At 40.9% G+C, this 72,089-nt stretch overlaps 1 protein-coding gene across 1 annotated transcript; it reads left to right on the top strand.

Annotated features, from left to right (window-relative positions):
- Positions 1 to 26,977: 26,977 nt before the first annotated feature.
- On the top strand, positions 26,978 to 48,983 carry ZNF671 (zinc finger protein 671). Its single transcript, XM_063091133.1, has 4 exons — positions 26,978 to 27,148; positions 45,672 to 45,801; positions 46,304 to 46,426; positions 47,076 to 48,983. Exons 1-4 carry the CDS (start codon positions 27,008 to 27,010, stop codon positions 48,290 to 48,292), a joined length of 1,611 nt encoding a protein of 536 aa, XP_062947203.1. The 5' UTR covers positions 26,978 to 27,007; the 3' UTR covers positions 48,293 to 48,983.
- Positions 48,984 to 72,089: the final 23,106 nt, after the last annotated feature.

Raw genomic sequence — 72,089 nt, 5'->3', positions numbered from 1 at the left:
CAAGGAAAGAGAATTTGGGTCTTTGTTGGTTTTCACTCACAGCTACAGAGCTGAACATCTGAATCCTGATTCTCTTTACATGACAACCACAGAAACCTCTAGAAATGGAGGCTGAGAAAGGAAAGACCACCCTTCTCCCAGCTTGTGATTCACAAGGGTGCATGTATTCACCATGAACCACACTCTACAGGATCGGGACTGGTCTTAATCGCAGGGATCCAGGAATGAAAAGGACAGGCAAGCTCCCTGTCTCCCTGATGTCTCATTTGTGCCTAGAAATCTTTCACTCCTAGAGCTGAAAGGGACCTTTGACACCCTCTAATTCTATCTCAGGACACTCAAGCCCAGGCAGGAGAGGTGGCTTGTCCAAAACCAAAGACAAAGAAAAGCAGGAACTAAGTCAGGGTGGGAACACAGGGCTCATGACAACAGTCAGCTTAGTGTTTCGAGCAGGGGGACAGCCCAAAGCACATGTGGCAAGGACCTAAGCAGGGGTGTCTGGAGGAGAGTGGGCAGGCAGGTCAGCAACAGAAACAGCCATGCTGCATGGTCTGGGGTCTCTCCCGCTGAGAACTAGGCCCCCGAGCACCCCATTCTCCCTTGGCACAGGAACCCCCAGCCCCTTTTCTTCAGAGCCCCAAGGGGAAATTGGAGGCCAGGATTGGCAGCGTGGAACCAGGGAACCCCACTGGACTCTTACCAATTTCTGGATCACACTCCAAAGATATTTCTTTACTGTGTAGCTGAAGTCCTGGGCTGCCTCCAGAACTAGGCACTGGCTCTGCAGCACATGAAGAGAGGAGGAGTTGGAGGAGGGTTGGGCGAGAGGTAGAGAGAGCAATCATTAGAGGTGGGGGTGGTGGCTGTTTCAGTTGGCAGCGGGGCACCCAGCCCCCAGCATGGGAGTTGGTTGGGGACTGGCCTGGAGGGCACTTACCTCCAGCAACTTAATGTAAGTTGAAGTCATCAAGGCCTCCCCACCGATGGATGATGGGGGCTAAAGAAGATGAGAGCACACATGGAGATGCTCTGCCCCTCAATGGCTAAGCCCTCTGCTGTCCTTTCTTCCTAACCTGAACTAGGCCCTCCTCCTGTAGCCCCTCTGTGCCCACTTCTCAAGGTCTCCCTCATCGTCCCTCCCCTCCTGAGCAGCTCTTATCCTGCACTTTTTTTTTTGGGTGGTGGCCAGTACAGGGATTGAGCCCTGGGCCTTGATGTTATCAACATCATCCTGTGCTTCCTGCAGCAGGATCCAATGAGACAGCCAAGCTTGTGGTCCATCTTTGTGTGCACAGCTTCAAGGGAGAAGCTCAGAGAAGAGTCCTATGTCATATCCCTAGCAGAGGGAGACATAGGATTCAAACCCAGACTTCTTACCCAGTCCCTGACATTTCTTCCACGATCATTACCATTACCCCCTACTGCTCCTTGAGCCCCCTGTTCCCAGGAGCCTGATTAGCCAAGGCTCACCTCCTGAGGTGACTGGCAATCCCCAGAAGTGGTGGGCTGGGGCTTTCTGCCAGTTTTGATGTTTTTTTCTTCTGGAGTACCACCTAGGCTCTTTCTTTCTTGGTACTCTTAACTATGAAAAGGAAAAGCAGTAATGTTCTGGAGATGTGTGAGCCCCTATATTTGTAACATACTTTACAGTTTTTACAAAGTATTCTTACTTGTACCGTCTGATTTAATGCCCCCAGCAACCCTACAAGGTGTTGTAATGATCACTAAATGGCTGAAGAAATGGACTGATAGCATGATTAGAAAAAGGCAATAATGGAATTTAACTTCAGTCTTCTGGGGCTTTGTCATGAATCAGCAGCTGCTGGGAGGCCAAATACAAATCAGACATCAGGGTCCTCCCTCACAGAGCTTTGAGAGCTGCACCCCAGTACTTCTCAAACATTTATGTCAATGTATCCTAATGGCAGAAGTCAGGAGGGCACACCCCTAGGGATCTGGGGGCCTAACAAAAAGAGGACAACCCAAGCATCATTTCAGAGAGAAGTCCATTATGATCTTACAAATCCAGGCAAATGTCACCCCTAAGTACATTAAGAGGTTTTTTTTTTCTCTCTCCAAAGAATCAAGCAAATCTGATGCTTCAGAAACAGGCCCCCTGTGAGTCCTGTGGCACCCCAGATTGACATGATCTGGGCAAGATTCAAGCTGTGAAGTTTACCCAGGATTTATCCCACAGAAGATAAGCACATCTCCCTCCAGAGAGTAGTGACTGAAAGGCGCCCTGGTCCCAGAATCCTAGGGAATTCTTAGGTGAGACATGGACTCAGAAATAAATTGTTAAGTGTCTCTAGAGAGTAGAAACCTGGGATAAAACCAAACCAAACCTGTTCTCCCAATTGTCGCCCAGAGATATTGTCAACATTTTGAGCTCACTGGTGAAGTGCAGGGTTTTCAGGTAGGCAATGTCTAAGTAAAGGAGACGAGGGATCCAGACACCTCCCAGGCAGTAATGCCAGTTTCTGAGGGATTGTGACACTTCCCAGGGGGATTGGGACAGTTTGGAATGGGATTGTGAGGTGACTATATTCCACTTCTTCCTACCAATGCCAGCATCACTGCAACACTGTGGGGTAGGGGAGCACAGAGCCAGGACCAAGGTCCTTGGAGACGGGAACCCAGGGGACCCAGGGATCCCAGGAAGGTCTGGTTTGGGGCAGCAGGAGACCAGGGCTGAGCCCAGGTGGGGAGCCCTGGAAGTAACTTTACAGGCCAAAGTCACCCGGGGACAGGTGGCAAGGGCAGGGTCTGGGCTGCTGAGGGGCAGGGATTGCTGAAAAGACTTTGGTGGGGGGAGTCAAGAGGCACAGAGGGGAAATCCCCGTGTGCCTCAAAAGTGACACCAAGTCCTGCCCCTGTCCCACCATAGGAGGGGCCTTGGGCTGGCTCTGGAACTGTGACCCAGCATGTTATACCTTCTTCTTGGCCCTAGCCAATTTCTCTTGTCAGATTTCCTCCAACATCTCCGGACAGGGAAAAGGAAAGGGGAACCGCTGCCTCATCACTGTCCAAGCACTAGAAAATCACTCCCTTCAGCTAAGGCAGGGATCAGCGACTGAGCCAGAGCAGCTGGCTAGGTGCTAGGCAACAGTGAAGTGGGTGTGGCCTCAATGCTCACAGCCCATTGGTGGATGAGAAAGATGGAAGGAATGGGGGCAGGGCCAGAAGACAGGGAAGGGTGGAATCACAATGAAAGCTGGCCCCGCCCTCCCCAGGGAGGGGCCCCCTGGGGCAAAGGGGCGGAGCTCTCACTTGGTGCCCATGCAGCTTCTGTGTGACCTTTCATGGTGGTCGTCACAGAATCTGAGGCACCTGGCAGAGCAGAGAGGCCATTCTCCAGCCCCTGCCCTGGACCCTCCTGTGCCAGTTCACCCCTGACCTGGGGCCCCAGGGCTCAGGAGATGGGTGAGGAATGGACAGCAGGGAAAATGTGTCACTTCACAGTCCCTTTCCAGACTCCTCACAGCTCTGTCCCAGACTTTCTCATCCCAGAAACCACCTCCAAAGACAGCCATCCAGTCCTCCAGATGCTTCTCCACTCTCTCCCTTCCTCAAGGGTGTCTTCACTGATCCCGGGAGCACAGCTGTCCCCTCCCAGCTGGGTCCCATCAAGGTCACTCCTGCTTGCCAGATGCTCCTCCTTTCACACACCACAGCACCCGCTTATACCCAGCATGTGCACGGGGTCCCATCAGCCTTTCCCCTCGGGCTCCTCAAGACCAAACTGAGGGGGCTAAACCTATAAAACTCTCAGAAGAACACATACGTATAAATCTTCATGATCTTAGATTAGGCAATGGTTTTCTAGGCATGACATCAAAAGCACAAACAATGAAAGAAAAAATGGATAAACTGAACATCATCAAAATTAAAAAGTGTTGTGGTTCAAGGAATGCCATAGAGAAAGTGAAAAGAAACATGAAAGAAAGAAAGTGAAAAGAAAACCACAGAATTGGAGAAAAATTTTACAAATCTTATAGCTTAGAAGGAGCTTTTACCCAGAATATATTAAAAAATGATTAGAATTTGATAATAAAAAGATAAATATCCCATTTTGGGGGCAAAAATTCTGAATACACAGTTTTCTAAAGAAAATATACAAATGGCCAATAAGCACATGAAAAGATGTTTGACATCAGTAGACAGCAGGGAAGTGCAAATCAAATCCACAATGAGATATCCCTTCACATCCACTACCATGGCTATAGTCACAAAGATGCATAAAAACGGTGTTGTAAGGATATGGAGAAATTAAAACCCTCACACATGGCTGGGAAAACTGTACAATGGTGCAACCACTTCAGAAACAGCCTGAAAGTTCCTCAAATGATTCAGTGCGGAGTTACCATATGATCCAGGCATTCCACTTCTAGGTATATGTCAAGAGAAATAAAACTGCATCCACACAAAACCTTGAATGCAAATGGTCATAGCAGCATTATTCACAATAGTCCAAAGGTAGAACTAGCCAAGTGTCCATGAAGTGATGAATGAATAAACAAAATGTGGGATATATATGTAAATGCACATTATTCAGTCATCAAAAGCATTGGAGTATTGACACATGCTACAGCTAGGCATGAACCTTGAAAACATTATGCTAAGTGAAAGAGGCCAGTCACAAAGGACCTCATAATGTATGATCCCCTTTTTATTAAATATCCAAAATGAGGAGATCTGTAGGAAACTAAAGCAGATTAATGGTTGCCTAGGGTTGGAGGGGTGGAACAATTGGGGATGATGGCTAAGGGCTTTCGTTTTGGAGTCATGAAAGAGTTGTACAATTGCTGTGATGATTGCTCAAATCCATCGAGTCACACACCATAAGTGGGTAAGTTGTGTGGCACGGACATTATATGTCAGTAAAAGCTGTTCAAAAACAAATGTGGGGGCCGGCCCATGGCTCACTTGGGAGAGTGTGGTGCTGATAACATCAAGGCCACAGGTTTGGATCCTTATATAGGGATGGCCAGTTAGCTCACTTGGCTGAGCGTGGTGCTGACAACACCAAGTCAAGGGTTAAGATCCCCTTACCGGTCATCTTTAAAAACCAAAACAAAACCAAAAACACATGTGCCATGACTTCAGCTTGTCCTCAGGATACAGATGTTGCAACAGCCACTGCTCAACACGTGACCAGGAAAAAGCCAGATAAAGCATAAAAATTCTATTTTGAAGGCATAACAGAGCTGTGGAAACGAGAATTAGATGAACTTGAATTTCACAGCGGGTCGCTTCCCGGGAGGCCCGGCGTCCCGCGTGGCCAAATTCAAACGAAAACGGAGGGAGATTCGAATTCTGGCCCCGAGCCCTGCGATTGGGCGGGAGGCGCAGAGGCGGCCAATGGGAAGGCGCGGGGGGCGGGGCGGGGGCGGGGCCCGGGCCCGGCCAGAGTCTTTCCCGCGCTCGCGCGGTGTCGGCATTTTTAGCCCCGCCGTCAGAAGGCGGCGCCCGCCGCGCTTGGGGCAAAGGAGCGGACCGAAGGGCAGGCGGGTGGGCACGAGCCCCGAGGTCGTTTCCGTGCCGGCCGCGCCCGCCTGGCTCCGGCCCCTCCCAGCGCCCTGGGCTTCCCTTGCTGTCTCCTGCCCGAGCCCCGTGTGCGGCTCCGACGGCGTCCTGGACCTCTCGCCCTGCCACGCATGGTGCCCTGCGATGGCCCAGACGAGCCCGGGTGGCCGGAAGGTGAGTGCGGCCGCTGCCCGCAGCCCCCAGCCCCGCCTGCGCCCTGGGGAGGGGCCTCCGTGTCCCTCCGGTACCGGCGCCGTTGTCGGGCTCCCCCGGTCTACCGAAACCGTAGCTGCGTCCCTCAGTAGTTTTCCTCTGGTTTTGTTCACGCTTCTGCAGGGAAATGTACCTCAGCTTGTCAGAGGAAGCCCCTCCTTCTGGTTTTTGTATTCGTTGTCATTTTGTTTCCATTCCGCATTAGCATTCCTGCGCTTTATAGGAAGCCAGGGGGCCCGGTTTTGCTTTTGTCTGGAACCTTCTCTTGCTGGAATGGAAGGTGGAGCTCTGCAGATCCCACTCTGGGGTACACTCCGGGCCCCTGCAAAGCGGGCCTGTCTGTCGCTGTGGCAGGAAAGAGCTGTCTCTGACGTCTGATGAGGGGTTTGCCACCTGGGGAGGTAGTTATGTGACCTGGGGCTTGGCCAGGACTCAGCTGCTGGCGTGCGGGTATGACGTGGCACAAAGCCACACTTCTGTGGGCACTGACCCTGTGGTTTTCCACCGCAGGTGTGCCTGTGACCAGCAGAGATCCTTTGCTCTGGGAATCCAGTGGATCGTATTAGAACACTAGATACAGTGGAGCACGAGGAAATCATGCACAGTTGTGCGGTGTGTTCACTGCACAAGGGCAGCCGGCAGGGGTCTACTCACGGCACCAGTGCACATCTCCGCAGGAGGCTATGCCCGCCCACCCGAGGAGAGCACCATTCCCTAACTGTCCCCTAGAAGGACCCATCGTCCTTCACTTGCCCAGAGAGTTGTTCCATAGAAGAACATGGGCTGTGGGTCCCATCAGACCCAGACGCTTTCCCATCAGACACCTCTCCAGGACTGAGCCAGGACTTAGCTGAGGCTGCCCCGGGGCTTTCTGATCCCCTGTGAGTATGTCAGTGCCTCCCCAGCCCTCTACCATGGAAGTCACTGCTGCCCCCAGCTCTTTTCTCCATCCCAACAGCAGCCGACATCACCACCCCGGCCCTCTTCAGGGGCTTCTCCCAGCAGACCTATTCTGCCGAGAACCTCCAGGTCGTTCCTCAATCCCTCACCTCCCATTCCTCCTGCCCTACAATCTTCAAAGAAGTGACATCTTGGCTTGTATGAGGTCAACTCTTCTCCCCACCCGTTGTCCCCTCCCTCCCCTAGCCTCCTCAGATGCTTTACCCCTCTACAGCACCAGCCACCTCCAGTGTCACATGCACATTCCCACCAGCAGGAAGGAGGAAGGCCAGTGACAAGCACGCCCTGTCCCTGGAAGGACAGTTTTCACATCTGCACACAGTTTCTGACTAAGTTCACTTGCCAGAACTTACTCAGCCACACCCAGTTCCAAGGGAAGCTGGGAAATAGCATCTTATTCTGTGGGGTGGGGGGCCTATGACCAAGCAGAAGCAGGGAGTGCCAACTGGGGGACAACAGGTAGGCTCTGAATTGTGGCTAGCTGGTCAGTCCAGCAGATGCCTTTTTCTGCCACTCAGCGGCCATCTCCCAATTCTGGCCAGGGTGATGGGACCAGCGAGTAGTCTATGCACCTCAGCATTCAGAAGTGGAAGGAGGAGAGGGACGTGCTGGACAGGGAGATCTCCCAATTAATATCTGATTAAGTTCCCTTGGGTTAGTCGGCGTGGTTAACATTTACCTAGTGTCCAGTGACTGAAAACCAGTCGCACTAGCTTTGCATCAAAACAGGACTGTGCTGTCAGATTCAGGTGCCTCGGCAGCCTCTCGGGTAGGGAGATGGTCAGCCTTGGGTGGGCCTAGAACTTAGGAACTGGGAAACTGTTGGGAAGGGAGGCTGTCGCTGTCCCCATCTCTCTCCGGAGCCATGCTCTGCCTCTGCTCTCATCTGCACACAGACTCCATTCTCTCTGCAGATGGGGCATCAGTCTGTAGGGGAATCTGGCTTTTCCACAGCTCCTGGGATTCCCCATGCCCCTCGTTCCCATGACACGGCCAAGATTGAGCAGACTTTGAATGTGCATTTCAAACTTGTATTAATCTGTTTCTGTTGCTTTTGACCAAATACACGGAACTGGGTAATTTATAAGAAAAATGAAATTTGTTGCTTATGGTTTCTGAGACTGGGAAGTCCAAAGTCCAAGGAACATGTCTGGTGGTGGTGACAGTGACCCCTCACATTGCAAGATGGTAGAAGCAGAGAGAGCAGAGAGACTCTCCATGTTCCCCTTTTAAAGCCCTTAAAACCACACCCCTGACCACCATTATTAATCCATTCACTATGGCACAGTCCTACAATCTAATCACCTCTTCAAGGCCGCACCTTTCAATTACCATAATTGGATTTCCCACTCTCAGAAGTTACAGTGGGGATTAAGTTTTGGGGGACATTCAGCCCAAGAAAACACTTGAGGGACTGCCTGGCTGCTTGGATCATGTGCCCATCCCTGAGTCCCTTAGCTGTGGCCAGGGTCACATAGAACCAATGTGGCTGTGGACCCCTCCCTAAGGGGACAGGGTGCATTTGCCAGGAGTGAGGAGCTGGGCAGATCCCCTGCCCTGCTGGGATCTTCATGAGGACTGGGTCTATTTTTCCATCGCTATATCCCCAGTGCCTGGCACCTAGTAGGCCCTTACTGAACATTTATTGAACAGATGCATCATTACTGGGTTTTTTCTTTGTTTGTTTGTTTGCGGCTGGCCGGTACAGGGATCTGAACCCTTGACCTTGGAGTGGTAAGCACCATGCTCTTATCAAGTGAGCGAACCGGCCAGCCCAAGATACCTAACTACTATCTTAGCCTGGGGTCCTTATCAGCTTTCTTAACAGTCTGTGTTTCCCTCTCTCTCCATCCCTCTCCCCAGGAGCTACAGTGTGGATGAACTGGGGGACCACATTTCCCAGCTCCATGAGTATAATGACATCAAGGGCATGAGGCAGAAGCTGATGGGCAAACTAGGTGAGCAGCAGGACTCCAGAGGAGCAACCAGGCCTTGGAGAGTGTCCTCTGCCCTATGAGTGTTGGATTTTATTCCTGGGCCTCCTAACTTGTCAACCCTGCCGCCCTTCTCAGCTGGCTGCTCCTGGAATGCCCCAGCCCCTCTGCTCACAGCAAAGTGGCTGTACAGCTCTTGCCTGAGTTCCTGGGGTTTCTCCTCAGGTACTGAGCCTGCTTTGAAGCTGCATGTGGGTTTAAGCAGGGCTCACCCACCTGCTCAGCTGAGAACTAAGTGTCCCCCATCTTCTGGGGCCTCTCAGAGTGATTGTGATACCATCCTTGCCTCAAGTGGCTGACTTGCTAAAGAATCAGAAAGTGTAAGGGTGACCCTTTGTGATTTAAAGGGGTATTTGTTCCTCCTTGAACAAAATCTCACTATCTGGACAGCTTTAGCCAAAGTACAGACACCTGTGTGTCTGGGCTGGGCCCACCTTGGAGGTAGGGAAATGTGTGGATGGCTTTGTTCCATCTTCAGTCCACCAGCTGGCTTAGAGTGGTGGGCACTCTGAGGTCCTGCAGCCAGGGGCCACTGGGACAGTGTGCAGAGCTGTGTCTGTCTGCCTAACTGCTGCCTGAGTTTCAGCACATGTTGCAGACGTGCCTGTCAGCATCCAGGATTCCACAGCAGGGAGGGCGTCTCTGTGTTTCATTAGGAAATGGGACCCATGGGCCGGCCTGTGGCTCACTCAGGAGAGTGTGGTGCTGATAACACCAAGGCCACAGGTTTGGATCCCATATAGGGATGGCTGGTTAGCTCACTTCGGAGAGTGTGGTGCTGACAGCACCAAGTCAAGGGTTAAGATCTCCTTACTGGTCATCTTTTTAAAATAAAAAAAGAAAGAAAAAAAAAAGAAAGAAAATGGGACCAAGAGGAGAGGAAGAAGAAAAATGGGAGAGAAATACAGACAGATGAAGAGACGAGGGTGATCAGGGTCCAACAAGAAAGGAATGTGAGGGAAGTGTAGCCTGGTGGTTAGGAGCATAAGCCCTTGTTAGCTGGCTTGAGACCCAGAGCAGCCGCCTATCCTTTCTTGTTTACTCAGTGAATCCTTACTGATCACCTACTCTGTGCCGGGTACTCTCCAGGGTACTGAGGACGCTTTGGCGAATCAGACAATTGAAGGTCTCTGTTCTCCTGGGGCTTATGCTTTGGTGTTGGGGGCGAGGGGAATGGGCAATAAATAAATGAACACAATAAATTAGGTATAAAATGTGTGAAGTGCTACGTGAAGAGGGTGTGCCACAGGCATCTGGAGAGGAGAAACCAGGAATACTGGTAGACATCCTACAGTAAGCAGAATAGGCCCCAGAACAAAGAATTATCTTTCTTTCTTTCTTTTTTTCTTGAAGCTGGCAGGTATGAGGATCCAGACCCTTGACCTTGGTATTGTAACACTGCGCTTAAAACTTCAATTTCCAAGGTCATTAGGGTGGTGTCAGCGAGAACAGGTCCAAGGGGGCTCCATTGTGATGTGGTGGTTTGGTGCAGGGGTTTTAGCCTGGGGTCCAGGAGCTGGCTTCAGGGGGACTTCACAGGCTGAGAACACTCTAGAACAAGGGCCACAGACCAAGAGAACTGGTTGATAACAAGAAAAGTGTCACGTTAATAGGTACTGGTGCACCTGACACCCGTTATGATGGCTACTATTAAAGAAAGAAGGAAAGAAAGAAAGAAGGAAAGAAAGTCAGAAAGCCTGGCTGGTTAGCTCAGTTGGTTAGAGTGTGGTGTTATAACACCAGGGTCAGGGGCTTGGATCCCCGTACCCGCCAGCTGCCAAAAAAAAAAAAAAAAAAAAAAAAAAAGGCAGAAAATAACAGACATTGGTGATGATGTGGAGAAACTGGAACCCCAGTGCATTGCTGGTGGGATTGCTGCGTGGTGTAGCTGCTGTGGAAAGCAGCATGGCGGTTCTGCAGAAAATTAAAAATAGAATTACCATATGCCCCAGCAATTTCACTGCTGGGTGTGTACCCAAAAGAATTGAAAGCAGGGACTCGAACAGAGATTTGCACACCCATGTTCACAGCAGCACGATTCACAACAGCCAAAAAGTGGGAACAACCCAAGTGTCTACGGAGGGATGAATAGACAAACACAACGTGGTCCATCCACACACTGGACTATTCCTCAGCCTTAACAGTTAAGGAAATTCCGAAACGCTACAATGCGGATGAATCTTGAGGGAGGACATTGGTCTCAGTGAAATAAGTCAGACACAAAAGGGCAAACACTGTGTGATTCCACTCATAGGAGGTCCCTACGTCATCAGATCCACAGAGACAGAAAGTAGAATGGGGGGTGCTGGGGGCTGGGGAGCGAGTGTTGAATGGGGACAGAGTTCCAGTTTGGGAAGATGAGAAAGTTCTGGAGAGGACGGTGGTGATGGTTGCACAGCTATGTGAATGTGCTTAATGCCACTGAGCTGCGCACTTAAACGTGGTTAAGATGGTAAATTTTGTTATGTGTATTTTATCACAATTTTAGAAGAAAAAAAATACGAGTGGTACAGGCTCCCACAGATCTGGCAAAATACACAAAGGTGAAAAACATAAGCTTCATCCTGAGAACTTCTGGGTGCCTGGATGTGCCCCTCTGAGAAATGGAGATAACAGCAGTCCCACCGTGTGTACCTGATAGCGCCCAGCAAGTGGCAAGTGGTCTATCGTTGCCACCGTTTACCCAGCCAGCACAGGGGTCTGGGATGTCCCACAAGGCAGGGACAGCATGGCAACTGCTGGCATGTGTTTGAGGCCCAGCAGCCAGGGAGCCTAGCTGCTTTCAGAAGCTTTTGGTTGTCTTGCGCACAAAGTTGAAAAGAATAAACCCAGACTGTGTTGGCTTCTGTTTTAGTCAGTTTTCTGTTGCTATAACAGAAATACCTGAGACTGGGTAATTTATAAGGAACAGAGGTTTATTTGGCTTATGATTCTGGGACAGCTGCATCTGGCGTGGGCCTCAGGCTGCTTCTACTCATGGCAAGAGGTGGCAGGTACAAGCAGATCACATGGCAAGAGGAAGCAAGAGAGAGAGAGAGAGAGACAGGAGGTGCCAGGGTCTATTAAACAACCAGCTTTCCTGGGTACCAATAGAGTGAGAACTCACCCATTAATCCCCCCTCCCCCATGAAGATCATTAATCCATTCGTGAGGGATCTGCCCCCATGACTCAATCAGTTTCCAGCACTGCCACGTTGGGGAAGAGCTTTCCGCACGAGTCTTGGAGGGGACAACACATCCCAACTCCATCAGCTTCGATGCGCAAATCCTCCATCTGATAGTCGTGACTGCTAAATCAGCCCTATTTCCTTTCTTGTTCTTAAGTTTTAGACTTTCTTGATTCCAAAGTGATTCACAATTGTTGTGGGAAGAGGAAAAAAGTCCAAAGAAGAAAGAAAACTTTAAAGAGAAGGAAAAACACAAAGGTTTGCCAATCTTTTTTTTGGGGGGGGGTTCTAAACCATTGACATTGGTGTCACCAGCACTATGCTCTCCCAAGTGAGCTAGTTGCCAGGCCCTTTTAGCTGTTGACGTTCATGTACTGCCAACAGATATTTGTTGAGCAGATGCTGGGTGCTGTCCCTGGGCTGGGCAGGCAGATGCTGTGGGGAGTGAGCCGGTTCTGGCCCCTGCCCTGGCTGCCCTCCTGGGCAAAGCCGAGGCTACAGGCCATGGAGGTTGGGGTGGGTAGACACATAGGAACTGTAGGAGCCACAATGAGTTACCTGGCCCAGGCTGGCACATCAAGGAGGACTTCCTGGAGGAGGGGATGCCTCAGGTGAGTCCTGGAGGTGGAGCTGGGAATGTAAAGAAAAATGACAGGATAACCAGGTAGAGGTGATCAGTATGGGGACAGGTGTCGTTGAGATGGGTAAGTAGGGAGGGTGTGGATACCTGGGGGAAGGGCATTGTAGGCACTGAGTCTCAAGCAGGGGTGATTTGCTCCCCTGGTGACATTTGGTGATGTCTGGGGACATTTGTGGTTGTCACAACTGGGGGGTGCTCCTGGCATGGAGTAGATGGGGGCTAGGGACACTGCTCAGCACCTGCAGTGCCCAGGACCCCCCCACCACAGAGAGTGACCCAGCCCCAAATGCCCGCAGTGCTGAGGCTGAGAAAATGTGGTCTAGATCCATCCATTCTCATGAGAAACACTAGAGATGCAGACCCAGCAAGTGCAAAGGTCCTGGGGCAGGTTTCTGAAGACAGAGAAGCCAGAGAGCCAATGAATTGCCGGAAGCCTCCAGCCCCTGATGCCTACCATGGGCCCTGCTCCCACCCTGTTCATTTCTTCACGAACAGCTTTTGTCCTGGGCCTCCTGCAGGTGTGCCAGATGTGACCCAACTTCCTCCAGCTGATAATCAATCAGAGACATGGCTTAGCAGGCTCCGAAGGCTTCCAGGTGCACAGCCTCATGTTTCTATGCCCCAATTCATCCCCTGATATGGCTGAGGTATGCCAGCTGTGTCAGGGAGTAGATTCCAGGGACCTGTTCTTTCTTTAGTCCCACCAGGCAAATAAGGGAACTGGGGCTCAGCTGCCTGAAGCATGGAGAAGATGGTATAGGATTGTGGGAGGTGTGTGGGAATCCGAGTCAGCCTGCCTGGGTTTAGGTTTCGCAACTTTTTTTTTTTTAACAGGGACCGAACCCTGGACTGTGATGTTAACAGCACCAGCTCGAACCAACTGAGCTAACCGGCCAGCCCTAGATTCCACCATTCTTGCTGTGTGACCCTGTTTGAGTGACTTGACCTCTCTGGGCCTCAATACCCCAGTCGGTAAAATGGGTGTAGGAAGAGTACATACTTTTTAAAGTTGCTCTGCGAACTGGGTGGAGACAGGGTGAACTCATCTGGGGAACAAAATTTAAGGGGGCACCAACAAACATCAGTCATTAAGATAACAAATATTCTCTTGCAATATTTTTTAAAATCAAAATTAATGCCTCCCAATCCATGATAAACAGTGTCAACATTTTATTTATGTATTTATTTGTGTGTGTTTGTGTGCGTGTGTCAACATTTTAAATAAAGATAGCATCGGCATTACCGACACATCCTCTTGGCTCGCTGTGACATGATTACTGATCCTATTTTAAACCTAGAACAGGGTCTGGCTGGTTAGTTCAACTGGTTAGAGCACGATGTTGATAACACCAAGGCCCAGGGTTCGGATCCCTTTACCGACCAGTGCCTGTTCCTGAGGCGGCTGTGATCGCTGTGCACGAGTGACATGGTCACATGTGCCCTGGACACTTATGGAGGTGCCACACACAACTATGCGTGGCTCTGGGTGTTTTTCCTGTTGTTATTAGTGGGAACCTGATTCCTTCTAGTCGCTCATATGATTACTGATGACCACCCTCCTCCAATGCCGAGCTTGCCTCCTCTAGGAAAGCACCTCCACAACCGGGATCCAACGGTGTTGCCTCAGTTTCCCCACACACCGAGGCATGGCCTCTGGGGTGCTGCGGAGCTGCCTTTGTAGCAGCCGCTGGGGCAGGGGTGTGGACCAAGCCCGGGGTTGCGGGTGCATCTGCCGCTGCAGCTGCAAGTCGCTGCCGGTCCAAGCCTGCCATGGCCCCTTGGGTGGCAGCGGCAGGCTCAAGCCCCCTGGGACCTAGCCCAAGGGCAGGAAGGACCTGGATGCCATCAAGCTCTTCCTGGGTACAGGGTTTCTTTGGGGGGTGATAAAAATGGGTCATCACATAATGATAAAATGATCTATCCAGGTAAAAGACATAACAATCATAAATATATATGCACCCAGTTTGGGAGCACTCAGATATATAAAGCAAACACTCTTAGACCTGAAGAAAGAAATAGGCCCTGATATGTTAATAGTGGGTGATCTCAACTCTCCTCTCTCAGTATGGGACAGATCTTCCAGGCAACAAATCAATAGAGAGACACAGGATTTAATCCACACCTTAGACCAACTGGACCTGGCTGATATATACAGAACATTTCACCCAACAACTAAAGAATATACTTTCTTTTCACCAGTTCATGGAACATTCTCCAGGATAGACCACATATTAGGTCACAAATCTAGTCTCAGCAAATTTAAAAAAAAAAAGAAATCAGACCACAATGGACTGAAATTGGAAATTAATAATAAGCAAAACTCTGGAAACTATACAAATACATGGAAACTGAAAAATAGGCTCCTGAATGACCTATGGGTCCAAGAAGAAATTAAACAAAACATCAAAAAAATTTTGAAACTAATCAAAATAAAGATACATCATACAAAAACCTGTGGGATACTGCAAAAACAGTACTAAGACGCAAATTTATTGCAATAAATGCCTACATCAAAAGAATGGAAAGACTTCAAATAAACAACATAATGCTAAGCCTCAAAGAACTTGAAAAACAACAGCAATCTAAACCCAAATGTAGTAGACGGAAATAAACATTTAAGATCAGAGCAGAACTAAATGAAATAGAGACCCAAAAAACAATAGAAAAGATCCACAAAACCAAAGCTGATTTTTAGAGAAGATAAATAAAATAGACAAACCATTAGCTAGGTTAACCAAAAAAAGAAGAGAGAAGACCCAAATAACAAAAATCAGAAATGACAAGGGAGATATTACAACTGATAACACAGAAATGCAAAGAATCTTTAGAGACTATTATAAACAAATGTATGACAACAAATATAAAAATGTGGAAAATATGGATAAGTTTCTAGACACATAAAAACAACCCAGACTGAACCAAGAAGAGATAGAAAACCAAAACAGACCAATAACAACCAACGAGATTGAAGTGGTAATCAGAAATCTTCCAACAAAGAAAAGTCCAGGTCCGGATGGCTTTACAGTTTAATTCTATCAAACATTTAAAGAGGAGTTAATACCAATTCTCCTCAAAGTATTCCAAAAAATTGAAACAGAAGCTGCTCTCCCAAACTCATTCTTTGAGGTCAACATAACTCTGATACCAAAAACCACATAAAGACAGAACAAAAAAGAAAATTACAAGCCAATATCCTTGATAAACATACATGCAAAAATCTTCAACAAAATATTAGCGATCAGAATACAGCAACACATTAAAAAATTGATACACCATGATCAAGTGCGATTCATCTCAGGGACACAAGGATGGTTCAACATGCAATAAATGTGACACATCACATCAACAAACTCAAGGACAAAGGTCATATGATTATCTCAATAGATGCTTTTTTCCATTTATTTATTCATTTATTTATTTATTTATTCATTATTTATTTTTAAATTTTATTTTGTCAATATACAATGTGGTTGGTTGTTGTGGCCCATTCCCAAAACCTCCCTCCTTCCTCTCTTACCCCCCTCCCTCCCAACAACCTCATTTCTGTTCGCTTGTCATATCAACTTCAAGGAATTGTAATTGTTGTGTCTTCTTCCCTCCCCACCGCCCAGGTTATTTGTGTATTTATTTATTTATTTTTAGTTCCCACAAATAAGTAAGAACATGTGATATTTCTCTTTCTGTTCCTGCTTGTTTTGCTTAATATAATTCTCTCTAGGTCCATCCATGTTGTTGCAAATGGCAGTATTTCATTCTTTTTTATAGCTGAGTAGTATTCCATTGTGCAGATATACCACATTTTCCGTATCCACTCATCTGATGATGGACATTTGGGCTGGTTCCAACTCTTGGCTACTGTAAAGAGTGCTGTGATGAACAATGGGGAACAGGTATACCTTCGATTTGATGATTTCCATTCCTCTGGGTATACTCCCAGCAGTGGGATAGCTGGGTCATGTGATAGATCTATTTGCAGTTGTTTGAAGAACCTCCATACCATTTTCCATAGAGGCTACACCATTTTGCAGTCCCACCAACAATGCGTGAAAGTTCCTTTTAATCCACAACCTCACCAGCATTTATCATTCACAGTCTTTTGTATATTAGCCATCCTAACTGGGGTGAGATGGTATCTCAGTGTGGTTTTGATTTGCATTTCCCAAATGCTGAGTGATGTTGAGCATTTTTTCACGTGTCTGTTAGTCATTCATATATCTTCCTTTGAAAAATGCCTATTTAGCACTTTTGCCCATTTTTTAATTGGGTTACTTGTTTTTTTGTTGTAAAACAGCTTCAGTTCCTTGTATATTCTGGATACTTCTGAACTAAGCATTTAATGTGATAAATTTCTTCATTAGTACTGCTTTTGCAGTATCCCACAGGTTTTGGTATGATGTATCATTGTTTTCATTAGTTTCAATACATTTTTCGATTTCCTGTTTGATTGCTTCTTGGACCCATAGTCATCAAGGAGAGTGCTGTTTAATTTCCATGTGTTCGTATAGTTTCCAGAATTTTGTTTGTTATTGATTTCTAATTTTAATCCATTGTGGTCTGAAAAAATATGTGGGATAATTCCAGTTTTTTGGAATTTGTTGACACCTGATTTGTGACCTAACATGTGATCTATCCTGGAGAATGATCCATGTACTGATGAGAAAAATGAATATTCTGAGGTTGTTGGATGGAATGTTCTGTAGATATCTGCCAAGTCCAATTGGTCTAGAGTATTGTTTAGATCTTGTGTTTCTCTGCTGATTATTTGCCTAGATAATCTGTCCAATATTGACAGTGGGGTGTTCAGGTCCCCTGCTATTATAGGATTAGTGTCTATTTCCTTCTTTAGGCCTAATAGAGTTTGCTTTATAAATCTGGCTGCTCCAACATTGGGTGCACATATATTTATGATGCTTATGTCTTCTTGATGGATCAATCCTTTTATCATTATGTAGTGGTCCTCATTATCTCTTTTTACGGTTTTCAGTTTAAAGTCTATTTTATCAGATATAAGAATAGCTACTCCAGCTTGTTTTTCATTTCTGTTTGCATGGTAAATCTTTTTCCATCCCTTCACTCTTAGGCTATGTGAGTCTTTATAGGTGAGGTGGGTCTCTTGAAGGCAGCATATAGTTGGGTCCTCCTTTTTAATTCAGTCAGCCAGTCTGTGTCTTTTGATTGGGGAATTTAATCCTTTTACATTGAGAGTTGTTATTGAAAAGTGCTGATTTATTCCTAGCATTTTATTGATTTTTGTTTGGATGTCTTAACTATCTTCTGCTCATTTCTTTCTGATTTACTGTTTGTCTTCTGAACTTCTTGGTTCCTTGGGTTGTAGGTAAACTTTTTTTTTTTCTCTTCATTGTTGGAATTTTAATTTCACTAGTGGGTTTTGATGTTTCTTGAGTTTTTATGGCAGTGGTAGTTATTTTTCAGGTACCAAACCCAGTAATCCCTTGAGAATCTCTTGTAAGGGTGGTCATATGGTAGTGAAATCCTGTGGTTTTTGTTTGTCTGAGAAATATACTATTTGCCCTTCATTTTGGAATGACAGCCTTGCAGGGTAGAGTATTCTTGGCTGGCAATCTCTGTCTTTTAGTATTTTGAATATATCATCCCATTCTTGTCTGGCTTTTAGGGTTTGTGATGAAAAGTCTGATGTTAGCCTGATTGGGGCTCCCTTACAGGTGGTTTGATGCTTCTCCCTTGCAGCTTTTAAGATTCTCTCTTTGTCTTTGAGTTTTGCCAGTTTGACTATAACATGTCTTGGAGAAGACCTTTTTGGATTGAATATTTTGGGGGATCTTAGAGCTTCCCGAATCTGAAGATCTGTGTCTTTTCCTATACCTGGGAAGTTTTCTGCCACTATTTTCCTGAATATGTTCTCAATGCAATCTCCTTTTTCCTCCCCTTCTGGAATACCCATGACTCAGATATTTGAGCACTTACGGTTGTCTGATATCTCTCTTAGATTCTTCAATGTTTTTAATTTTTTTCTTTTTTTTTTGTCTGCCTATGTTATTTCAAACATCCCATCTTCAAGGTCAGAAGTTCTCTTCTGCTTCTGCAAGCCTGCTGGTTAAACTATTTGTTGTGTTTTTTATTTCTTTGAATGAATTCTTCAGCTTGGCAAGCTCTGCTACATTCTTTATCAGGGCATTGATTTCCTTGTACATTTCTTCTTTCAGGTCCTGTATACTTTTCCTCATTTCATTGTGTTGTCTAGTTGAGTTTTCTTGTATCTCATTTAGTTTCCTTAGACTTATCGCTCAAAATTCCTTGTCAGACATTTCAAGGGCTTCTTGTTCTATAGGATCTAGAGCTTGAGAGTTATTACCCTTTGGTGATGTACTTTCTTGATTTTTCATATTTCTGCTATTTTTTTCTTTGAAGTTTAGTCATTGTGGCAAGGGATTTCACTGTTCACTGGTTTGACAATATTGTCTGGCTAGGATGCTGCTGGGGCTGCCAATTTGGCACGGCTGCCTCAGTGACTGTTTGGTTGCCCCCTGGTGCCTTGGATGCGCTGTCACCTTGGATCTTGGGCCTCTCCAGTGAGGTGCCTCTCTAGTCAGCGTGCACTTGGCCAGACTGGGGATGGAGTTGGGTGGCAGTGGCAAGGCCTACCTGCTGGGTTGCAGGTACCTGTAGTCATCAGTCTCCCAACAAAGAAAAGTCTCGGACCAGAAGGCTTTACTGCTGAATTCTGCCAAAACTTTAAAAAAGAATTAATACTAATCCTTTTAAACTATTCTAGAAAACTTAAACAGAGGCCATCCTCTCACCCAAATTCATTCTATGCGACCAGCATTACCCTGATACCAAAATCAGACAAAGTCACAACAAAAAAAAGAAAGCTAAAGGTCAATATACTTGATGAATATAGATGCAAAAATATTCAACAAGATATTAGCAAACAGAACACAACAGCACATAAAAAAGATTATACACCATGATCAAATGGGATTCATCCTAGGGTTGCAAGGATGGTTCAACACACACAAATCAATAAATGTGATTCATCACATCAAGAAAAGCCAGGACAAAAATGTATGATTGTCTCATATCAATGCAGAAAAAGCATTTGACAAAATTCAGCATCACTTCATGATAAACACCCTCAACAAATTAGGTATAGAAGGAAAGCATCTCAACACAATAAAAGCCATATATAACAAACCCACTGCTAACATCATCCTGAATGGGGAAAAGCTGAAAGCTTTTCTTTTAAGAACAGGAACAAGAGAAGGATGCCCACTCTCACAACTTCTATTTAATGTAGTATTGCAAGTATTAACTAGAGCAATCAGACAGGAGGAAGAAATAAAGGGCATCCAAATTGGAAAAGACAAAGCCAAATTGTCACTGTTCACAAAATACATGCTCATATATTTAGAAGAAATAGCTTCTACCAAAAAACTTCCCAGAGCTCTTAAACAAATTCAGTAAAGTTGCAGGATACAAAATCAATCCACAAAAATCAGTATTGTTCTTATACACCAACAATGAACAAGCAGAAAAAGAAAGCAAGAAAGCAAGCCCATTTACAATAGCTACCAAAAGAATAAAATACCTGGGAATAAATTTAACCAAAGAAGTAAAAGATCCCTAAAATGAGACTACAAATACTACTGGGAGAAATTAAAGAGGGAGGAGACCAAAAAAAAGAAAGACATTCCATGTTCATGGATCGGAAGTATTAAAATTGTGAAAACGTCCATACTGCCCAAAGAGACAATGACATTCTTCACAGAAATAGAAAAAAATCCTAAAATTCCTATGGAGCAACAAAAGGCCCCCAATAACCAAAGCAATCCTGTACAATAAATAAATAAGTAAATAAGTCTGGAGGCATTATACTACCAACTTTGAACTATACTACAAAGCTATAGTAACCAAACAGCATGGTACTGGTATAAAAATAGAAACATGGACCAATGTAACAGAATATTATATTACATTCTTTGGTAACCCCATGTTCATCGCAGCTCTATTTACAGTAGCCAAGAATAGAGAACCCAGAAATCAACCCACAAACTTACACACCACTGTTCTTTGACAAATGCACTGAGAACATACATTGGGGAAAGGACAGCCTCTTTAGTAAATAGTGCTGGGAAGTCTGGATATCCATTTGTAGAGGAATGAATCTAGATCCATACTTCTCACCATATAACAAAATCAACTCAAAATGGATTAAAGACTTAAGTATAACACCTGAAACTACAAAACTTCTAGAAGAATACATAGAGGAAACACTTCGGGATGTAGGACTGTGCAAAGACTTTATGCATAAGACCCCAGAAGTACAAGCAACAAAACAAAAAAATAAACAAATGGGATTATATCAAGCTAAAAAGCTTCTGCACAGCAAAGAAAACAATCAACAGAGTGAAAAGACAATGTACAGAAGGGTAGAAAAAAATTGCAAACTATACATACAACAAGGGATTAATATTCATAATGTAGAAGGAACTCAAACAACTTCACAGTAAAAAACTCCAAATAATCCAATTAGAAAATGGAGAAAGGAGCTGAATAGACATTTTTCAAAGGAAGACATACAAATGGCCAGCAGGTACATGAAAAAATGCTCAAAATCACTAATCATCAGGGAAATGAAAATCAAAACCATGTTAGGATATCATTTCATCCCAGTTGGACTGGCTATTATAAAAAGACTGAGAATAACAAATGCTTGCAAGGATGTGGAGGAAGGGTAAGGTTTCTGCACTGTTAATGGGACTGTAAATTAGTACAACCATTATGGAAAACAGTGTGGAATTTTCTCAAACAACCACAGATAAAATTAGCATGTGATCCAGCAATTCTACTTCTGGGTATATACCCAAAGGAATGGAAATCATCATATCAAAGGGATACCTGCACTCCCATGTTCATTGCAGCCCTATTTATAATAGGTGAGATAGGGAACCAGCCTAAGTGTCCATCAGTGGACAACTGGATAAGGAAAATGTGGTATACTACACTCAGACGTAAAAAACAATGAATTTCTGCCATTCACAGCAACATGGTTGAGCTTGGAGAAAATTACATTAAGTGAAACAAGCCAGCCACAGGTAGATAAATACCACATGTCATCATTCATAAGTGGGAGCTAAGAAAGAAGACAGAAAGATCATAATAAAAAACATTGAACTTTCAGAAGGAGAGAACAGATCAACAGTTACTAGAGGTAGGAAGAGGGGGAGGGGGTATACAGAGTAATTGGGTAAGGGACATGAAAAATAATTACTATTTGTAATGATGAACATGCTAATAGGATTGATTTGAGCATCACATACTGTACACATATATTAATCCTTAACTCTGTACCTCATAAGTCTGTAAAATTTTTTTAAAAATTTGTTATTATATTACATTCTTTGGTAATGGAGAAAATCATACCTCTCTTATGATTTGCTCTTAATATATGCTTGTTTATATCTGAATTTTCATTATTTTCAATATTCAATAAACAATTGCATACCACACAAACAGCCTTGAAAGGAATTTTTTCTCATTTCATAAATGTCCACTGTTCAGAAAATTAATCACAATATTATACATCTGTGAGGAAAATGGAATCAGTTTAGTCAGGCCCTCTGCAGAGCTAGAGCTGAGTCTGGTGCTCACAGACCCCTTGATACCATTCACAAACCTTTCATATGCAGGTCTATGAGCTAGGTAACTGGCAAAAAGGTTCTTGGAGCCTTGGTTGAAGAAGATTCTATTAGCTGCACGTCATCCACCAACAACTCTGGTTTCCACTTCAAATCTTCATCTACTTGCAGCAGAGTGAGCAGCAGCCAGGCTCCAGTAAGCAGAAAAGTGGCCACTAGGCACCACACACTCAAGGACAGCCACATTTCCTCCCCCTTCGAAGGGGTTTTCTGCTGTAGCGCCTAGTCTATGCTGAGTTGCAGTGCAGTGAACAGCAACTAGATCCTGGTCAACAGGAAAATGGCCACAAGGCACAACATGTTCAAAAGTAGCCACATTTCCTCTTCCAAGGACTTCTTGGCTCCTGTACCTGCTCAGAATCCTGCCAACTATGCCAATTGTAGAGCTAAAGTGGGGGTCTGGTGCTCACAGACCCCTCCAGCCTGTTCACAAACTCTTCACACGCAGGTCTATGAGCTAGGTAACCAGCAAAAAGGTCCTTGGAGCCTTGGTTGAAGAAGGAATAGTCTTTATTCAGCACGCACACATCTAGGAGCTAGGCAATACAAAGAGTAACTCAGAAACTCAACTACTACCAGCAAAGTCCACTGAAAAACTGAGCAGCTGCCAGCGGAGTAAGAATGCTCTATTTTTAGACGCAAGCTCTCTGTCGGCCAGCCTGCTTCACAAACTCAAGAACACACAATAGCAACAAAACTAAAAAGATACATTGGTGCACATGTGCACTAACTCCACCCACACACAATTTGTTTACAAGAAATGTGCTGCTCCACCACCAACCAGACCTGAGCCGAGGGAGCCTGAGTAAATTATCCTATTTTCCCCACAGCCTCTCACCTCATATCTGGCTGGGTATGATTCAGCATATCCATTGTAAACAAGTTATGTAAAGTGGCATAACTGCACATGTGTGCCCATATACTCAGCTTTCCACTATTGTGTGTACTTTTGATATAAAAGGCAGTGGCTCTGAACCACTGGCTGGCAGATCTGGCATCTGGAATTAAAGCATGTCTATTCCATTATTGGCTGCCAGAATCTTTTTTTCACTACCTGGCTCAGGACCTGCACAGGATGGGGTAGAAGAATCTGTGATCCAGCCTGACAATGTCTTTTGGTATTTGGGGCTCAAATATAAAAACAAAAAAATAGATCATAACAATCACCACAGAATTGAAAAAGATTGCATTTTATAATCTCATGTCTTTGTCAGCATCTGTTGCAACATCTATCATTAACTAGTCCAAACTTATAACTAACAGTACACATGAGTTAAACCTTTAAAAGGGTTACACTGTTATAGAAAAACAGGCCAGGAAAGGAGTGAATGCACACTCAGGAGTTTGAAGAGCCAGTTATTTATTATGCTAGCAGGATCAGATGGACTCCTGTCCTGAAAACCTAGTCCCCAAACCTAGGTGTCACCAGGCTTTTTATAGGCAGACTGCCCCAGAGCTCTTTACACATTTTTTTTTCTTTTCTCAGCGTTCCTGCTAGCATATTCGGTCTGTGTGATAAGCTCTTGTTACAATAGCCAAAAGAGCAAGAAGTGATTTATAGGCAGAGCAAGCAAACATAGTTTCAAGGACAAGATATTACTTCAAGAACAAAGCAAGTTTGTGAGAAAGTTACTTTTACATTTTATTTCCACAACACTATCTTGGTCCAGGAAATTGAACTTGATATCTGTGGTAGGTTAAATAAGATATCCAGATATTGTATTCATCCAAATCCTAATCTTTGGAATTTGTAATGTTACCTTACATGGCAAAGGGATTTTGCAGGTGTGGTTAAATTAAGTGTTTTGAAATAGGGCAATTATCATGGATTTTTTGGATAGGCTCTAAATGTAATCACAAGTATCTTTTAAAGATAGAAGTAGAGGGAGATCTGACTACAGAAGAGGAAAAAGCAAGGTGATGAGGGATGCAGGCTGATGTAGCCACCAGAAGCTGGAAAAGGCAGGGTGAGGATTCTCGCCTGGAGCCTCCAGAAGGAACCAGTCCTGCTCATACCTTGATTTTAGTCTCTTAAGACTCGTTTCAGACCCTTGGCCTCCATAACTATAAGAGAATGCATTTCTGTTGTATTAAAACACTAAATTTGTTACAGCAGCAGCAATATATATTTAATGCAAAAAAAAGAAAAAGAAAGATGAACTTCCTGTTTGCCTGTAACGAGAGGTGCATTTGTAAGGCACAGTCTCCATGAACAAAGCCAGAGTTTGTCTTACACAGGATTTTAGGAAGTCTGGTATGTAGGGATCAGCAGATTCTCAGAAGTGGGAGTGATTAGGGTAGGACAGACTTTTGGCTCTGTCAGTATGGTCACTGGAGTAAGGCTACTGTTTCAGAAGCATGTCCAAGGGAATGAGGCACTTGCTGACTGGCTGTTGGTTAGGAGGGACTGTCCCTTATGGACTGGGTTTTATCACCGATTGGTGGATTTTCAGAAGTTTGGTGATGTTATTGATTTTCTATTTTTCAAAAGTGTAGTACTGGAGTAAGGCTGTCACTGATGGGCTGACTTTCAGAACATGAGCATTGCTCTGTAGTTATCTCAAATTAATTGGGATTTGTTGTTCAGAACTTTGTCAAAAGAAAAGTCCTTTTCTTTTGTGAATTTGAAAGAATAAGAATTTTAAATTCTAAGTGCTGCTTATTAGTCTTCTCTTAGACAAACCTGCAGGAGAGACCATAGGGATTGTTTCGATCTTTATTTGTGGAGGTATGATTTTTAGTTAGTGTTGCCATTTAAATGAGTTAAGTGCCAATGACTGTGGTGGAAAAGTAGCTCTAACTGCTGTATTTTGGTAGCTTATTGAAAAAAGCTGGGTGCAGAACATTTAGGTTATCCTGACAAAGTCAAAACAGGACGCAGGACAAAAGTCATTAAATGCAGGATGGACATGTCCACATGTCCTGTGAATATATATGTAGGACTGCTTGGAAACTCTATTAATAGTGTCTCTCATGCATCTAAGACAGTGCCTGAAACCTGGTAGGTACTCATTGAACTTATATGTTAGTGCAGTAAAATTATGATGGCATAGATTTGCTGTTGATTTTTACCATTCTGATAGTGTCTTTACCTCTCCCTCCAATTACTCAGCGTTTTTAGGGGGGAAAAAAATCACATTTTGTACAAAGTTCTGAGTGTGGTCAAGATTCAAATGCAGCCATGTGCTTAGCTTCATTCTTTCACTTCTCATACTGCAGTACTTAGGCTCTAGTTTCACAGAGGTATTAACTTTTTATGTTTATCACAAATATTTCCCCAGAGCTGTTTCCTCCACTATCTTCAAACAACTGCAGAATCATTAATAGCTTTCAGGATTTTTTCAGGGATAATCTCAATTTCCCATGCAAACACGGTACTACAGGTTCTATGGTAATCACTTCATAGCCAGGAAATGACCTCGTGGTGTCCCAAACAGTTATCTCAGGGTTAATATGACCTGTTTCGGATATATGCTGTGACTGTGACAGTGACAGGCTCTGTCCAGGCAGGTAATGTCATTTAAATAGTTGTGCCCTTTTTCTGAAATGTATCGGGTTCTTTTTTCCCCCAGTTTATACAGTATGCTTTATTATTCTTTTATTAAAATATGTTAATTAATATGTCACCATAGCTCTTTAAATTGAAACATAATAATTGTATATATCTATGGGATACTGTGTGATATTTCAATACATATATACAATGTGTAATGATCAAGTCATGTCAATCAACATCCATAATCTCAAACATTTATCATTTCTTTGTGTTGGGAACATTCAAAATCCTCTCTTCCAGCTAACTGAAATATACAATAAGTTGTTATAGTTACCCTACAGTGCTATGGAACATTAGATCTTATTTCTCCTATTAATCTCTAATTTTGCATCTATTAACCAACCTCCTGCTATCCCTCTCTCCCTCCTACCTTCCCAGCCTCTAATAACCACTATTCTATTCTCTACTTTTATGGGATCAACTTTCTCAGCTTCCACATATGAGTGAGAACATGCTGTATTCTGTTCTTTGCCTGGCTTATTTCACTTAACATAATATCCTCCAAGCTCATCTATGTTTCTGTGAATGAAATGTCTCAGATTCTTAAAAGTAAATCTATATGGCTAGAAATATGAAGTAAGAAATATTATCTAGAAAAAACAGTGTCACTTGCTGGGGTGGATACACCCACTGATTATACAAGCAGGTAAAATGTTATCTGAGGAAATCTGATCAATGGTTTCAGGGCAACTCAACACCCCCCTTTTTTCTTCCACTCCATGGCCTTTGGAGCCCTTTCTCTTTTGTCCCCAACCGAATTGAAACAAAACTGATGCTAAAGCTTCGGTGTACACGTATTTAAAAAGCAACAAGGTAATAGTTATTAGCTACCAGCTATGAGTGGATGCAGAGGGACACTGCAGTGTGTGTGTGTCCATTTGATTTTGTGACTTTGGGGAACATCTGAAATGTCTCTAAACATTTCTGCAATAGGTGCAGACTGAACTTCACGGAATCTAAGTGCGGGCCCTTTAAGAGGAACGAAGTCCTGCAGGTCCTCTAAAATTCGGGTTACTATTTCCCAAGGTTTCCCAAGAACCCAGGCCAAGAGCCCCTCTCCTTGGACGATTGCTCAGTGGGAACTACATTACCCAGAAAGCAACGAGGCCACAGGAGTGGCGCGTTTTTGTACGTATCAAAGACATCTGGGCGGGACTTCCGGCATGCTTCTCTCCCCGGACATTTTGTTTGTTTTCCTGAGGTTTTACCAAGCAGGAGCTCCGGAACGCTGAGTAGTCCCCAGGTGGAAGAACCGGGAAAGCTTGGAGGAGATGGCTCTTCTGCATAGAGGTGCGTCCGAGGATCAGCGGGAACGGAAGTGTCTGCGTCCCCGACCTAGACGCCCGCCGCTCTCGGCCACTCTCCGTCCACATAGTCCGTTGGCCGCGGCTGAGCTGATGGACCCGGCGCAGGTGGGTGCTGCGTCCTGCGACCCTCAGCCGCCCTTGCCCCTAACTACGAATCCTAAAGCCCAGAATAAGGGCTCAAGTTCCTGCAGCCCCTGTGAGTGTCCAGGACATTGACGCACTCATGGGTGGGATTTATATTTCTGACAGCCAGTGTGATGGGCTGTTGGGAGAGTGTGACAGAAAAGAGGGGACTGCAATGGTAAAGGCCTGGAGGTGTGACTGAGCCAAGAGCATTCGGGAGATACCGGGTTCTTTATCATAACATGAGCACCCAGCAGAGTTTTAGGAGTTATGCCCGAAATGGCACGCTAAGGAGTGCACCTTCATTCTGCGGACTTTGGGAGCTAAGTTGGGATTTTAAAAGCATCCCATAATTTACTCTGGCGGCAACTTTGCTCAGAGGAGAACGCATTAGGTTGGAATGCGGATGGTAAGGATGGATGCAAGAAGACTAGTAAAGAGGCTATTGCAGTGGACTCTAGGAATGCTTTGGTGGTGGATGTACCAGAGAAAATGGTAGGAGAATGGGAAATAACGATCAGATTCTGGGTAGATTTGAAAGATAGAACCAACAGGATTTCCTGGTGCATCAAATGCTGCTGTGATTAAGAGCAAGGAGTGGAAGACCAAGGTTGTTGTGTGCCCCACCCCCGTTCCCCACGAACACCTTGAAGATAGAAATCGGAAAGTCAGAGTGGGGAGCAGGTTTTAGGAGGATCAGAAGTTGGGGTTTGGACATAGTGACTCTGAGATGTCCCAGAGTGGAGGCTGCCTCACATGGAGGGCTTCCTCAGCTGAAGGAGAAGGTGTGTAGTTTTGGAGAAGGAGCTGCGCTTGAGAAGTCTTCGTGGTGAGAGCAATGGTCTGGGCCAAGTCAAGGCCTGGAGATCCAATTTAGGGGATGAAATCTTAATGATGTTATTTCAGTTGGTCCCTGGGGTGAGAGAGGAGAAGGCTGGGACTGGAGGGCAGGGAAGAGGATGGGAGCATTCCCGAGACTCCCCCAACAAGGGAGGGGTCCTGGCATTTGAAAGGGTTCTGTCTAGTGTCTATAGGAGGTCAGTGCTATAAAGTATAAGGAGCTTGACCTGATGTGGTGTCCATGGTGTGAGATACTGTAAATTTGCTATCATCTGGTGATTTCACCCTCACTTTTTTTTGTTTATTTTTAATTAACAAATAATAATTTCATATATTTGTGGGGTACAATGTGATGTTTTAATACGTGCATACATTGTGGAATGATCAAATCAGGATAATTAGTATATTCATTTCCTCAAATATTTATTTCTTTATGGTGAGAACATTTAAAGTCCTCTTTTTTTGAAGCTATTTTAAAACACATACATCATTATTAGCTATAGTCACCTTGCTGTGCAATAGAACACCAACTTATTCCTCCTAACTAACTTTGTACCTATTGATCAACATCTCTCCTTTCCCTGCCCCTCCACCACTGTTCTACTCTCTACTTCTGAGTGAGACTCTTTCAGATTCCATATAAGTGAGATCATATGGTATTTGTCTCTCTGTGCCTAACTTATTTCACTTAACATTATGTCATCTAGGTTTATACATGTTGTAGCAAATGACATAATTTCCTAGCTTTTTTTCTTTTAAGGTTAAACAGTATTACATTTTGCATGTATACTACATTTTAAAAATCAATTTATCCATTGATGGATGCTTAAGTTGTTTACATATCTTGACTATTGTGAATAATGCTGCAATAAACATGAGAATGTAGACATCTCTTTGGTATGCTGGTTTCAGTTCCTTTGGGCATAAACTGCTAGTGGGATTGCTGGATCATATGGTAATTCTAATTTTAGTTTTCTGAAGAATCTCCATTCTGTTTTCCAAAATGTCAGTACTAATTTACAATACCACCAACAATGTATGAGGTTCCCATATGAAGTTTCCTTTTTCTCCACACTCTTGTCAACATTTGTCATCTTTCTTTTTTTGATAATAGCCAATTTAACAGGTGTGAGTTGATATCTCATTGTGGTTTTAATTTGCATTTCTCTGATGATTAAAGGTGTTGAGCACTTTTTTTATGTATCTGTTGGCCATTTGTATGTCTTCTTTTGAAAAATGTCTATTAAAGTCCTTTGCCTAGTTTTTCATAGAATTATTTGTTTTCTTGTTCTTGAGTAGTTTGAGTTCCTTGTATATTTTGGGGTTAGCCCTTTATCTGATGTATGATTTGTAAATATTTTCTCCCAATTTGTGTGTTGTTGCTTCATTTTATTGTTTCCATTGCTGTGAGGAAGCTTTCTAGTTTGATGCAATCTCATTTGTCTGTTTCTGCTTTTGTTGCTTGTGCATTTGGTTTCATATGTAAGAAATATTTCCCCAGACCAGTTTCATGGATCTTTTGCCACTACGTTTGTTTTTTCTTCTAGTAGTTTTATAGTTTCAGGTCTTATGTTTAAGTCTTCAATCTGTTTTGAGTTGATTCTTGTATAAGGGTGAGATAAGGGTCTACTTTCATTCTTCTGTGTATGGGTATCCAGTTTTCCCAGCACCATTTGTTGTAGAGACTGTCTTATACCTACCATTTGTTCTTCACACCTCTGTCAAAAATCAGTTAATTGTAGATGTGTGGATTTATTTTTGGGCTCCCTATCATATTCCATTGGCTGATATGTCTGTTTTTATGCCAGTACCATGCTGTTTTGATGACTATAGCTTTGTAATGTGTTTTGGTACCTTGTAGTGTGATGCCTCCATCTTTGTTCTTTTTACTCAAGATTGCTTTGGCATACGAATTTTAAGATTATTTTTTCTGTTTCTGTGAAGAATGTCATTGGAATTTTGATAGGGATTGCATTAAAACTGTAGATCACTTTGGGTATGGACATTTAAACAATGTTAATTCTTCCAATTTATGAATACAGGATATCTTTTTATTTATTTGCATCACCTTTGATTTCTTTTATCAGTGTTATGTAGTTTTCAGTATATAGATCTTTCATTTCCTTGATTAAATTTAGTTCTAAGTTTTAAAAATGCTGTTATAGGTGGGATTGTTTTTTTCTTTTCTTTTTCAGACAGTTTATTGTTAGTGTATAGAAATGCTACTGATTTTTGTAAGTTGATTTTATATCATGCAACTTTACTGAGTTTGTGAGTTCTAGCAGTGTTTTGGTGGAGCCTTTAGGATTTTTTTTATGTGTAAGATCATGTTGTCAGAAAACAGACAATTTCACTTACTCCTTTTCTACTTGGGTGCCTTTAATTCCTTTCTCTTGCCTAATTGCTCTGGCTAGGACTTTCAGTACTAGTTAAACAGAAGGGGTAAGAGCAGGCATCCTTGTCTTGATCCTGATCTCAGAGGAAAAGCCTTCAACTTTTTACCATTGAGTATGATGTTAGCTATGAGCTTGTCATATATGACCTTTATTGTGTTGAGGAACAGTCCTTCTCTGCCTAATTTGTTGAGAGTTTTCTCTAGTTCCTTGAGGTGTAACATTAGGTTATTTATTTAAGATCTTTTTTCTTATTCAATGTAGGTGTGTATTGCTGTAAACTTCTCTCTTAGAACTGCTTTGCTGCTGCTTGTAAGTTTTAGTATGTTGTCTTTTCATTTTTGTTTGTCTGAAGATAATTTTTAATTTTGTCTTTAATTTCTTTTTTGACTCAGTAGTTGTTCAGGAGTGTATTGTTTAATTGCCACATATTTGTTAATTTTCCATGATTCCTCCTGTTATTGATTTCTAGTTTCATATCATTGTAGTTGGAAAAGTTACTTGATATATCAGGCATCTTAAATTTGTTAAGACTTGTTTTGTGATCTAACATATGATCTATCCTGAAGAGTGTTCTGTGTTTACTTAAGAATGTGTATTCTGTTTCTCTTGGGTGGAATGATCTGTATATGTTTCTTAGGTCCATTTGGTATAAAGTGTAGTTTAAGTTCAATGTTTTCTTACTGATTTTCTGTCTAGATGATCTATCCAGTGTTGAAAGTGGAGTAGTGAAATCCCCTGTTATTGTGGTGTTGCAGTCCATGTCTCTCTTCAGATATCTTAATGTTAGGTTTATATATTTAGGTGCTCCAATATTGGGTGCATATAATTACAATTATTATATCTTCTTAAAGAGTTACCTTCTTTATCACTATTATAATGACCTTTTTCATCTCTTTTTACAGTTTTTGCCCTAAAGTTTATTTTGTCTGAAATAAGCATAGCTACCCTTGCTCTCTTTTTGTTTTCTTTTGCATGGAATAACTTTTTCCATCCCTTCACTTTCAGTCTATGAATGTTCTTTAAGATGAAGGGAGTCTCTTTTAGGCAGCATAAAATTGGGTCTTGTTTCTTTCACCCATTCAGCCACTCTATGCCTTTTGATTGGAGAATTTAGTTCATTTACATTTAAAGTAATTATTGATAGGTGTAGTGGGTTGGATTATGTCCCCCCAAAACTCACTGAAGCTCAAATTGTGTCCCCCAAGTTTTATGTATTAGAAACTTAGCCCCCACTGAAACTGTTAAGGGGGTGAAATCCTATCATGGTAATTGAGAGAGGGGCCTTAAAGAGGTGATTGGATTGTAGGACTATGCAGTAGCGAATGGATTAAAAATGGTGGTCAGGGTGTGGTTCTGAGGACTTTAAAAAGAAGAGGAGAGTCTGTCTCTCTGCTCTCTCTGCTTCCACCATCTTGCAATGTGAGCCCCCTGGGTCACTGTCGCCACCACCGGATGGACTTTGGACTTCCCAGCCTCAGAAACTGTAAGCAATAAGTGTTGTTTTTCTTTATAAATCACCCAGTTCCAAGTATTCTGTTATAGCAACAAAAATGGACTAATACAATACGTAAGGACTTACTAGTGCTATTTTGTTAATTGTTTCATGGTTGTTTTGTAACTCTTGTTCTTTTTTTTTTTTTCTCTTGCTTTCTTTGTGGTCTGATGCCTTTCTGTAGTGTTATGCTTTAGATCTTTTCTTTATAGTTTTTGTGTTATCTATTATAGGCTTTTACTTTGTGGTTACCTTGAAGTTTACATAAAACATCTTATATAAAAGGGTATTTTGAGTAGGTAGTAAGTTAATTTTGATCACATACACAAATTCTACACTTTTACTCCCCCTTCTCCCATGTTTTGTGTTTTTGGTGTCACACTTCACATCTTTTTGTAATTTGTATCCCTGAACAAATTATTGTAGTTCCCGTTGTTTTTAATACTTTACCTTTTTTAAAAAATTAGTTTAATTTTTTTTTTTTGGAAGCTGGCCTGAGCTTTGCCTTTTGATATTTACACTAGAGATATAATTGATTTGTGCACCACCATTATAATATTAGAATGTTTATAATTTGAAAATGTACTTTCACCAGTCAGTTTTATACATTCATATGTTTTTATGTTACTAATTAACATTCTCCTAGAGTTTGAGGAACTTTCTTTAGCACTTCTTGTAAGGCAGGTCTAGTGATAAACTTTTTCAGCTTTTGGTGTCAGAGAAAATCTTGATCACTCCTTCATCTTTGAAGGACAGGATTGGTGGCAGGTTTTTTGTTTGTTTATTTTTTGCTTTTTCCTCCCAGGATTTTGAATATATCATCTCATTCCCTTCCAGTCTGCTAGGTTTCTGAGAAATCTGCTGTTGGTCTTATGGAAGTTCCCTTGTACATGATGATTTGGTTTCCTCTTGCTGCTTTCAACACACAATCTCTGTCCTTAACTTTGAATAATTCGATTATGATGTGTCTTGCTGTGGGCCTCCTTGGATTCATCTTATTTGGTGTCCTTGGGGACTCCTGGATCTTGCTTTCTATTTCTTTCCCCAGGCTTTGGAATTTTTCTGCTATTATTTTTCTGAATATGTTTTCTGTTCCTTTCTCTCTCTTTCTGGCAAGCTGGTAATGCATTCCACTTGATGGTGTCCCATTAAGTCTCAAGTTAGCTTCACTGTTATTCATTCTTTTTTCTTTTTGCTACTTAGATTGGATGATTTTGAGTGACCTGTCTTTGAATTCACTCATTATTTCTTCTGCTTGATTTGGTCTGCTGTGAACCCTTCTTGAATTTTTCATTCAGTTACAGCATTCTTCAGATCTATATTTTCTGTTTAGTGCTTTTTTCTACTTTCTATCTCTTTGTTGAATTTCTCAGCTTATTCTCTCATTGCTTTCTTGACCTCAGTGAGCATCTTTCTGACCATTATTTTGAATTCCTTGTTGGGTAAATCATGTATCTTCACTTTAGTTGGGTTGGTTTCTGGAGATTTGGGGATATATTCTCCTGTTTTTTCATTTTACCTGACTCTCTTTATTTGTTTCTGCACAGTAGATAAGACTACCTCTCCCAGTCTTGTCAGACTGGCCTTATGTAGAAGGATCTTACTAATTCTGATTCATCTGGGCAAAGATTTTAAGGTGCCTCTCATATCTTTCTGTTTGTCCAGACTTGTCTCTGTTTTTGGTCGCCTCTGGAATCTGTGATGTGCCTTGTTATGTCAGGTATGTGAGACTGAAAAGATAGGAGCCAGACTTTCTAGATATAGCTGGAAAGGTTGGGGTATTGGATATGTGTTCTAGTTCCTTCTCTCTTCACAGGAACTTGAGCATAGGTGTTTATCTCCCACTCTCTCTGCACTAAGCTGAGTAAAGAATCTCTGGCAAATGCCTATACTCACATTCAGGCTGTACCCTCTGATCCTGGGGAGATGCTGCTGGAAGTGGCCCCATTGTATGTCTACCTCTTTGTTTTCTTTGGTCTAGGGCCACTTAGGAATGCAGAATTCTATCAACTCCCAGAGCTAGTTTGTTAGGGAGACAGTCTCTTGGGTGGGAGCTGTAGAAGTTGTGGCACTTGCTGCATGGCCAGATTTCTTCCAGGAGGAATGGATAGGCCTGGATATATCACTGGGGTGAGCCGGGGGAAGCCTTGTGAAGTGCCAAGCTCTGGTTCTGGCTGCCACAGTGCTTTTGTTTGCCCCATTAGCTCCCTGATGCAAGTTTGTTAGAAGACAGGCCATCAAGTAGCCACTGGAAGTGTGTTCCACAAGCCCCTTCTTGAGAAAAAATGGGAGCTACATGTTCCTGTCCTTTCTGCACTGCTTCAAGGGGGTGTAGCCTCTGGAAGTGTTTTCAGTGCGCATTTAAGACCAGCTGTTTGTTCTGTGATTTAGAGAGACTCACATGCCTGGTCCCTTCTCCCAGAGCTAAGAGGTTTAGGATGGAGTCCTTCAAGAGGTAGCAGTAAAGGTTGGGGCACTCAATGCATGGCTTAAAGAAACAGGACTGAATTTTTAAAGCCCCTTCTGTGCACTACATCCCAGGGATGAAGCTGCTGGAAGTGCTTGAGCACCTCTAACAAACTGCTACTTTTTCCTCTGAAGTCTAGAGAGAAACACATATGCCAGTCTGTTCTGTTACCATAGCTAAGAGGTTTAGTTTAGGATGCAGTCTGTCATGTGGAAACTTTAAAAGTTGGGGCACTCAATGTGTAGATAAACTCCTTCCAGCAGCGATTAACAGACCTGGAGTTATTACTGGCACAAACCATCGGAGCAAGCTTCAGAAGTACTGGTCTGCATATCAGGCTGCCTGATGGGCTAATGTTTGTCTGCCACTTTAACTACTAAGTTATTTAGAAGCCAGACCACCAGGTAGCCACTGGAAGAGCGTGTCATAAACCTCTTTGAGAGAGAAACAGGGGGCTGCACTTTTTAAGCCCCTTCTTTGCATTACTCTTGGGATGAAGCTCCTGGAAGTACTTGGAGCACCCATGTCAAACTGCTGCCTTTTTCTTGTGGTCTGGAGAGACTTGCAAGTTTCTGATCTCTGCTTCCAGAGTTGGCAAATTAAGAGCCAAATCATGGGCAATCTTAGAATTAGGGCTGTACATGTAAGGTCCAAATCTTCCTCTTCACAGAGAAAAGATGGGTAATTGGGGATTCCTCTCCTGATTGTGTGACACGATGCCGGGGGCAAAATCTGTGCCCAAGTGTGCCTCAGCTTTTCCTTCCTGTTTGAAGTGGATGTTTTCTTAGTTGCATGTTGAGTATGAGTCTCTCAGCTGGTGTCTGACTTTCTTTTAGAGGGAATTGATCCATGAATAGATGTTTCTTTGGTGCATCCATTGGTAGAGGGAGAGTCAGGAGATTCCTGTTGTGCCATATTGCTGACATCTCTCTCATCATCACTTTTGAACCACTTGTCCTAAGAGAAACACACATTGAAAAGCTCCTCCAGTGCCAGGAATAATTCTTCAGCCACTCTTGGCAAAGCCAAAAAATACCTCAAATGCCATGTGGTGGATTGTCCCAGACTCTTTTAGCATTTTTGACTAAATAAAATTTCTAAGGACAAGCTCACTGGGGACATCTTGTGTCACAGCAAGTTCTTACCAAAGGATTCCTCTAGGGTCATTTGTTCCAGCACAGTAAATGTTTCTGCTCACATTACCTATATATTATTTGTGGTTTTCAGCTTACACATTTTTTTTTTGAGCTACAAAACAGCCAGGAAAGAAAGTTCGCGTTATCATAGTTCCTAGAGTATTCTCATGCTGTATTCCCTATGAAATTGATTTCATAAGAAGATTAAGCATTGATAAATACTAGTGAATCTTTTAGATCCCTATACTGGCCAGCTGCCGAATGAATGAATGAATGAATGAATGAATGAATGAATGATCTTAAAGAATCCACTGTAGGCAATTAGTTGATTTATCTTAAGTACATTTAGACTGATCCTAGGCATGTTCCTTCCTTGGGGGCATTTAAAATAGTATTCACTGAAATCATTACCTGTAGGAACTAATTCTCTTATGAAACCTCATTTGAGAAAGACTTTTCTGGTGAATAAATATACATATGTTCACAGACAATTAAAAAACCCTATGATCTATATTGTGACATTATTTTTGGCCTAGTGGAATGTAAACTTTTAAATATTCAACAGTGAATATTCAATATTCATAACCAAGATGGATGTGTATCTTTTGAATGCTATCATCTATATGTCTGCTTATACTTTTTAAATTTATTCTTTTCTGAGAGGATAGACAAGGTCTAGAAATTTATACATTTGCACTCACAGTTCTTTCAGTTTTATAATATGTATTTTAATTGTAGGAAGAAATTGCCAGGTTGTATTAAATGTATGGAAAATTCTATGAAGTCTATAAGAAATCATTAAGTACAAAAATAGAGATAAGCTAAAAGAAATAAAATGACATCTTATGAATACTAATCATAAGAGAGGGGGAGTGGTTTTATTAATATAAGAAAAAGTTGACTTCAGGAAAAGGTACATAGAGACATTTTATAATATTAAATAGGTAGTTTAATTGAGAAGATAAAAAATTCTAAACATTTATGTAACTAATAACAGGCCTTCAAAATTCTTTTCTGTCAATAATTAATAGAATAAACAGAAAACTAGTAAGGATATAAAGGTGTGACCAACATCATCAGCCAACCTGAATCAAAAATATTTATAAAGCACTACTCCTAGACTACAGTAGAAGACATATCCTTTTCAAGTGCACATTAAACATTGATCAAGATAAACCAAATATTGGGACATGGAATAAATCTGAGTAAATTTGAAGTAATATGGAATATATTCTATAAATAGAACAAAATTAAATTGGAAATTTAGAAATATCCTAGGAAATCCACAGGTATTTAAATTTCACAGAACACTTACATTTTATCAGAGTCAGAGAAGTAGTAAGGGAAATTTAGTAGAAGGTAAACTAGGAATATGTTTTTGTGATACAGGAAAGGGTAATTTAGAAAAATCACAAGAAGCGAAATATATTAAGTGGAAAATGGATAAATATATTTATATTGGAATTGTAGGCTCCTATTTCATTAAACTCATGACAGCCAAAATCTGGAGAGTCAAGAGAGATTGAGAGGATATTTACAATGTCTAAAACTGTCAAGGGATTAATGTATAAAACATACAAAGAAAAAGTAATTAGAACAAGAAATAAAAGGCCTAAAAATAGGAATAGACAGTCAACAGAAGAGGAAATCAGGGCAGCTATCAGGCATGTAAAAAGATATACAAACACATTTAAATTTTAGAAATGCATTTCAAATACAGTGGTATTTATTTACAGAGCACATGATAGAATATAAAGAAAATTCTAAAGCATCTAAAAATGTTACCAGAACTAATCTTATGAATACAAACATAAATATTAATATTAGCAAATAAAATTTAGCCATGTGTAAAAGGAATTATATATCATGACCAAGAGAGATATATTCCAGTGATTCAAGGCTAGTATAAGAAAAACAGTGTAATCCAATTTTTTAACAGGCTAAAGAAGAAAAGTCACATCATATCAATTGATACAGACCAATCACTAGAATTTAACAAAATGTCATGTAAAAATGATCTCTCTATATGTGAGTCCACACACATACACACATTTGTGTATTGTTTCTATGGGTAGATAGATGTACATGTGAATGAGTTATATTTTATATGTCAACAATACATAAAACAATACATACAATACAAAAATTGAATGACGAGATTTAAAACATCTACTATAGCACCAAAAAATACTTAGGAATGAATATAATGAAATATGTGTTAACTCTTAATTATACTCACTCAAAGGTATTTTATTGAAAACTACAAAATATCATTATTATTATTATTTCAGTATTATTTATACAATTTTGTTGAAATCTGTAAAATATTTCTGTTGAGGAAAATTAAAGATGACCTAAATAAATGGAGTGATTCTTTCTGTAGGATTCAGTGATTTCACTTTTCCTTCCTTCCAAGAGTTTAGTGCTCTCTTGGGGCTCCAGTATGGATTAATGGTTTCCTGTTGGGAATTCAGGCCAAGTTTCTTTTGACCACACAAATACACCTGCAGTCAGTTGACCTGTGGACAGTTGGGGAGGGCAAGGGAGATGAAGTTCTGATTCCTGCAGGAGGTAGGCACCTGGAACTCTGAACCAAAGGTGCAGGTTGAAGGAATCTGGGAAGGCTTCAAGTTTGTCCTGTTTGGAGGCTGTTGGCCTGGGGAAGCTGGAGGTGGGCTAACTAGCAACAGGACATCCTATGCAATTGGTTAGGAGTGTATATTTGGTTTCCTTCTGGTTGGTCCTAAATTGGAAACTAGTGTAAAAGTTAGTGAAAGTGGCAGTTTTTTCCAAGTTCTGACCATGTTTGTCAGATTACTGTAGAGGTTGTGGGTCAGAATTTTATTTTTGTGTATATTGACACTACAAGTCAACCAGGAGGGAGGTTGCAATAGCCTTAAGTGAGTTTAGTGAGGCTGTGCCAGAGTGGTTGCTGTGAAGGTGTCAGAAGAGGTGGCTTTCTCAGTGTTATTTTACTAGGGCTGATCATACTTTCTGAAGTGGATTGTGAGAGGGGAGGGGAGGAGTCAGAGGTGACCCAAAATTTTAGACTAGCTGCTAGAAGGATGGAAATGTCATTTGTAAGAGTAACTTTCAGAGGATTAGGTGGAGATAGGAAGTTTGTGACTGGTTAGGAGACAGCATGTGTAAGGTAGGCAGAATAATGGCCTCCCAAAGATGTTAATTTCCTGATTCCTGGAACTTTTGAATATGTTAACTCCCATGGCAAAAGGGACTTAGATTATGTGATCAAGGATCTTAAGATGTAGAGATTATCCTGGATTGTCCAGTATGCCCAGTGTAATCACAGGGGTACTTTTATGAGGTAAGCATAAGTGTTAGAGTTAGAGAAGGAAATTTGAAGAAGGAAATAGAGTGACTTCAGTGATGTTAAAGTGTTGCTGGCCCCCAGCCTGGCCGAGTGCATGCCAACCAGAGAGGGCACCCCGCCGGAAAGGCCTGAGATCCGTGGAGACCACATCGCCCGTGGTGCCAGCGTGTGACTGTGCAGGTAGGCCTCACCACTGCTGGACCCCATCCCAAGCCCGGCTAAGTGTGTGCCAACCAGAGAGGTGCCCCTGCTTAGAGGCCCGAGACCCGCGGAGACCACACACCCCACAGCACCAGCACGTGACTGAGCAGGTAGACCTCGCTGCCACCAGACCCCATCCCAAGCCTGGCCGAGTGTGCGCCGACCAGATAGGTGCTCCCCCAGAGAGTCCTGAGTCCCATGGAGACCACACACCCCATGGCACCAGCACGCAACCTAGCAGGAAGGCCTCTCCACTGCCAGACCACATCCCCTGCCTGGCCAAGTGCACGACAACCACAGAGGTGCGTCCTGGGAGAGGCCCAAGACCCGAGGCGACTATGCACCTGAGGCACCAGTGGACAAATGAACAGACTCTGAGGCAGCCGTGCCAAATTGGCAGCCCCAGCAGCATCCTAGCCAGACAATATTGTTGAACCAGTGAACTGTGAAATCCCTTGCCACAATGACTAAACGTCAAAGGAAAAATACCAGAAATATGAAAAATCAAGAAAGTACACCACCAAGGGGCAATAACTCTCAAGCTCTAGATCCTATAGATAAGAAGCCCTTGAAATGTCTGACAAGGAATTTTGAGCGATAAGTCTAAGAACTAAATGAGATACAAGAAAACTCAGCAAGATAACACAATGAAACGAGGAAAAGTATACAGGACCTGAAAGAAGAAATGTACAAGGAAATCAACGCCCTGAAAAAGAATGTAGCAGAGCTTACTGAGCTGAAGAATTCATTCAACAAAATAAAAAACACAACAAAGAGTTTAACCAGCAAGCTTGCAGAAGCAGAAGAGAGAACTTCTGACCTTGAAGATGGGATGTTTGAAATAACACAGGAAGACAAAAAAAAAAAGAAAAAAATTAAAAACATTGAAGAAAATCTAAGAGAAATATCAGACAACCATAAGTGCTCAAATATCTGAGTCATGGGTATTCCAGAAGGGGAGGAAAAAGGAGATTGTATTGAGAACATATTCAAGAAAATACTGGCAGAAAACTTCCCAGGTATAGGAAAAGACACAGATCTTCAGATTCAGGAAGCTCTAAGATCCCCCAAAATATTCAATCCAAAGAGGTCTTCTCCAAGACATGTTATAGTCAAGTTGGCAAAACCCAAAGACAGAGAGAAAATCTTAAAAGCTGCAAGAGAGAAGCATCAAATCACCTATAAAGGAGCCCCAATCAGACAAATATCAGACTTTTCATCACAAACCCTAAGAGCCAGACAGGAATGGAATGATATATTCAAAATACTAAAAGACAGAGATTGCCAGCCAAGAATACTCTACCCTGCACGGCTATCCTTCCAAAATGAAGGGAAATAGTATATTTCTCAGACAAACATAAACCACAGGATTTCACTACCACATGACCACCCTTACAAGAGATTCTGAAGGGAGTACTGGGTTTGGTGCCTGAAAAATAACTACCACTGCCATAAAAACTCAAGAAACATCAAAACCCACTAGTAAAATTAAAATGCCAACAATGAAGAGGAAAAAAAAGTATACCTACAACCCAAGGAACCAAGAAATACAGAAGACAAACAGTAAATCAGAAAGAAAGGAAGAAAAGACAGTTAAGACATCCAAACAAAAATCAATAAAATGCTAGGAGTAAATCAGCACTTTTCAATAACAACTCTTAAAGTAAAAGGATTAAATTCCCCAATCAAAAGACACAGACTGGCTAACTGGATTAAAAAGGAGGACCCAACTATATGCTGCCTTCAAGAGTCCCACCCCACCTATAAAGACTCACATAGACTAAGAGTGAAAGGATGGAAAAAGATTTACCATGCAAACAGAAATGAAAAACGAGCTGGAGTAGCTGTTCTTATATCTGATAAAATAGTCTTTAAACTAAAAACCATAAAAAGAGATACTGAGGGCCACTATATAATGATAAAAGGATTGATCCATCAAGAAGACATAAGCATCATAAATATATATGCACCCAATGTTGGAGCAGCCAGATTTATAAAGCAAACTCTATTAGACCTAAAGAAAGAAATAGCAGGGGACCTGAACACCCCACTATCAATATTGGATAGATCATCTAGGCAAAGAATCAGCAGAGAAACACAAGATCTAAACAATACGACCAATTGGACTTGGCAGATATCTACAGAACATTCCATCCAACAACCTCAGAAGATTCATTCTTCTCATCAGAATATGGATCATTCTCCTGGATAGGTCACAAGTTAGGTCACAAATCAGGTCTCAACAAATTCCAAAAAACTGGAATTATCCCACATATTTTTTCAGACCACAATGGATTAAATTAGAAATCAATTACAAATGAAATTCTGGAAACTACACAAACACATGGAAATTAAACAGCACTCTCCTTAATGATTATGGGTCCAAGAAGCAATCAAACAGGAAATCAAAAAATGTATTGAAACTAATGAAAACAATGATACATCATACCGAAACCTGTGGGATACTGTAAAAGCAGTACTAAGGGGGAAATTTATCACATTAAATGCTTACTTCAGAAGAATGGAAAGATGGCAAGTGAACAACCTAATACTTCACCTTAAAGAAGTAGAAAAACAAGAACAATCCAAACCCAAAGTTAGCAGGCAGAAAGAAATTATTAAGATTAGAGCAGAACTTAATGAAATTGAAACCCCAAAAACGATACAGAAGATTAGTCAATCAAAAAGTTGGTGTTTTGAAAAGATAAATGAAATTGACAAAACATTAGCATGGCTAACTAAAAAAAGATGAGAGAAAACCCACATAATAATAATTAGAAATGAAGAAGCTGGTATTACAACTGATACCTCTGAAATACAAGGAACCATTCAAGACTACTATAAACAACTATATGCCAATAAATTTGAAAATCTGGAGGAAATGAATAAATTTTTGGACACACACAAACTACCAAAACTGATCCAAGAAGATGTAGAAAATTTGAACAGACCAATAACAATAAAAGAGATAGGAGCTTTTATCAGAAGGCTCCCAACAAAGAAAAGCCCAGGACCAGATGGATTCACAGCAGAATTCTACCAAACATTCAAAGAAGAATTGACACCAATTCTCTACAAACTATTCCAAAAGATTGAAGCAGAGGCAATTTCCCCAAACTCATTGTATGAAGCAAACATAACCCTGATACCAATACCAGGTAAAAGTACAACTAAAAAAGAAAACTACAGGTCAATATCCTTGATGAATGTAGACGCAAAAATCCTCAGTAAAATACTAGCTAACAGAATACAGCAACAAATATGCAAAAATATACACCATAATCAAGTGGGATTCATCCCAGGGATGCAAGGTTGGTTCAACATATGAAAATCAATAAATGTGATTCACCATATCAATAAATCAAGCACAAGAACCATATGATCATCTCTATAGATGCTGAGAAAGCATTTGATAAAATCCAACTCTCATTCATGATGAAGACTCTCTACATGTTAGGCATAAATGGAAACTATCTCAACATAATTAAAGCCATATATGGTAAACCCACTGCCAATATCATCCTGAATGGGGAAAAGCTGAAAGCTTTTCCTTTAAGAACAGGAACTAGACAAGGATGCCCACTCTCACCACTCCTATTCAACATAGTGTTGGAAGTACTAGCCAGAGCAATCAGAGAAGAGAAGGAAATAAAGGGCATCCAGATTGGAAAAGATGAAGTCAAACTGTCCCTCTTTGCAGATGACATGATCCTATATATCAAACAGCTGAAAGCCTCTACAAGAAAACTCTTGGAGTCGATAAATGATTTCATCAAAGTAGCAGGATACAAAATCAACACACAAAAATCAGTAGCATTTCTATTCTCCAATAGTGAACATGCAGAAAGAGAAATGAAGAAAGCTTGCACATTTACAGTAGCCACCAAAAAAATAAAATACTTATGAATTGAGTTAACCAAGGATGTGAAAAATCTCTGTAATGAGAACTACAAACCACTGCTGAGAGGAATTAAAGAGGACACAAGAAGATGGAAAGATATCCCCTGCTCTTGGATTGGAAGAATCAACATAGTGAAAATGTCCCTACTACCCAAAGTGATATACAAATTCAATGCAATCCCCATCAAATTTCCAATGACGTTTTTCTCAGAAATGGAAAGAGCTATCCAGACATTTATATGGAATAACAAAAGACCATGCATAGCCAAAGTAATGCTGAGCAAAAACAATAAAGCTGGAGGCATAACACTACCTGACTTTAAGCTATACTACAAAGCTATAATAACCAAAACAGTATGGTACTGGCATAAAAACAGACACACTGATCAGTGGAATAGAATAGAGAATCTAGAAATCAACCCACACACCTACAGCTATCTGATCTTTGACAAAGGCACCAAGCCTGTACACGGGGGAAGAGACTGCCTCTTTAGCAAATGGTGCTGGGACAACTGGATATCAATATGCAGGAGAATGAAACTAGACCCATACCTTTCACCATACACTAAAGTCAACTCAAAATGGATTAAAGAATTAAATATACACCCTGAAACAATAAAACTTCTTTAAGAAAACATAAGAGAAATACCTCAGGAAGTAGGACTGGGCACAGACTTCCTGAATATGACCCCCAAGGCACAGGCAACCAAAGGGAAAATAAACAAATGGGATTATATCAAGCTAAAGAGCTTCTGCACAGCAAAAGAAACAACTAACAGAATTAAAAGGCAACCAACAGAGTAGGAGAAAATATTTGCAAAATATACATCTGACAAAAGATTAATATCCAGAATGTAAAAGGAACTGAAACAACTTTACAACAGAAAAACAAGTAACCTAATTAAAAAATGGGCAAAAGAGCTAAATAGGCATTTCTCAAAGGAAGATATACGAATGGCCAACAGACACATGAAAAAAATGCTCAACATCACTCAGCATTTGGGAAATGCATATCAAAACCACACTGAGATACCATCTTACCCCAGTTAGGATGGCTAATATCCAAAAGACTGTGAATGATAAATGCTGGCGAGGTTGCGGAGAAAAAGGAACTCTCATACATTGTTGGTGGGACTGCAAAGTGGTGCAGCCTCTATGGAAAATGGCATGGAGGTTCCTCAAACAATTGCTGATAGATCCACCATATGACCCATCTATCCCACTGCTGGGAATATACCCGGAAGAATGGAAATCATCAAGTCAAAGGTATACCTGTTCTCCAGTGTTCATCGCAGCACTCTTTACAATAGCTAAGAGTTGGAACCAGTCCAAATGTCCATCATCAGATGAGTGGATACAGAAAATGTGGTATATCTACACAATGGAATACTACTCAGCTATAAAAAAGAATGAAATACTGCCATTTGCAACAACATGGATGGACCTAGAGAGAATTATGTTAAGTGAAACAAGTCAGGCACAGAAAGAGAAATATCACATGTTCTCACTTATTGGTGGGAGCTAAAAATAAATAAATATGCAAATAACCTGGGGGTGGGGAGGGAAGAAGACACAACAATTACAATTCCTTGAAGTTGGTAAGACAAGCAAACAGATATGAGGTTGTTGGGAGGGAGGGGGGAGAGGGAGGAGGGAGGGAGGTTTCAGTAATTGAACACAATAATCAACCACGTTGTATATTGACAAAATAAAATAAAATGAAAAAAAATGAGAAAAAAAAAGTGTTCTTGGCGATGAAGACAGAGAAAGGGCCCAGGAGGCAAGGAATGTAGGGAGTCTCTAAAACTTGGAAAAGGTGAAAGAGTAGACTCTCCTCTAGAGCTGCCAGAAGGAACACAATCTAATTGACATCTTGATTTTAGCCTAGAACTGTAAGATGATAAATTTGTTTAGTTTTAAGTTATAAAGTTAGTAGTAATTTTTTACAGCGGCAATAGGAAACTAATACAAGGGTACTTCAAATGTTTGTGGAAAAATAGAAATAAAAGATAATATGAATCTTTCCGTGAACTGTTTGAAGTGCCCTCATATATACGCAACAGAGGAAAGGAAGAGGGTAGAGGGTACCTGAGATTTTTATGTGGGTTTGGGTGCCTGTGATTGAAGAAAGGAACAAGACCAGATTGGGAGGCTTTCAGAGCAGGAATAGGGGCTTTCTTTGGCAATTGGGCCATTGGAGATTGGGGTAAGATAGGATACTGATTGATTGCGAAGCACTCTCTCAATGCTGTGGATACAGTGACATTTGAGAAGTCCAAGAGTATATCTATGTTGAGGGCTAGAAGGGTGGTGGAGGGTAGCTGGAGATGTGCAGGAGATGTGGTCCAAAGAGGGATGCGCATGAGAAGAGGGAGTGTGAACTGATGGTCCTAGGGCCCTGTTATTGGGGGCATAAGTGAGAGGAGTGAGCACGTGTTTATGTCTGGGTGGCATGATCTGGGATACCTCAGGGGAATTAGCTGGTGGGAGAGGAGGTGGACCTCTGTGTGCCAGGCTCAGAGTGTCAATGTCATTTATCACTCAACTTGCCTGTTGTTGCTATGGGCTGACACAGTGATCGCTAGGGTAATCAGGAGAGAACAAGGACCAATGGTACCAGTGCCTTGTATCTCCTCTGACTTGGCGACCCATGGAGCTGGGTGTGTAGCACATTGTTGTGGGTAGATAGATGGGGGATCATTGGTCGAGAGACTTTTCATGGACCTTGCTATCCTGTCACAGCAGAGCTATGTGATCTTCGAGGACGTGTTTGTTTACTTCTCCCGGGAAGAATGGAGGCTCCTTGACAATGCTCAGAGACTCCTGTACCGTGATGTGATGCTGGAGAACTTTGCAGTTTTAGCCTCACTTGGTAAGTTCCTTACACCCATCCCACGTTGCCTTTCTCCTTTTCCCCAGGGACCCTTCCCTGGGTTGGATCATGAGAACTGTTTCCTTCACTGGTTTCCCTGAGTAGGTGTCATCGGTCCTGTGGCTAAACAGTATGGAGTGTCCTCACTTGATGAACAGCCCTGAAGCCATGCGGCCAAGGTTTGGCATCACGAGACTTGTGTTTTCCCCAATGGATCTCATTAGGTTTGGTCACTTTCTGGGCTGGTGGATCTGTCCAAAATTATGGCGCCTTTGTGCCCAAGGTTCTAACCTTCCCTCCAGGTTACATTTTCTGGAGCCTAACTGTGCCAAGAATTGTAGAGGCTCACATAATCACTACTTATGGGGACCTTTGGGCTATTCCTGCAAAACCTTCCTTTGAGATTTTTTTTTGTAATAATAATTTTTTCACCCGTGGCCTGTCAGAGGGTGGCTTGCTCTGGGCCAGTGCTGGCTGCTCACCTTTCCTGGCTTTCCTTTAGGAATTGTGTTTTCCAGATCACATGTAGTGATGAAGCTAGAACAAGGGGAAGATCCCTGGGTGCCTGACCAGGTGGATCCGACTCTAGCCACAGAAAGAGAGACCCAGAGGGGACCTGGACCTGGTGAGTGGATGTCAGGGAAGGGCACGATTTCAAGGCTGGAATCAAAACCAGCGACATTAGCTGTTTACACACCAGAGTGTGGTTTCAAGGCCTGTGGCCACACAGTGTTTTTACCTTTCTTTCCCCATTCATGACACAGAGACTTATCATTTCCAGTCTGACTTCTAGCTCTTTGCCATCCCTCACCTTTTTGTCCTCTATCTCCCACCCATCCTTTCCACTACTCTGTCTGTATTTTTCCACAGTGTTGACCTATACTTAATGTTCATGAGATTTGTGCACAGCTTTAAATAGCCCTTGAACACCAACCACTCACATGTAGTTAGATTTTCTTGGGCCTAGACACATCCTGCATAACTCTCACATGTCACCAACAGTCAAGGTCCTTCTGGAAGCCATTTGCTGTGTCCCATCCTCATATTCTTGCCCTTCATTGGGCCTCCCCTAGTATGTGACCTTCGGAAGCCCAGTACCTCATAGCAGCCCATTCCTCAACCTGACCATGCCTTATCCTGAATTTCCTGGGACTCTTTCCTTATCCCCTCTTTCCTGGGACTCTTTCTTGGGTGTGTCAGACACACATTAATGATGGGATTGCCCCCTCCTACCAAAGTTAACATGCATTTCATCAACATTTCTGTGCTTTCAGATTGTTGGCTTGGTGTGGAGGATGAGGAGGCCTGCTCTGAGCAGAGTGTTTCCTTAGAAGGAGTGTCACAGGTTAGGACTCTTATGGAAGATCTGAAGACCCACCCACGTGACATGTGTGGCCCAATATTGAAAGATATCTTACATTTGACTGAATACCAGGGGGAAAAAGCCAAGCAGAAACCACATACATGTGGGGCATGTGGGAAGCAATTTTGGTTTAGTATAAATGTTCACCAGCACCAAAAGCAGTGCAGTGGAGAGAAATCCTTCAGAAAGAATAAGGGCAGGGACTCTGTGAAATACTGCAGAGTCTATGTGCCAGAGAAGAGCTATACGTGTGGGAAGGGCAGGATGGACTTCCCAGCCACCTCTGGTCTTCTTCAGCACCAGGCCCTTCACAGCAGGATGAAGCCCCACAAGAGCACCAAGCTTGGGGAGGGCTTTTGCAGTGGACAGAGGTATCACAAGTGCAGTGAATGTGGGAAAGCATTCCCCCGCAAAGACACACTTGCTCGGCATCAGAGAATTCACACTGGAGCAAGGCCTTATGAGTGTAGTGAATGTTGGAAATCCTTTAGCCAAAGCTATGACCTCTTTAAACACCAGACTGTTCACACTGGAGAAAGACCTTATGAGTGTAGTGAATGTGGGAAATTTTTTAGACAAATCTCTGGCCTTATTGAACATAGGCGAGTTCACACAGGTGAAAGGCTCTATCAGTGTGGCAAATGTGGGAAATTCTTTAGCAGTAAGTCTAATCTCATTAGACATCAGGAAGTTCACACAGGAGCAAGGCCTTATGTGTGCAGTGAATGTGGGAAAGAGTTTAGCCGCAAGCACACGCTTGTTCTGCACCGGAGAACTCACACTGGAGAGAAGCCTTATGAATGCAGTGAATGTGGGAAGACCTTTAGCCAGAGCTCCCACCTTAACGTACACTGGAGAATTCATAGCAGTGATTATGAATGCAGTAGATGTGGGAAAGCTTTTAGCTGCATCTCTAAACTCATTCAGCACCAAAAAGTTCACTCCGGAGAAAAGCCTTATGAGTGCAGCAAATGTGGGAAAGCCTTCACCCAAAGGCCAAACCTTATTCGGCACTGGAAAGTTCATACTGGAGAAAGGCCTTATGTATGCAGTGAATGTGGGAAAGAGTTCATCCGAAAACAGACACTTGTTTTGCACCAGAAGGTTCACACTGGAGATAAGACTTAAGAGTGTAGTGCATGTGGGAAATCCTCTGGCTAGTGCTTCTAACTTATTGCCCACTGGAAAAGTCCTAGCAGTGATCATGAGTGCAGCAGATGCAATAAATCCTTTACCCAAAGGCTGAACCTTACTTGCCATTAGAAAGTTCACACTAGACAAAGGCCCTGACAGCATAGGGAATGTGCTGTCTCTTTGTTCATCCTAATAGCTCACCCCAGAGTGAAGCTTTGAGATTGGCCTTTGTGGGGAAACCATTAGTGAGAGGTGAAACCTCATACACATGAACATCCACTGGGGAGATTCCCTATGAGTGCCAAGTATGTGAGATGCTTTCAGGAACTCTGTTGCACTTCCTTAACTGCTAGGGGTCTTTGCCAGTAGCAGAAGCCATCTTGCCACTACTATCTGGCAGTATTGTGCAGTGTATGCTTGTCATCCCAGCAGTTTATGGCAGGCAGACCTCTGCTCTCTCCTCGGTCTCTGGAAGGAGTCATGAGTGGTATCATGGCCTATCAGGAGTCCTCGTCTCCTCCCTTATGATGGAAATAATCACCTTTCTTCCAGAGGACCCAAGAAAGGTTCTGCAGGTAGCTTGCAGAGGCTGATCTTCATGGACTTTTTGATTTCATGTGATGCTCACTATGGATGTATCCAGTCTCCAAGTCACCCAGCCCTGGAACTGCCTGCCTCACTCACATCGCTCGTATTTGTGTAATAATAAAGGCCTTTTTCTTTAAACCACCTTTCATCTTGGGGGTTCTGTTCATTGTATGGAATGTATTGAGGAAACAGTTATGTTCTAATCAGCATGAAAGGGTAAACAGCTTTTATGGGAGTCCCCAGTTTCCTGTGCTTCAGAGAGGACAGTATGATGGTATTATGTGCTCTTTAACATCCGAAAATCCCATGACAACACAGAGGTCCAATTTGATTGCTGATAGTTTCCACTTGGCATAATTGGTTAGGCACTCTGGCTTGACTACGTTACCAGAAGGGTGTAAAATCCCTGCTGGGATCGTCTGACCTAAGCTCTCCTGAAGCTCGGATTCATCACTAAGCTATTGGTGTCTCAATCTGGAAGTGAATCACATCAGTGTGTGAATATGAGTCTGGGAAACTGTGCCTGCATATCTGTCTGATCCCCGATGTGGGCATGCATTCTCTTTCTCTTGCTGCTCAATGTCCTTTGCTTTTAACGAAACATCACATGAGTGTGCTCTATGGAGTCTTGCAAGTATTTTTAATTACATTTGTGAAGTTTTTGCATTGGTAATGAGGATGGGATATTTCATATGACCCTTGAGTCTAATTCAAGTAATAATGGCTAAGGGGTTATTGGACAGAAAGAAAGATGGGAGAGGGTGCTGAGAAAGAATTTTTGTTAACAGGTTGACTGTCAGGCCATCTTTGGGTTAAGGTTGCACAAGTGATGCACTCACAAACAGGAGGAAAAACGTAAGTGGGACCTGGAGTCTGTAAGTCAGGTGGGATAACTAAATGGATTGCAAAAGAAATTGAAACTGAGAGGAAGTCAGCCAAGAATATGGTGCCTTGGCTGCTTGCTTTTTTTTTCCCCCCTTCTCCATTCTAGCAAATGTAAAGGTACCAGAGAACAGCTAAATGTTGGCTAGAGCTGTGGATTATAGCCTGTGGATTAAGTACAATACTACACCTTCTCCTAACTCCATCCCTCTGACCCAGTTGCTTAACGTCATGATAAAAGGGGAGAAACATGATATGAGGCGTGATGTTATGGATTGCCTTGTTGAGCTCTCTTGAATGGAACTTAATGCTGGGGGAAAAGGTGAAGATTATTCAGAAGAAAGGTTGGAAGAAACCCCAGGACAACTATGTGGATAAAATTGTTCAGGTAGTTGATTAAAAATGACATTAAAAAGGGAAGGAAGATGGGGTAGCTGCTAAAATTTTGACGGATCACTCTTCAAGGAACTGGGACTAATTCTCTCAGCTTACCCTAGTCTTGGTAATTTTTTAAAATGTGGAAATTGTAAAAAGGAGGCACCTATAATCTTTGCAGAGCCTGTTCTGATTATAATCAGGTAGGGAAATGGAGAGTATTATGACTGGTTGGCAGGTCAGGGTCTTGTGAGCTCCAGCAGGGATTCTAAATACACTTCCATTGGTATGAGTAAAATGGCCTGGGGACAGTGAGAAAACTCAGTTGCTGAATGCTGATGATCATTGTTGCTATAAGTTAAGAATATGGTGATACAACCAGAGAAGGCTTGCGGGTGAAAAAGCATGGCCCGTAGCAGAATTTAAGGACAGAAATTATGAAAGTTTGTTGCCTCACCTTTACCATTAATGCATTATTGGAATGGATGCGATATGTAAATATGTTCTGAGTCCTGTTTTAAGTGAGCATCCTGGATGGGAACCTTTAGAATTACCTAAACTCACTCAAGTGGTTAGTTTAAAATAGAATAGGTACTAGGGTTGGGGTGGGGGAATAAATAAATGTTGGCTTGAGTTAAGTATCTTTTCAATGCAGGTGTATTATTGCTTAAAATTTTCAGTTCAATAGTCCAGTATGGCGTGGAAGAAAAGCTGATGAATCTGAGAGGTTAACAATAGACTATGAAGGACTCAATAAATGGGTGCCCCTCATATCATCAGTTGTCCCTGATATGGTATCAACAATTAAAAGCTGTGTCAAGATCAGAGAGAACAGGATTCTCTGCTAGATTTGGCTCATGCCTTCCTTTGCATAAGAAAGCCAAAGCCAATTTGCGTTCATTAAGGGTAGGCCCCAGTGTGTGTATACTGCCCTCATAGGAACATATAATTTCTCTGGCTGACACTTGGCCCTGGGTTCAGACCCAATTCTGTGACAGTATTTGGTATATGAGCAAGGGCCAATTTGGGGGGAAATGTGGAGAAAATACTACTGTAATTTTGACTTACTTTGTAGTGATCACAAACTCAGGATGTAATGCTATTTGGTGTAATACTAGTATAGTTTGTAAGATTAATTTGATGGACTCTAACAAAACCTATGACAATACTGATATAGATTATAAAATATATTGAGAAATTGAATTAAAACCTCCACAAGATGTTCTCCCCATAGAAGACATTCGGCTGGAAGACAAACTAGAATTACTTTTGAATTGAATGAATCTATTGATACCTTACTTAGAGTTCAAATCTTGGTGGAAGAAGGTAGAATAATTGCTCATCCTATGCATGATTACAAACACCTTTGTGCTGGAATATTTTGTTATCCAAAATTCTTTAAAGTAATACCCACATCTCATGATACATGTATTTAGTATTTTGGTGAGTGTACTTTTGCTTGTTGTATTGTATGTGATGTAGAGGAAGGATTGAGAATGAGTGATTTATAGTTAAAATCACTTGGCCAACAGAGGGAGTGCTATGGAGGACAGAGATATTTTATAGCTGGACTAGGACAATTTTAAGCTTATCTCTGGGGACATCTTGGTATCTAGTTTGACTCTTGGCAGAGATAAAGGCAGTGGGAGTTACAGTGTGCTGTTTAAAGTCTGATCCACTCCTCACTTGGAGTTGGTGTCTTTACTGATGGCTTTCACCTAGCGTAAATGGTTAGACAGGCTGGCTTGGGTCATGCAGCCAGAGGGGCATAAAAGTCCCTTCTGGGAATTTCTGTCATGAACTCTTAAGTCAAGATCCATCACACAGATCTTAGTGGTTCAATCCATAGATGAAGCATGTCTACTTGTGATTAAGAATCCTGAGGGTCTTGTGCCCAGATGTCTCTCTGAGCCCTGGTGCTGTCTTTAGCTGTACAGTATGATTTACATTTAAATAAAAGCCTGTGGGAGAGTGCTATTGGAGTCTAATGAGTCATTTCAAATACCTGAATGTGTGAGATCTTTGTAGATGTAAATATAGATACAGAAATCAGTGTATACAGAAGTGTGTACACATGTATACATCTGCTCGCTCTCTCCCCAAGAAGACCTAACGGTGACTTACCAGTAGAAAAGAACACAGCTAATGCTTTTATTTGTTTACACTGTTTTTCAGTGAAAGGAACCAGATCTCCTTGGAAAAGAGGCTGATTCCAGGGTTAGGACAGGAAAGTACAACGTGAGCCTGAAAATATTTTTGCATTAGAAAATAAGGAGATTGTTACTAATTTTGGCACAAAAATGCAAAGAGGCTTCAGCTTTGAGGAGTATTCACTGTCCGAATATGGGAGAATTTGAGCATCAAAATAAATGTTGATAATAATGGATTATAACCTATTGAATAAACAAACAGCCCAATCTTTTTCTAAGCAATGATATAATAATAGAATGTCCAGATTTCCTTATTTAATGCCAAAGTTAGAAAATCAAGCAAAATATATAATGCAGTCCAGTAGGTCTATAAGATCACCTTCACATTCAGTGCTTCACTGGAAGGACATTCAGTAAAATGTATCAGCAAAGCTGATACACTCCCATATGGTTACAATTTATTACAGTGAAAGACAGAGTAAAATCAGCAACTGGAAAAGGCCCATAGGACAAGGTCCAGGAGAAACCAGGCACACAGCTAGTTCTCCTCTCCAGTGGAGTCATGCAGACAGCACTTATTTCCCCAGCAACTACGTGACAGTCCACATGGAGTATTGTCAACTAGGGAAGCTCACTTGAGCCTTGGTGTCCCAAGTTTTTATTGGGGATGGTCATGTAGACATGTCTGACCACTCCTGTAGCTGACATTAGCCTGCAGGCACCATCCCATGTGATCATAGAATTCAGTGGCTCCACATGTGGTTCTAAAATCAGCCCTATGAGTGCTTGTGATTGTGATGGGTACCTCCTTGCGTTCCCCAGGTAGCATGTTTCTACATAAAGCATTTCCATTTTACTAGGGAACATTTGTGGATACTTCCTTTCTTACTAGAGTATTTCTCTAACATCACCCAAGACATTCTCGTTATTTCAGGTTGCAGGATTATTTTATGTCCTTTAATGACATGGGAGGTCTCAAATCCCAATAACCAGTTAGTAATTGTATCTCAAATGAAAAAAATTTGGCCCCTCAAATCCCAGTAGTTGTCCCTGGGTGGTGCTCATGAGTTTTTGCCATAAGCCCGTCTGGGCTTCACACAGGACTGTTGTACAGAGAATTTGTTCCTATCAGTACTCTAGCTTCTAACATGTCATTAATGAAAGTGGTATTCTCTTTTTGTCCACCAGGTATCTATACTGTTTTATATTAACCCGTGTAGGCTCAGGCAGTCTTATTCATTCTTATTTAGTATGTCCAATCAACATTAGCTGAAGGGCGAACTTAACATGCCTTCTGTTTTGCAATACCAGGTAAAGGAAGATAGTCATTTTTCCCATATGGATATTCAGTTGTCCCATCTCCAATTATTGTACAAAAATAATTTAACCACTGCACTTCAGTATCATCTTTTTCACAAATCAAATGACTGTATGGGTGTTAATCTGCATAGGGACACGATTCTGTTCTTTTGCTCCATTTTCCTATCCTCCCTCCCTCCCTCTCTCTCCTTGTCACACACACGTGCATACACGTGCGTGCACACACACACAACAACATGCTGGATTTTCTGTGGTATTTCATGGAATTTATAAAGCCATTTGGGGAGAACTGACAGTTTTATAATAGGGAATCTTTCAAACCAAGAACATGGCTTAGCCATCCATGCATTCGTCTTTATTTTTCCTCAGTATTTTGTAGTTACTAGTGTAGAGGTCTTGCGCAGACGTCTGTCGTCAGATTTGTTCTTATATACTTGCCGTTTATTGCTATCTATAAGTGGTAAAGTTTTTTTTTAGTTTACTTTTTAGCTGCTTTTGATATTTTAAAATTTAGTTGATTTTTGCATATGGGCTTATTAAATTCACCTAGTATAATATTTACAGAACATTTGGGAATTTTTTTTTTGAAACACAGCTACACCACCTATAAATAACGACATTTTATATACAGTATTTTATTATTTCACTGTTTAGAAACCAGTCCAATGTTGCATAGAGATGATAGTGGGCATCCTCTTAATCTCAAGAAGAAAACTTTTCTATTAAGAACAATTTAATTGGCGGGGGGTGGGGGGGTTGGAGATAAAGTAAAAGAGTAAATAAAAGTTTTTCCTCTCTCCCTGCTTGGGTTTTGCAAGTTAAATGCATATTTGACAGGCGTCCCTGACACCCCAACTGACTGTTAGGCTATTTGGCATCCTGCAGATATCCCCAAAATACAAAGGGAACGCCACCCATCTCTGACTCTCAGTGACTTTATCCGGAGTTCGTGGAGACAAAGACTTCCGGGTGAACTTCGTTGGACATAGGTTTTTGTACACGTGTTTACATGTCACTGAGGGTTATTTCCCAGAAGTGAAAAGATTGGAACCAAGGCCCCTGGAAGGTGTAGTCCCGTGGCCTACACACGTTGCTCTCAGAGCGGTAGCCAGACACCTAGGTTTGGGGTGGGAGAGGGAGGTTGAAGGAGACTCAGGATCCGAGGACCCCCGGACCCCCCCACCCGGACCCAACGCTCGGCGGACTCCCTGGGACTCGAACACCGGCCGGCGGCAGGCGACAGGCGGCGCGCTCTGACGCTGTGGTCCGCGGCTGTACTGCGCAGGCCTGTGCAGGTTTCCGCCGTAACCTCTTTCCGGAGCAGTTGCAGCGGCCTGGGCGGAGGTGACAACCGGAGGGACGGGCGTTGCAACTGGCACTGCTTTTCTAGAGCTGAGCAGTGTCTGGGGGCCCGGCTGCAAGACAAGATCACTGGATGAATCTTGCGAGTTGCCACGTTTATCACCAGCGAAGCTTGCCTGCGACTTACAGCAGCGAACCATTTACCTGTTCAGGACATCTCCTTATGTAGGGAAGTTTAAAAATGTCCCCTTAAGTTCTGATAATTTGAGCCTATAAAACAAATTGATGAGTCATATTAACAGGGAAAAAAAAGAAAAGCATAACAAATCGTATTTCGTGCAGAGCTGTGCACAGGAGTCCTAAAACGTATGAAAAACTCAAAGGACGGCAAGAGGGGTGATGCTTAAATCCCCTTTTCTTTGGGGAGACGGGAGTTGAAGGGATATAGGAGTAAATAATATTCAGGAGAAATGAATGATCCCAAAGAACGATGGCCTGGGACCAAGTATTTCTGAGCTCTGGGGTGGTTTCGCAAGTGAAGGAGGAAAGCGTTTCAGCTGAAGGCTGTCTTGTTAGTGCAGATGAAAATATCTCAAGTAATCTCCGAGCTGCCTTCTGGAAGAATAGGTGGTTGAGTCTTCAGCGAGAATAGACCGGGAGGGTATCCTCAGAGAAAGCCTGGCTGTTTATTTCACCAATGAAGACATTCCTCTACAAATGCAAATATCCCTCACGAAAGACCGCTTTTTAGCTGTTCCTGTGTTTCCAGCCCCTCTGTGTAGCCATCTTGAAATATGCCAAACAAGTCTATTTGGGGGTGAAATATTTTTGATTTCCTTTACTTACATTTGAAAAGTGAGTCCATTCAAATATTAAGTAATGATAAAGTGCAAGAGTGCTGTATCTTTTGGGTTGTGAACACATTCCATTCCCTTGGTCATTCTCTAGCATTTCGTATTGTTTACAATTGTCATCGCTGCTGTAATTTGTGCCATTCTGTCTGTTTTTGGTTTTTCCTAGAATTGTATGTAAATGGAATAATACCGTAAATACTTGTGTGCCTGGCTGCTTGCCCTCATCAGAATAGTTTTATGAACCATCCTGGTCGATGTGTCCATAAATTATTTATTTTTTGTATTGCTGAGTTGTTTCACATTTTATACACATATGACAACATGTTGGCCAATTAACCTGTTAATAGATATTTATTGTTTGGCTATTATAAACAAAGCTGCTGTAAACATTCATGTATAAATTTGGGCATGCATATGTGTTTTCCTTTCTCTTGGAAAAATATTTAGAAATGAATTGCTGCGTCACAATGTGTCTTTTGTGCTGCAATAAAAACATATCACAGACTGGGTAATTTATAATGAACAGAAATTTATTGGCTCATAGTATTGGAGGCTGGGTAATCCAAAGTTTCCACCTCTTAATACTGTTCCAGTGGTAATTAAATTTCAACATGAGTTTGGTAGGAGCAAACATTCAAACATAGCACAAGGTAAGTGCATATTTAACATTAAAAGAAACTGCTAAACTGTGTTCCAGTTTGTTGTTTTTTTCTTTTTAGGTAAGTAGATTTTACATTTTCACTAATATATGAGCATTGCCATTGTTCCACACCCCGGGCAAAACTATGTATGGTCAGTCTTCTTAATTCTATGTATTTTTATGGATGTGGACTGATATCTCATCATGGGTTTAATTACATTTTGAAGTGTTTGTTCAATTTTTTTTCTCTATTTTTATTGGATTTTGTCTTATTACATTTAAATGATATATGTATTCTTCAGTCAGATAAATGAACTATGAATATTTTCTCTCATTGTCAGACTTGCTCTTTTAAAAAATCATCTTGTCAAAAAAATATTTACATAAAATAAATTATACCAAATTTTAATATATTCATCTGTGTAACCCCTAACACAAGATCAAGAATGCTTCTATTAAATCAGTGATTTTTCTTGTGATTCTTTGCAATTAATCCCCTAATCTTTGGCCTCAGGTGATGTGCAGCTAAAGCCAAATTTTGCACCCCAAGATTTGCAGCAGAAAAATTAAGCTCTTAGTGAGTGGCACCAGCCAAGGAGAATGGGCAGATCATGCTGTCAAAACCTGAACTTCCCGAGGGCTTGCAAGCAAGGATTTTTTTATAGAGAAAAAAATCAAGAGTAAGAATTTCAGGATTGTGAAGGATTCTGACAGGCTCAGCATGAAATCAGCATAATTATTTCTGGCATCTTGGTGATTTAGTTCCTTGATGCCTCAAGTCTGGAGTCTACATGTTCAGTGGCTAGCTTATGGTCAGAGTCTTCCCTTCAAAACAATCAGTTTCTGCAAAACAAGCTCATCTCGAACATCACTGATGTTATCTTGAACTCTTTCCAAAAAACCAAATATCTTGTGACCATAAGTTTATGTCTAATCTTCACATGCATACTACTCCTTCATTCTCCTGAGTTAGCTACTATTAACAATTAAGCAAATCTTAAGTTCTTGGAATTCCAAGTCGGTTGCCCTTGGATGGGAATATTTTCTCTTTACTTCTTTCTCTAGGTCAGCCCTACTTTGGCTAAAGCCTTTTTCTCTCCCTTTGTTCATTTCATTAAAGTAAGAGCCTTTGGGGGGGCTCCCTGATTTCAACCAGAGATTAATTTTACCTTTTAAAACATTTGTGGAAGTAAAATTACACAGTATGTTCTCTTTTGTGGTTGGACTTTTTCACTGTCCATAGCATTTTTTAGATTAACCCATGTTTTTGTGTATGGCAATACTTCACTCCTTTTTATCATGAAATAACATTCCATTCCACAATATGTTTATAACATTCACGTGATGAAAGACATTTAGGTTGTTTTATGATTAAGATGAAGAATAAAGCTGTTATGGACATTTATGAACAAGTCTTTGTGTGTTTCTAGGGTTTCATTTGTCTTAGGTAAATAAGGATGAAATTACTGTCTCTACGGTAAGTGTAGTTGGCCCTTCATATCCATGGGTTCCACATCCTCAGATTCAACCAGCCGTGGATCGAAACTATTTGAAAAAAATAAAATGAATGGTTGCATCTGTACTGAACATGTGCAGGCTTTTTTTCTTGTCATTATTTGCTAACAATACAGTATAACTATTTACATAGCTATTACATTTTAATAGATAGTATAAGTAATTAAAGATGATTTAAAGTATATGGGAAGATGTGTGTAGGTTACAACAGATACTACACTATTTAAATAAAGGACTTGAGTATCTTTGTTATCCTCAAGGGTCCTGTAACCAATTTCCCACAGATACTGAAAGATGACTGTACATGTTTTTGTTTGTTTGTGTTTTTGGTTGCCGGCCGGTATGGGGATCTGAACCCTTGACCTTGATGTTAACTGACAAGCCCTGTACGTGTTTAATGTATTAAGAAACTTTCAAACTGTACTTCAATGAGTTAAATAATTTTACATTCCCCAACTGTGTATGAGAATATCGGTTTTTCCAGATCATTGCCAACACTTGCAATATTTAGTCTTTTTAATTTTTCACTTTCTAATGAGGGTAGTAGTAGTGGTATCTCATTGCAATTTTATTTTGCATTTTCCTGTTACTTAATAGTGTGGAAATCTTTTCACGTGCTTTTTGGCAATTTCTTTACCTCCTTTGGTGAATGTCAATCTTTTGCCCACTTTTTAATTGGGTTCTTTATCTTATTGACTTTAAGTGTTCTTTGTGTATTCTGGACACAAGTTTTACCTACTCTCTCAATTTTCACGTCAGTCAAAGCCCTCCAGGCATTTTGTCCTTTATAAATTGTTTTCATTTTTTAAAAAATGTATTTTGTTTATTTACATGCACTTGTCTCCCACCTTTAGCTTTTGCACATACTCCTTCCTTTGTCCTTTCTTTCTAAGCTGAAGCAGACATTCAGGTCTGGTATTGTTAGATACTGTGTATACATTTGGTGCATTTCCAGATGGTGACTTCTTTTTGTTTGGGGAAAAATAGTAACTTTATAGTGGAGAAACCTGGCAGACAATACCTTAAACAAGTGATTAAAGTTGATAGCACTGGTAATAAGGCACATTGACATTATGGTCACTGAATATAATACACTGACAAGGGCACATCATTTCTGGAGCATTCTTTGCAAAAATATATAAACTCAATCAAATCATGAAGACACTTCAGGTAAACCCAAATTGAGAGACATTCTAACAAATAAGTAATCAGTAATTTTCAAAAGTGTCAAGGTCATGACAGACATGGAAAATCTTCAGAAATGTCACAAATTGGAGGAGACTAAGGAAGCATGACAACTGAATGGAATATGGGGTCCTGAATTGGATGCTGGAACAGAAAATGAAAATTAGTGGCCAACTAGAGAAATCCAAATACAATCTGTTGTGTAGTTCAGAGTTCTGTACCCATGTTAATATTTAATCCTGACCACAGTACTATTGTCATATAAGATATTAAAATTATCAAAAGCTGGATGATGGGTAAATGAGAACCCTGTACTATTTTGCAAGTTTATAATTATTTCAAAATAAAAATATTTTAAAAAATATTACCCTGTAAACTCTGGTAATCAAGAAAATATGGTTACTGGCATAAGGACAGATATATAAATCACTGGGACAAAAGGGAGTCCAGAAATTTACCTACATGTATATAGTAAAATAAGTTTTTAAATGCTAAATTGTGTCTTAATAATACATCTCTAGAATTTCTGGAAGTGTGTTAACATTTTTCTCCTGTTTAGGGAGGTAAAGTTCTCATTTCATCTCCCATTTGAGAAAAAGGAACTTATTGAAAGAATTATATAATCAGAGCCTTCAACAGTCTGAAGACAGTAATATTATCCTAGAAATTTAAATACATATCACAGGTATTATCTCAGCACCATTAAAAGGACTATGCCAGACAGACGAAGACTCAATAAGGGGTTTCCAGCATGGTAGTTTTCTTTCTTATCAATTTGGAAAAGCCCCCCTATTTCACTGTCCAATAATAAATTTTAGAAAGAGAAGTATTATTCATGAGGAAATCTTCTCTACAATGTTGTTGAATCTATTTCTTTTATGTTGTTTTGTTTTGTATCTTTCCACCTTTATCCAGCATAAAAAGATTTTTGTATGGCCATACACAGGTCTCATCCAAAACGTATTTTGTGTGTCTGTCCAGAGTTTTCTTAGTGTAAATTGAATTTTTACTTTTAACAATTGGACAATTTCCTATAGCAATCTGGATTCCTTACTTGTTTTAACACTCACATTACTGTACCCTCCCTCACTGGGTTTTATAGAGTCATCAGTCAGTTTGAAGAATTTACACTAAAATTGAGCCCTGTTAATATCTAATGCTATGTTTTACATAATACAATATTTTATATACAGGCCTTACAATGTTTTATATAATATCCATCAATTCTCTGGTTCTTTCTACCCCAGGAATATTTTATTGACGTGCTTTAGGTGTAAATATCTCACTCCAGTTCCTGAAATTATACACCCAGGGATATCTCCATATTCTGGCATACGTGGCCTCCAGCAGGAATTTCTATGCTGCTTAGCAGTCAGACTCATTGCTGCTGCCCAACTGCTGGCAGTTACTTCTTAGAAGAGGAGTAAGGTATGCTGTTGAGTCATCCCACTCTCTGCCCTGCATCTCTTTTCCCCTTTTGAGCAAGGATTAACACCACTCTCTGATGAAACTGCAAGACTGGTCATATGGTAGTTTCCAAAACTGTGTTCTGTGTTTGGGGCTGCTCTCCAGGGACCCTGCTGACTCAGTGAAGGTTGGTGATATTGACTTTGGATTGGTTGGTTTTGAAAAATGTAACTCTTGGAGGAGGACTCCACCTAAGGATGGGAGTGGGGTAGGGTGATAAGGGAGGCAGAGGCCAAGGAGAGGAGACTTAGGCATATTATCAGGTTGTCCAGAACAAGATGTATCCAGCAAATGCATAAAGGGCGGATGTTAGAGCACCAAGTTAACAGAAGCTAGAAATAGCTAATGCAGATGCCCAAACATGGTAAAATTGTTCATTTCACGACTTCTGCACACCAAATCTTCACCTATTAGTTCTTCACGAATTTAATGAATACATATTCCTAAAAAATAATCCAAAGTAGAAAAATGCTATGTATGTGTGGATCATGTTCCTTTTAGCATTACTTTAACGTGAAATAATCAGAAGCTTTTTAGATATCTGTAAGTTGGTTAGTAAGTAAAATAATTTTGTTAACACAGAATAATTCACTGCTATGAAAAATCATAATTATAGTGACTGAGTCAAATTGAGACAGTGTGTTAGAAATGAATGTAAAGAAAATGTTCTTCTGGTTCTTTCTTTTCTTTCCCTGCCCGGTTACAATTATGAAAGATTCTCATAAGAGAAAAACTATTTATATTTGAGAGACAAGACCCTCATATTGGCTAGAACCACAGTCCAGCTGTGTACTCAGCTTCCTTCTCTCACTTCTTAGGCCTCAGTGTCTTTGTCTCACCTGTCATTTTTACCTGGTCTATTCCAGGATCTCATACAATGTGATATCCAGCGTTATATCTTACTTTTGAACAACTTGCATGTGCTATGAGTATTTGCTATGGTCTTAACGTTTGTGTCTTCCCCAAATTCATATGTTGAAACCTAATCATCAATGTGACAGTATTAGGAGTTAAGGCCTATTAGAGGTGATTAGGTCGTGGGGATTAGTTCCTATAAAAGAGACTCCAGAGAGGTAGCTCACCCTTTCCACCATGTGAGGACACAGCTAGAAGGTGCCATCTACAAACCAGGATGCAGGCCCTCACCAGACAACAAATCTGCTAGTGCCTGGACCATAAACTTCCCAGCCTCCAAAACTGTGAGAAATAAATTTCTGTTTTATATAAGCTGCCCAGTACACGATATTTTGTTATAGCAAACTGAATGGACTAAGACATACTAAAACACAGTAATACTAACAAAAGAAAACAAAACAAACATACAAAAAGAAAACTATGAGAAAAAATTAAAGTTGTCATGAAGTAACGTCCACTTAATATACTGCATCTTTATTGATTCCTGAGGTCATGAATTTGGAATCCATAAACCTCTCCAAAACAATACAAGTATTATATTTGCTTCTATGGTGTTTTAATCGGGACTTTTAAAAACGTGAACAGCTTCAACAACAATCTGGATTTGATAACCTGGTAACATAAGTAAAAATTTGGTCACATCTGGGAAACAACAACCCAAATACTTAGGTCTTCTCTTCCCAGTTTACACCTCTGCTCGGATAGCTGACTACACCCCTCTGTATTATCAATCCTGATAATGGAGGCATTTAACATTTTTAACCTTGCTTAGGAAAAATGATGAGAAATATCGTAATAGTAAGAGACCACAATGGAATATTATCTGAATATGAGAGGTTATGATATACAAAATAAAAAGAATGATGTTCTGCAGCATAACAGGGTAGCAAAGAGAAAAAACTCTCAACATACTCTAATTGACATAGGAATTTCTGTAATAATATGGATTTTTTAAAACATCTGGAGAAGTGAAAGGGTAATATAAGGAACAATGTGAACTCATAACTCAGGTGAAACTGGACTAACTTATAGCCCAACTTTTTTTTTTTTTAAATCTCATTTTCCTCCAGTGACTTGTATTAAAGTAAATCCCAATAAGGTTATATTAAAGAATATTCAAGAAGCTATACCACTAAATCTCTAAATACTTCAAAGAGTATCTCTAAAAGACAAGGACATTTTTTTAAAAACCTAGTTGTAGTATCTCTATCATAGTTAAATGCAAACAGTAATTCTTTTATATCTTCAAGGACTGACAGTATGTACATTTCCTTAGATGTTCAATTATTTTGAGAGATTTGTTTGAATCAGCATTAAAACAATTCCTATATGTTGAAACACATTTTATATCATTTGATTTTACCATATTGTATAGACAGTTTGCTCTTTTACTTTAATTTTGTTTGTCTGTTTCAGAAAAGGGATCATATTATGTTGAATTTACCATGTTCCGATTTGGCTTACTGGTTTTCAAGATGTCCTTTGATATGATCCCCTATGCTTTCTATTTCCTGCAAAAAGGTAATTATTTTAGATGAGATCAGATTCAGATTTTATACTTGGACAGAATTATTCAGACGTGGATGCATCTACTTTTGGTGTTAAATTGTGAAGTACATAACTTCTTGTCTGTATCTTTTTGTGATATTAAGATAAATGTAATCAGTAGGTTTATACATCAACAGCTGGATTCATCCATATGACTTATCATCACTCTGGCACTTAAGGGATCAGGCAGTTATTGAGGATTATTGCCTATACCTGCAATATTGGAAAGTTCCAGCTCTGTCCTGCCTTTTCCTGTATTAGATGTAGCATTTTAAAATGAAAAAAAGTTACTTGAGGAAGATTTCATATTAAAAAAACTCCACAAAATCCTTGAGTTTTCCTCTTTGTTTCTCTTATTCATTTGTATTCATTGGGTCCTTTACCATTCTCCAAATATGCGAGTATTGTTTCAGTAACATTAAAAATATCAGATTTTTACACATTTATACTTTAAGCCATTGCAAATATTAGTTTAATGCTGAAAGTATCTTCAGCTCACACTTTGAAAATTCTACAAGTTAACTTTTTTGTCCTTTTGACATGACTTCAAGTTGTCTTTGGTGACTTCTTAACTTTATTGTACAGTAAATGATCTGAGCTCATCTATGCTTCATGCCCAATATATGAATTTGGATATTTTAAAACAAGTCTTGTCTTCTTTTAGTGAAAATTATTGGGCTTAAAATTCAGTTGAAATAATTCATCTTTGTTTTGTTAAATCCTGAATTTGATTCATTGTTAGGTTTATTTTTTATTTTCATTTTATTTATTTAGGCAGCTGGCCAGTTCACTTATTTATTTATCATATCTTTTTTTGTGTGTGGGGGGCTGGCTGGTGTGGGATTTGAACCCTTGACCTTGGTGTTATCAGTGCCATGCCCTAACCAAGTGAGCTAACCAGCCAGTTCTCTTGGTATATTTTTATTTTTAATTGAATCTCTTGGTAAATGTCCACTATTATGGATTGAATTGTGTCCCCCCAAAAGTATAATGTGTTGGAGACTTGGTTCCCACTGTGACAGTGTTAAGAGGCTGGGAAATCCTATTACGGTAATTGAAAAGTTGGGCCTTGAAGAGGTGATTAGATTGCAGGACCGTGCCATAGTGAATGGATTAATGATGGTGGTCAGGGGCATGGTTCAGAGGGCTTTAAAAGGACAGCACATGAAGAGTCTCTATCTCTCTGTTCTGCCATTTTCTGCCATGTCAGACCCCTGCATTGCTGTAAAGCCACCGCCAAGGAAGCCCCTCACCAGATGTGTTCCCTGGACTTTGGACTTTCCAGCCTCTGAAACTATAAGCAATAAATTTCATTTCCTCATAAATTACCCAGTTCTGGGAATTTGTTATAAGCAACAAAAACAGACAAATATACCCACATTCCTATTAGAGTGACTGGCTCACTGAATAGCAGAAACTTAAGTATGGAAAAGGTGTATACGTATTGTCCCTGGGGTAATTCAGACACGGTGATGACTGGGAATTATCTCTACTGTTGGTATTAAGTGTTTGGACCTCATGATCTGGGCTAGTGGCTCCATGGTCCTTGTTCTGCACAGGGACAAGCAGCATGTCTCACACAATTATAGCAACAGCTTTTTCTGCAGATTTTTCTGCCATAAGGCCCAAGCCACATGAGCCATCCTGATTCTGGTGAGCTCTTTGTCTCCTTTTACTCTCTCTCTCCTCCATTTAAATTTTTTATTTCTCCTGTTGTAAATCCAGGCTAGTGGCTGGTGCTCAGCTCTGTTCCTGTGACTTCATGTTTCCCAACATTCTGCTCCTTTGTGCTCATGAGCAGTGACATTCGTGTCTCAGTTCGGTTCTGCCTGCTTGGAAAGAAAAATGATAGGTTTTCTAATCTGATTATACATCTAAAAGACTCCCATTCTTTCCAAGGGAACCAATTATACTTTTATAATTTCTGGGTGACTAGTAAGTGCATGGTACTGGGTAAGGAGTTTGTGATACTTTTTCTTTAAGAGAACCATTGATCCGATTTTGTAGCCATAAAATAGCATTGCATTAATAGTTACATAAGATTATTTAATCTAAACTTGTTATGATGTTCAATGGAGATGTTCAGGGTTTATGAGATAATATAGCAAAAGAAAGTTAACAAGTTCCAGGCTATAGAAAAAAATCATCACGTTGTTTGCTGTCATGAAGATCCAGAAAGCTCCTTGCAGTGCCCTTGGTTTCTCTTCCCAATGCCCAGCTTCTGCTGAGTGGGTAGTTTCCCCCGCACAGGCTTCTGTCCTGCTCGGCTTCTCCACTCTTGCCAAGTGGGCAGCTAATCCAATGGCTGCTTCCTGGAGTGCTTGGCAGTCAGTGATACCTAGTAGCCTGCAGCTTCTCCTCAGTGCCTTCCTTTAGGAAGGTTTGTAGTAATCTGCCTCCACTGAGTTGCCTTCCTATGAACAGCTTTCCCTGGCACCCTAGATTGAGGATTTCTGTCATGTTCCAGAGAGCAGGTTTCAGCAAGTTCTGCCATTGCAGCACTGCAGTGACTTCTCTGCCATTTAATGAGCTGTGGCCGTTATCTTCTTCAACAAGATTTGGATCTTGGCTTAGGAATTTGAGGCTTTTTCATGAGCGCTCTATCTCAGCTCTGATATTTGTGCCTATTTTATATTATATTTTACCAAACCACACTAAATCATATATCATATCACTTGGTATTATTTTATTTATGCTATTATATATTGTATCTTGTATCTATCACAATTTGTATTATACCCACAAATATACTATATATAATATCTGTGATTCCTGTAACTTTTATAATGATATATTTTTATATATTACCATATATTTATATATATATAATATCTGCATCATCTCGGGAACTAATACAGAACACACAGGCTCAGGCTCATATTTTGCAAGGTGAATATTGTAGGTCAGTACTTCCTAATTTTTGGTATGCGTACACACGACCTGGGGAACTATTATAGGGTACATAGTCTTAGGATCACTGAAATAGGAGAGGCTTGGTATATGTACTTTTAAAAATGTGATCAGATTATACTAACCTGCCCAGAGTTTAGGAACTGTAACTCTAGGCCACTCACTGTGATGATCTCACATTCTGTTTTGACCACTGGTCATAAGAAGAAAAAACAATGTGAAAAGCTCCTTCAGTTTCAGGAGGAATTCCACATTAGTTATTGTTACCAATGCCTCAAAATAGAGCAAATGTCACACAGTAGATTGTCTGAGCCTCCTTCAGAGTGTGTGAATAAATAAATCATCTAAGGTGGGCACATTGGGGGCATGATGTCTCACAGCAAGTTCTTACCAAAGAATTCCTCTAAAAGAAGTTATCCTAACCTGGAGGTGTTTCTGACCACGCTGGAAAAACGACTTTTACTGCATTATTTGGTGGTTTTCACCCCAAGCTTGGAGATTTTTAATGAGCTAGCAATAAAGCAGCCAAGAAAGCAAGCTGGCTTGTTACCGATATCCCTGGATGATTCTACTTTGTATTTGCCATCGAACATATTTTATTAGAGAATGAAGCAAGAATTTTCTAAGAAATCCATTGTAGGCAATGAATTGTTTTATGGATTATGCATCTAAACTGCAACTAGTTTTGTACTTTGACTGAGATAATTTAGACAATATTCATTCAAGTTATTTTTTGTAGGGACTAATTCTTTTGCAGAACTGCATTTTACAAAGGCTGATCTAGCAGATTAATATATATATTCTCACAGACTTATTCAGGAAATGTATGAGCTTCATTGTGAATTCACTTTTGGTATCAGTGTATGTAAGTTTTTATAAATATTTAACAAGGTGAAACAGATGTATTGTATCTTATGAGTGTTATTTTATTATCATTTATAGTCATCTTATTTATTTTATCTGCTTGATTTACCATTTTCTGATAGAATGTGTTTAAATCTACAAAAGGCAGTAATTTATTTAATCTACTCACAATCTTTGAGTCTTTTTCTTTAGATATTTTTAATATGTATTTTAAGTGAGCATAGTTGTCCCTTCTCTATGTCCCCCAGATGATAATGAACCTCTGTTGACATGTTTTAAAAAAAATTTTTATTGAAACATATTGCACGTATTTATGGGGTACAGAGTAACATTTCAATATACGTATACAATGTGTGCCAATCTATTCAGGATAATAATTAGCCTGTTCATCATTGCAAAACTTAATCATTTCTTTGTGGCATGCACGTTTGGTCTTTTCTTTTCTAGTCATTTGGTTACATGCAGTAAGTCATTATTGATATAGATTTCTGGGTCGACTGTACACCGATAGGGATTATGTTTCCTATCTCTCTGTACTTCTGAGTCCATTAGCCAGCCTCTCACTATTTCCCCCCTTTCTTCCTGCTTCTAGTAATCACAGTTGTTCTTTCTCCTTTTAACAGTTCATCTTATTATATTATTTATTTGATTTCGTTTTGTTTAGTTCTCTTTTTTGGCTCCCACATATGAGTGAGAACATGCAGTATTTCCCTTTCTGTGCGTGGCGTAATTCTCTCCAAGCTCATCTATGTTGCTGCAAGTGGCAGAATTGTGTTCTTTTTTATGGCTGAGTAGTATTCCATTGTGTATATGTACCACATTTTCTTTATCCAATCATCTGTCAATGGACATTCAGGTTGATTCTATATCTTGGCTATTGTGAACAGAGCTGTGATAAACATGGGAGTGCAGGTATCCCTTCGACATGATGATTTCCATCCCTTTTGGTATACACCCAGTAGTGGGATTGGTACTCTTATCGTATGGTAGTTTTATCTGTGGTTGTTTGAGAAACCTCCGTATTGTTTTCCGAAATGGCTGTACTAATGGGCAATCCCACCAAAAATGTATAATGGTTCTCCTTTCTCTGCATCCTCACCAGCATTTGTTATTTTCTGTCTTTTTGGTAACAGCCAGTCTAACGGGAGTGAGATGGTATTTCAGTGCGGTTTTGATTTGCATTTCCCTGATGATTAGTGATGTTGAGCCTTTTTTCATATACCTGTTGGCCATTTGTGTCTTCTTTTGAGAAATGTCTATTAAGCTCTCTTGCTCATTTTTTAATTGGGTTGGTTTTTTTAACTATTGAGTTGTTTGTGTTCCTTTTACATTCTGGAAATTAGCCCCTTGTGTGGGATACATAGTTTGCAAATATTTTCTCTCATTCTGTAGGTTGTTTCTTTGCTCTGTTGATTGTCTCCTGTGCTGTGCAGAATCTTCTTAGTTTGATAAAATCCCATTTATCTTTACTTTTGTTGCCTGTGCTTTTGAGGTCGTATTCATAAAATCTTTACCTAGTTCTATGTCTATTGACATGTTTTATTGACATGGTTTTCACTCTCAAGGAGTAATAAGATTCCAGAATTTTAAAAAGTTACTTGCGTATGTTTTTAAGAACACTATTTGCATTCTCTCTTATTTTTTAAGTGTTTTTCAAATAGGTAATGCATACATGGATTTTCCTTTTTTATCAATGTAAGAGTTTTTGTCTTTGAAATAGTATAATGATTTTGTATGCATTGTAATTTTTGTGTTACTAGATGTTTTTCTTCTTATTTCATATATAACAAAATACATTTTTTTCTTTTTTCATAACATACACCAGTCCTTCTACTTCTACATTAAAATTTATATCTTTCTGCTTTACATCTTTTTAATGTAAGTTGCATATTTATATTTACTCTTATAATTTCTACTTCTGTATTTTGTAATCTAATGTACATAAAGAAAAATGCACAAAATTCCCATGCATAGTTTAGAACTTTTTGTAAATTTCATATTTATTGAACTACTGGTCAGGTCGATAAATGGAATATTTGTAGCATCCCCGAATCCTCCTGTTCATTCCTTTTAATAAAATTATCCCAATCCCAAAAGGTAAGCATTTTTCTTGTATTTAAAGTAGCATTCCCTTGGTTAGAACATGGTGCTGGTAACATCAAGGGCTCAGATTCCAGTACTAGCCAGAGTCCCCCCACTGCAAAATTTAATAAATAAAGTAGTTTTCCCTTGCTTTTCTTGATATGTTCAAAATACTGACCCATGTAGTTTAGCTTTTCCTCTTTTGAAATTTTATATGGATGAAATAATATGACAAACTATGTGCATTGCTACATTTGTAAAATATAATAATTGTGATTTTACCCATATTTTTGCACACATATCAAATTTATCATTTTTATTTCTTTATATTGTACAAAGTATAATTTTTAAAATAAAATGTACTTATACATTCTTCTGTCAAAGACTCTCTGTGTCTTTCTAAGTATGTCGTATATGCCTCATTGCTGAGAATAGATATGAACTTTTGTATATCAAATATACCTCATAATATCCTGGATGATTCTATATGCTTATCTGGTTAAACTCAGTTAATAAATGGAAGACACACCTGTAAAAAATAAAGTGGTTTCATTCACTTCTTTGTTCTGAACACTATCAATCAGTCAGAGCTAACGCAGTAGAGAAAATGCAAATAATTCCAGTGCCCAACCTCTATATTTTCTGTCTTTTTCAATTTTGGAATGTTTCTCTTATACTCTCATTAAGTTGGCACTACATAGGTAACATACGAATAAATAAATAGACTCAACATCAAAAGAGATAAGTGTTAGTGTATATAATTGGTGTAATTATAAAAATGCTACAAAGGTTCAAATCATTTTATGTAAATTTTGGCAAGTTTAATGTGTAGCTTTATATTTTGATTCCACTTACTTTAGAAACCCAACTTAATTCCAATTTGCCAAAGTGTAAAAAAAAAAAAAGAAAAGGAACAATTCCATATTGATAAGTTTTGATACTCTCAGAATCCCTCTTATTTTCTTCAAATGTGTTGTATGTTTTGGCTGTAATGAAATACAGTTTTCTGAATTACAGTCCTTCCATAAACAACTATAAAACTTGACAAAATACACAAAGCAACTACTTTCAGATCTTGGATGACAGACAATATAGGGCTGTCACCCTTGAGGGAAGGACATCACAGCAGGTGAGGTCACATTTTCTCATCGACCTGCCAGGGCACTTTCCAAACCTGCACAGGGAAATGGAGTACCAGAGCAGAGGGTAGAGACAACAGAGCTTACAGGAGGTGACAGGAAATCCTGTGGACTCATCTTCTCAGTGGGCCCTCGCCACTAAGGCCAGCTCTCTTGGTTCTCTCACTGCAGAGGCTGAGATACTCACCCTTACATCACAGGTCAGGTGCAGACAGGTGTTACCAGCCACCGAGTCCCACATTCCTCCAGAAGCTTGTCTTCATTTCTCACTACAGAGGCTGAAGCCCCACCTGTGGCACTCCTCCAGTGCTGGTCCTACCTGTCAGGACAATCTCAGAGACTGGCCAGCAGAGCAGGACACAGCTGGGATTATGAGGCCCTCATAACAAGTCCTAGACTTCAAGGCAGGTGCCATGACTGAACCCAACCTTTGGGACAGAGTTGCCAGCCTCCAGGCCTACATGCGGACACTATCTGGCCCTGGTTCTTGGCCCAGGGGATCCCCAAGTGTGGCAGAATAGGTACAGGATGTCCCCAGGTGCCTCCATGGAGTTTTCAGTGGTCTTGGAGATGTAACCTTTGGGGACCTGGTAAAATTATTATGCTCGGCCTGGCTCCTCACCTTCAGCTGGCCAGCATGGAGCAGGCAGGCAATGAATTACAAAGCAGTCTTTGAAAGGAGGCAGCTTTAAGTCTAAGTGTGAAAATAAGGAGGTACAAGTGTAAAATGAGGAAGTAGCTTTATGTCATCCAACATACATTAAGAAAAGCAAAGTGCAGCTCTGTATAAAAAGTATGACTATCTTTACTAAGAAAATCAACTTGTATAAGATATTTGAACATATTATTAAAAGAAAACCTTTAGACAAATTAAATTTAGCAGAGTTTATTTGAGCAAAGAACGATTCATGCATTGGGCAGCACCCTGAACCAGAGGAGATTCAAAGAGCTCTCCCTAGCAGTGTGAGCAGTGAGCTTTTATAGGCCAGACACAGAGGGAAAGCAGAGAAGTCACCTGACTGGTTACTGCTAGGTGGCTGCCTTATTTGGGCATGCTTTGATGAGGTATTTGCCTTATTTGGGCATGATATGAGTTGACTGCTTGTGATTGGCTGAAAACTGGCTGCTTATTATACTCTTAAGTAAGTTTTAGGTCTGTTTAGCTATTAAGTTAGGTTGCTGTTTGTTATAGGAACCCAAACTAGAGAGAGACAGCCTCAGGCTAATGGCCTCCTGTTTATTTAACGATGTAGACACACACACAGAGAAATACATCCATGTGCAGACTCAATTCTAAAAGGATGCTGTTCTGCAAACATTATTTTTATCCAGAAGGTAGAATTATCTTAGACTTTTGACATTCTATTTTATAATTGTTTACAGTGTAGTACTCTTTTAATAAACAATAGAAAATGACATTTTATAATTTTTTTTTGTTAGGATAAAAAATATGTACTGATCCACTTTTTTTTTCTGGTAGATTTATACAAAATTCCTGTTAATCGTAAGAAATGCAGGCATCAGTTCTGCAGGAATCATGCCAGGATGGAAATTTCTTAACTGTTTATTAAAAGTACCCGGAAGCTTGTTCTTGGGCTTGATCCACAGAGTACCTGATTCATTAGATCCTGGTTCAGGACTGAGAATATGCATTTCCAATAAGTCCTCAGGTGACATTGATGGTGAGTGTCCAGGGATCAAAGTGGGAGAACCAAGGTTGTAGAAAAATGTGAGGGTGCCTGGTTCCAGGTTCCAGCCCATCATGGTGGAGATTTTTAGGCTCCAAGGGACAAAGCAAAGGTTTCTCACCCACATGCCCTTAGTGTCTTGGCAGTGAGCAAAGCAGATGCAGGCTCTCTGGGCTGGAGTCTCAGGTCCACCAATGCTGAGGAGCCCTGTGAAATCTCCACCCACCCAGGCCACCTAGTCACCTGTATCTTCTGCCTGAAATTTATTCCAAAAATACCCACATGGCTCATCCCTCACCTCCTTCAAGAATGTGCTTACTGGCCTTCTTATTAAGAAGCCTCACCTCCCTCCTTTGACCCATACTAA

Source organism: Cynocephalus volans, chromosome 3 (assembly GCF_027409185.1).
Source record: "Cynocephalus volans isolate mCynVol1 chromosome 3, mCynVol1.pri, whole genome shotgun sequence".
Lineage (NCBI taxonomy): Eukaryota > Metazoa > Chordata > Mammalia > Dermoptera > Cynocephalidae > Cynocephalus > Cynocephalus volans.
This window is presented reverse-complemented; position numbering and strand designations above follow the sequence as displayed.

Excerpts from the sequence above, each read along its gene's own strand:
- ZNF671 (XM_063091133.1), top strand. The coding sequence starts at position 27,008 with ATGGCTCTTCTGCATAGAGGTGCGTCCGAGGATCAGCGGGAACGGAAG. Across the intron at positions 45,802-46,303 it reads TGCAGTTTTAGCCTCACTTG|GAATTGTGTTTTCCAGATCA; the intron begins GTAAGTTCCTTA and ends GCTTTCCTTTAG. Across the intron at positions 46,427-47,075 it reads CCAGAGGGGACCTGGACCTG|ATTGTTGGCTTGGTGTGGAG; the intron begins GTGAGTGGATGT and ends CTGTGCTTTCAG.